General features: G+C 40.0%; 1 protein-coding gene across 1 annotated transcript; it reads right to left on the reverse strand.

The window, feature by feature from the left end:
* Positions 1-13,926: 13,926 nt before the first annotated feature.
* Positions 13,927-39,930, reverse strand: PLEK (pleckstrin; the record flags this gene model as incomplete). The annotated part of the gene is made up of 9 exons (XM_080941669.1): positions 13,927-14,063; positions 15,337-15,406; positions 16,736-16,819; positions 18,776-18,880; positions 21,338-21,522; positions 24,245-24,336; positions 25,999-26,180; positions 26,504-26,659; positions 39,889-39,930. The coding sequence occupies 9 exons, from the start codon at positions 39,928-39,930 to the stop codon at positions 13,927-13,929; spliced, it is 1,053 nt and encodes a 350-aa protein (XP_080797795.1).
* Between the last annotated feature and the right edge of the window lie 28,935 nt (positions 39,931-68,865).

Genomic DNA, 68,865 nt, shown 5'->3' on the forward strand with positions numbered 1-68,865 from the left:
TAAACCACACAAATACACTACAAAGAAAGAGAACTTCAGACCAATTATCCTCATGAATGTCAATTCAAAAATACTCAATAAAATTCTTGCAAATCGATTTCAAGAACACATCAAAACAGTCATTAACCAAGATCAAGTAGGCTTTATCCCAGGCATGCAGGAATGGTTAGATATATGGAAATCCATCAACGTAATCCACCATATAAACAAACTCAAAGAAAAGAAAAACACATGATGATCTCACTAGATGCTGAGAAAGCATTTGACAAAATTCAACACCCCTTCATGTTAAAAGTCTTAGAAAGATCAGGAATCCAAGGCAGATACCTAAATATAGTAAAAGCAATATACAGCAAACCAGTAGCCAACATCAATCAAAACAGTGAGAAACTTGAAGCAATCCCACTAAAATCAGGGACTAGACAAGAATGCCCACTCTCTCCCTACCTAATCAATATGACCAGAGCAATTAAACAAAAAGAAGGAGGAGGAGGAGGAGGAGGAGGAGGAGGAGGAGGAGGAGGAGGAGGAGGAGGAGGAGGAGGAAGAGGAAGAGGAAGAGGAAGAAGAAGAAGAAGAAGAAGAAGAAGAAGAAGAAGAAGAAGAAGAAGAAGAAGAAGAAGAAGAAGAAGAAGAAGAAGAAGAAGAAGAAGAAAAAAGAAGAAAAGAAGGGATACAAATCGAAAGGAAAGAAGTCAAAACACCACTATTTGCCGATGACATGATAGTATACTTAAGTGATCCCAAAAATTTCAACAGAGAACTTTTACAGCTGATAAACAACTTGAGCAAAGTGGCTGGATATAAAATTAACTCAAAAAAATCAGTAGCCTTACACTACTTAAAGGAGAAACATGCTCAGAAAGAAATTAGGGAAAAGATATTTTTCACAATAGTCACAAACAATATGAAATCCCTTGGCATGACTCTAACTAAACAAGTAAAAGATCTATATGACAAGAACTTCAAATCTCTGAAAAACAAACCGAAGAAGATCTTAGAAGATGGAAAGATCTCCCATGCTCATGGATTGGGAGGATCAACACTGTAAAACTGGCCATTTTACCAAAAGCTATCTACAGATACAATGCAATCCCTATCAAAATTCTATCTCAATTCTTCATAGAGTTGGAAAGAGCAATTTGCAAATTCATGTGGAATAACAAAAATCCTAGAATATCTATTCTTAACAACAAGAAAACTTCTACAGGAGTCGCCATTCCTGACCTCAAGCAATTTTACAAAGCAATTGTGTTAAAAAAAAAAAAAAAAAAAAAAAAAAAAAACCACATGGTATTGGTACAGAGGTACAAATAGGCAGGTAGATTAATGGAACAGAATAGAAGATCCAGAAATAAACTCTCCCACATATGGTCTCTTGATCGATGACAAAGGAGCTGAAAACTTTTAATGGAAAAAGGACAGCCCCTTCAATAAATGTTGTTGGTTCAACTGGCACTCAGCATGCAGAAGAATGAAAATCTATATTTTCTTATCTCCTTGTACAAAGCTCAAGTGCAAATGGATCAAAGATATCTACATAAAACCAGGTACACTGAAACTACTAGAAGAGAAAGTGGGGAAAAGCTTAGAGTACATAGGCACAGGGACAATTTCCTGAACAGAACATCAATAGCACATGCTCTAAGATTAAGAGTCTATAAATGGAACTTTGTGAGAATGCAAAATTTTCTTAAGACCATGGACACTGTCAAAAAAAAAAAAAAAAAAAAAAAAAACGGTATTCAACAGACTGGGAAAGGATCTTTACCAATCCCATATCTGATAGAATTCTAATGTACAATATATACAAAGAGCTCAAGAAATTAGACTCCAAAGAATCAATCTTATTTTAAAATAGGGTAGAGAGCTAAACAAAGAATTCTCAATTGAGGAATATCAAATAGCTGAGACGCACCTAGAAATGCCCTACATCTCTAGTCATCGGGGAAATGCAAATCAAAACAACCCTGAGATTCCACCTCACACCAGTCAGAATGGCCAAGATCAAAATATCAGATGACAATAGATGCTGGCTAGGAAGTGGAGAAAGAGAAACACTCCCCCACTGTTGGTGGGTTTGTAAGCTGGTACAACCACTCTGGAAATCAGTCTGGAGGTTCCTCTAAAAATTGGACATAGTACTACCTGAAGACCCAGCTATTCCACTTCTGTGCATATACCCCAAAGATGCTCTAACATCTAACAAGGACCCATGCTCCATCATGTTCATAGCAACCTTATTTATAATAGCCAGAAGCTGGAAAGAACCCAGATGTTTTTCAGTAGATAAATGGATACAGAAAGTTGGTACATTTACACAACAGAGTACTTCTCAGCTACTAGAAACAATGACTTTATGAAATACCTAGGCAGATGGATGAAACTAGAGAATATCATCCTGAGTGAGGTAACCCAGTCACAAAAGAACAGACATAATATGCAGTCACTGATAACTGAATACTAGTCTGAGAAAGCTCTGAATACCCAAGAAACAACTCACAGATCATATGAAGCTCAGAAAGATGGAAGACCAAACTGTGGAAGCCTCAGTCCTTCTTAGAAACAAAAATAAGTGTATAGCACCCTCTCAGAGTGTGGTACACCTAGACCTTAAATCATTAATAATTCAATAACTAAGAATGCAGCCTTGTGGCAATTCTTGGTATTTAAAAATATTTATGTTTAATCTTTACACACCAAGAAAACTTTGACTATTTCCATGTTACATTTTGTTTTACATGTACTTTACACTCATTGTAACTAGTAAGTTTTCAATGCATACTATCAAACCTTAGGAAAAAAATCAAGTACTGACTAAAAAATATATTAATATAGTTTTATGTAAAAAATATTTTAAAATCTGTATATTTATCTCTGTTTTTTAAAATAAATTTGTTCAATTAAAAAATTGAGGAAATGGATTCTCCCCTAGCACTTACTCAAAGAATGCAGTCTTGCTCACATCTGGAGACCCAATTCAGACTTACAACTCTCAAAGTCATAAGATACTCATATTATCATAAGCCACAATCTGTGTTGATTTTTTAAAAGAGCACCAAAAAACTAATACATTTTGTAAAAATACATATAATTAAATATAATAAATACGCTAATCTTAATTAACCAGCTTGAACATTAATCCACAGTTATATTCAACTTCAAGGTCTATTTAAAGAAATATATATAGTTCTCTCCTGTACCTTCCCAATTCATAACCCCTAAAAAAGAGGTGTTTATATCTGCTTACATATAATGCTTTGACAACAAATGTGTGAGACTTTCTCTCACATTGAGTCATTTTTTAGATACCACATGTGTCCTGTTATTATGTTATGGTACCAAACAAGAGCGAGCGACCCATGGCTCCAGCCAAATATGTAGCAGAGAAGAATTGTAGGAAGAGAGGCCCTTGGTCCATAGAAGGCTTGATGTCCCAGTGTAGGGGAATGTCAGGAGGGATACAATGGGGAGGTGGGAGGGAGTGTGTGGGTGGGCGGGGAGAGGGAGGGAATATGGGGTTTCTGGAGGAGAACTCGGAAAGGGGATAACATCTGAAATGTAAGTAAATAAAATATCCAATGAAATTTTAAAAAAAGAGCAGTCTCTTCCGGTCTTCATATAAATACACAAGCCAGTTTTCACACAAATGAAAGAAATGTGGCAAAGAAAATGAAATGGGGAAAAAAAGAGTAAAAGAGTTAATGTAGGATTCACAAGTTAAGGACATAATCTGACAAGAGTGTATTACAAAACTCAGAAAGTGATTTCTGTGCAAGTGCCAGTTTATTTTAAAAGATTATATTCAAGAACACCTAGATGGAGACATGCATAGTGCATCGGGAGAGGAGTTAGGTGTTTCCATGCCATTGACACAAAAAAGAATGCTCTTACCTTCAAACTAATAAAGGTTTAGAGTTTATTCTAGAACAATATATGAGTGACCATGGCTGCAGAATATAGACTGAGGTTTCCCAAAAACCCTACAGCAGAATTGGATCCCTTACATGAATTTTCACAGCAACAGGACAAAGTCCTAAATCAAGGAATTTTTTTTTCAAATACATTGTAAGAAACATCAGATAGGTTATAAGGATTATGGAAAAGTAGGCATTAAATTTTGCCTGAGGACATTCTTAACTTTGGGACTCATGAAACTAGAGGTCTTTACAAGGGAAATTTGATAGACATAACTTGTGTATTTAGCCAAACAATACTAACAACCTCCTTTCTGGAAGGGTTTGTGTCCTCCTTAGATACAGGAATTTGAACAATAGAACTTGTATTCCATGGAGTGGGCCTCAGATCCAATCAGAAAACCATTGGCTACACCTCTACCAGCCATGTCTCTACAGTACCAGCAGAAATTTCTTGCCTACCCAGCTGTTTGTTTACTTTTCTGTTTTAATATAAGATCTTATTAAGTTTCCCATCTAACACAGGCATTATATGAAAATTAATGTTTGACAAAACAAGGACACCCCCTTGCTTATGTGCAACTTTTCTGTTCTGTTTAAGGCTGTGACAAAATAGCCACCAGAAACACATTAGAAGGAGGAGTTAGTTTTAGTTCACAAACTCAAGGGTTTCAGCCTAGCACAGTCACTGAGTGTGGTGAAGCAGAGCAGGGCACATGGTGGCAAACAGGAATTATTGAAGAGTGATGACAGGACTTCCCCAAGGATACAACCACATTGATCTTCCTCCAACTTGCAGAGTTCTACCACCTCCAAATAGTCTTAAGTCTACCAATGATAATAGTCTATCAATAGATTAAACTCTCTATTCACTTAGAGCCATCATGAATTAATTCTCTTTTAAAATTCTCCCTACAGACATATTTATATATGCACTAAACTGATCTCCTACACAATTAAGTATCTCCCAGTGTAGACAAGTTGACATTATTAACCATTACAGTTCACCAACATTAGATTCTATGGTACAAGCAATGAAACAGTTGAAGATGAGCTGAGGTTCGGAAGATGATTCCTGAAATGAATCCAAACAATAAATGGTAGGGTTCTGATCTGACCACGGAAATATGAATATATAAGAAATATTATCATAACATGAATTAAGACTTGGTAATTGGTGAGCTAAGCAGAGGCTCAAGAAGATAATGTGATTGAGGGATGTGATAGACCCATAAAATGGGTCTATCTCCTTTTCCTACTTAAATAACTCTCTAAATAAATGCTATCGTATGTAAACTCTTTGTTTATAAATAAAGTTTTCTAAATAAGAAAGATAAATACACAGCTAGATTCAGCATCTAGTCTTATGAAGACAAACTATTCAGAATGAAATATAACCAACTTATCAAATAACTTGTTCATTTCCTTGACGAACACCACACAGTGTTCAGCACTGGTCTTCACTGCACACATGCTGGACACTAAGATTCGATAATAATAATAGCTGAACAAGCCTTGGAAAGTTGAAGCCAGTGCTGTTGTCTCTGTATGTGGCCTCTGTGTCCACCATTGTGACCACACCCATTCATGTTTCCTTTGTGCTGTGGTGATTGCAGGCCAAGTGATTTGGGGATGGAAGCTTCTGGGACTCTTAGAATATGATACACACATTTTCGCACTTTACACCCACTCCCAGATGCCCATCCTTATGCTTCTTCCCAAGAGTCTCTTGTCTCTGATCTTTCAGTCTTTTTCCCGTATGAGACTGAGTAATTAGAGAGACCATACACTTCTGTTCACTAATCCATAAATATATTGTCACTTTAGGTCACTTCTCCACATAAGACAGAGGACCCGATGCCCTTCTCAATCAGGGGAAGATGGCCCCTTGCTACTCTTTCTAGGCCAACCTCGCTATTAGATATGCATTAAAGTTTCCTCACCCAATTTCAACTTCCCTGCACTTTTGCCACTGTAATATCATCATTTCCCCTTCTTAATACATTTCTTTAACTCCTTTCTCTATCTCAGGGTCAGCTTTTCTAAGGACCCAGCTGACATCCTTGTACACTGGAGAAGTGACATTGAGCAGAAGGGCAGAAGAGCAAGGGACACATGTAGGCTGAGAACTTTTGTGTTGTGCAGAGTGTCATAGTAATTGTTTTATTCAGGTGAGAAGAAAATAGGGGGTGACTCAGAATACCAAGGGGAGATTGGCCTCGTCATCCTCCAGCCTTGGTACTTTCTGGAATATCTGTGAGGTCTCCAGACTTCCCATGGAGAGTTATACAGGAATAATATTGTTTTCTTTGAGTGCTGAGGTGTGGGGGAACAGACCTACAAAGCTTGAGAATTCTAGATACAGTGAATATTAAATAAAAAATACATTAAAATGATACACCCCAGAAGTGTGTGAGGAAGGTGAAGACAAAAGGCCAACTGAAAGTTCAACATCTGGCCTTGAATTCCATCTCCGTTATCCTGGTTGTAGAATCTTGGCCAGTTGGGTTCACCTCAGTGATTCTTGGTGTCTTCATCTGTACAACCATAGTAAAGAAGATTTAGTGTGAGTTTGAAATAAATCAACATTTGTCACAACATAATTGATATGGTTCTTGGTCCAGGCTACCTATCATAAATGGCTATTGGCAAATCTCAGGAAACTTGTCGTTCCTTGTGTAATAATAATAATTCCCAAACAAACTACACCATCATTACCTTTGAAAACAAAGTATATATTTCACGAGATAAATCCAGCGCCTTATCAGTCTGCCAAGGAAGACAAATGATTCTTAAGGCAGACTGGGTTCCTCTCTATTCTCTCACACATAGATACAGCATTGTTGTAGTATTTCAAGTACAACCTCCAGATAAACACTGAGAAAAGGGTATGTTTACCAAATGCATAGTAAGTATGCAGCATTTCTACCCTACATGGCACACACGAATGCTAATCATCTGAGATGCCATTCTCCCAGTGCTCACTTAAGTCTGTGCCTGTGTCACAGTCGGCACATGGAAGACCTCCAAGTCGTTTAGTTCCTATTCAAGTGCAGTTGGGGAAACTTGCATCTGCTTCCTTGATTTGGGGGCTGATATGCACAGTGTTATAGCAACTGCCATCCTATTGGTACTGTAAACACATGGTACAAAGGGGAAAACTATGTAACAAAGTATCAAGTACAGGACCCCAGTAGATTCTTGTATTTTTCCTCAGAAACTAGGCATTTGCCCTATTGCTTTCTAATTACTCATATATACGTATCTACATCTTATTCCTCTAGCTATGATCTCAGCTTCCATTCTCCAAACAGCAACTCAAGATCAAGGGTGTCTCTTACTGACTTCAAACTCGGAACAGCCCTGCAGTGGATCCACACATACTCAGTTCTGCACTAGAAGAGGCATCTTTCATTTGGTCCTTAATTACCATTTACCTGACCCTATCCTCTACTTAAATAACTCAAAGCATTTCATGTGTAAGAAAGCTAGATCCTCAGTCCTAAATGCTACAACTCTGTATAGAAATATGTTGAGAAACAGATGAATATTTGCTTAAGAAACAACAGTGACTTAGACCAGACAAGGTAGCTCTGTGTATAAAGAAGTCTCATTTAAAATACATTTAGGTGATAGTCTTTAGATGTTTCTTGAGTGAATTATTCATCATCTTATTTCTAGCTTCATCCTTTACCCTCTTCAGTCTATTCTTCACAGCCTGATAAGGAAAAAGAGCACAGTGAGTGTATAGATACACTGCCAACCATCTAGGTCAGTCACTGAGACAAGAAATAAATAAGCAAACTAGGCCCCGTGTCTTCTGATTTTCACTGCCTCTGATAAAATCCACAAATAAGACAACCAGGTGTTAAAAATCCACAAATAAGCCAAGCCTTGTGTGTTACGACATTGACAAGAAAAGGAAAGATCCATGGTGACATGAGACATGCCACTTCCATCCTGACATGGTGCTGGACCCTTAACAAGATGGCAAAATAAGACTCTATCTGGTCATTCTGTTTATACTTGTCAGATTTGAAGATGAAGAATATAAAAGGGAAAAATAGGTGTTCAGTGGGATTCCAAAAAGTAAGATCACAAATTGGTTTCTGCTCTCTTCTTCTAAGGTGAACAAATCAGTAGTCCACAACACAGAATGCCAACCTGAGAAGTCAGATATGGATTGTCTTTAAAAACAACTGTTTTTTTGTGGTGCTAAGCATTGAACCCTGTATCCTGCACTCTATAAAAAGTACTTTATCACTGAGCCACACATATAATCCCAGAAAACCACTTCCTTCTACATTCTTTTGTGTCCTTTCTTGTGTAGAAGGAATGACAAGTCCTACTATAGTAAGATCCTTAGTAGGTAAAGAAGTTCCTCAAATGTCTTTATATAGTACTTATGCACTCAGGAGCCTAGCCCAACAACCTTAGGAAGACTGTTAAGCTAAAAGCAATGGGGGGAATACATACATACATACATACATACACACACACACACACACACACACACACACACTCCCAGAAGAATGCCAAGGGATCACACAGCAATGTCTCATGCTGAAGCCAAATACAGAGCCTCCACTGTGCAAAGCCTCCTAGCACACAACACATGGGATCTTCAATGGGCAATTTCTAAGCTTACATACCTGTGACATTAATGCAACCATTTAGATAGAGGTTTTCATCCCTCTCAAATGCTCTTTTCCTTCCTTTGTGCTTCCTTCTATCCACTTCTTTCCAGCCTCTTCCCTATGCCCGAAGACCCACTGATATTTTGTCCATCACTATAGATTAGTGTGCAGTTTCTAGCATTTCATGTTATTTCATTTACACAGTATATATGCCATTTCACCAAGCCTACTTGTGTGATTTACCTGTATTGTACAGACAAAGAGTTCACTCCTTTATTGTGTGAAGTATGTCATTGTATGAATACATCGGATTTGCTTTTCTAGTACTATATTTTTTTAAATTTCCTTGTTTTGACAACTACAAATGATGAACACTCATAAAAGTTTTGTTTGGACATGTGTTATATTTCTCTTGGATGTGGGTCAAGGAATGGAGTGGGTAGTATACATTTAATGCTTTAAGTCTTCCCATAGGCTGTTTTTTAAAGTGGTTGTACCACTGTAATTTTCACAGTGCACTCTACTGAACCACTACAAAGGTTCAGGGATTCCACTTCCCAGTCGAAACTTAGAATGTTACTCTATGTTGGTTTGTGCAGCCCCCAAGTTTATGGCGCTGTCTTACGGGATAGTCTCCACGCGTGTTCATGTACTTAACTACTTATGTATGTATTCATTTGTCACACATGCTTGGGTAAGTTTTCTGATTGTTGGCAATACATGGGTTTTATTCATGTGGCAGGTTTTTTTTTCCCTGTGGATGTGTGAATACTTCTCGCTGCTCATCCACAGAGAGAAGTTTAAAACACATGAATACACAGGGTATGTGTGTGTATAAATATGTTCTAATCAGTCCAGAAAAAAAAATTCAAGAATATATCACAGAGTAAAATCCACCAAAACCTCAAAACAGTGCGCATGGGTGGAGCCCGTTGCTTAGCTATATTTGACCACAGAGTTTCCCTTAGGTCACAGGAAGCTCAGAACCCAGAATCAGGGCTGGCTGTATGCTAACAGGAAATGCTGCTGTAGCTGATAGGACAGGAGCTGGAACACAGTTAGCATGGTTCCTATGGAAACAAGATAGATACCAAAAGCTGGGAAGAGCTAAGTATACCCATGACAGAATGGTGAGCTTAAGAGCATAGATTTGGAAATCAGGTCAGCTGGGCTTTGAATATCCTGTAACTATAGGACAAGGGGTCTTGAGCCAGTTTTATATACAAATGCCCAACAAAAGAATTCTAGGCAATTGTGATAAAGTTAGATTTCCATGAATGCCTTTGATGGAAGAAGAGACAAGAGAAGCCAAGGTTTGTAGTGTGTCCAAACTACAACCAAAGTTAATAGTTAATACATATTGCTCTATTTTTGTCCTAAGAGCGACACCAATTTTATTTTAACAAAAAGAGGATGCCTAAATTGGATGTTGCTGAAAGGTTAATGTGGCTAAGACTTGGGCTCCCAGGTAGCTCTGTTAAGAGACAGGAGATTCTGTAAGAGGTCTAATAGTAGGTCTTCTAGTCGCTGGGAACATGGACTTGGGAAGGATGTGAGTTCCTCAGAATACCTTCAGTTCCTAACCACACCCTAAACCAGAGCCTGCTCTCTGCTGGTATATCACCAGAAGCCACAAACTGGAGACCCACCAACCGTTAATGGAAACTGTGAGCCAAACTAAATTTCTCTCTCTCTAAGTTGGTTTAACTGAGACCTTTGTTACAGCAATGGGATGCTAACGAACACAGAAGCTGATACTAAGGGAGGTCATAACTACGTAAGTCATGGGCTTGCATCTGAGCCCCGATCCTAGACTCCAGCTGTGCCTTCCCCCATCACAACTAAGGCTTGCCACAAACGTCCCTGTATGTTTCTCCTCAAAAGAGCTCCTTCCACCTGCTTTGATTCCTCCAATGACTTCCAAGTTTTATGTTCATTTCACCCTGAAACTAGCCCAAACACAGGGAGGGTATAATTTCGCTCTATTTTAAGCAATCTTTAAACTTTTTGAACTTCTCCTATTACTTTCTTTTTTACTACCACTTCCTCTACTTCTCCTAACACATCCGGCATGATTTTAAACCCTGTATTTAGAGAACACAGAATACAATCTGAACTGTTGTGCAATTGCCTTTCTAACTTCTTTCTGCCCTAAAGGTTGGGACCAGATGTGTTTACATCACTCTCCAAAGAGTCCATAGGCAATGATCTCCAAGCCTCTGTTTAGCTTTCTTTACTATCTCCTTACAAGCACCAAACAGTGTCTTCCTTTAAGTAACTTCCTCATTCTGCCTTGAAAGTCACTCACTATGGTACAATGTGTGTGTGTGTGTGTGTGTGTGTGTGTGTGTGTGTGTGTGTGTATTAGAAACCAAACATTGATCCTGCATTTCCTGCTGTAAGATTTCAGCATCCTGACTTCTGATGGGTGTTTTAGTTTTCAGACTGATATTTTATTTGTCTGACTCATTATCAGTTGCATGAGGCAAGGAGATCTTTGCCTCCTTTTATCACCTTGTCTTTTGTTCCTTCCTTTCTTCCTTTCTTCCTTCTTTCTTTCCTTATTTCAGTGGTCTCACTGTGTTGCTAGGCTTGCTCTAAACTCACTGTTCTTCTACCATGATCTCACAAGCTCTGGGCTTACATATGTATGCCACCATACCTGCCTTATATATTATCTCTTAAAATCTCTGTGGCTGGTAATAAAGCAACCTGCTTTCTTCCCACTTTAAGTTGGAATACTGGGGGGGGGGTGGCCAGTCTTTCGTGACAGCGTCAGCTGTCCTGCAAAAAGAATTATCAGCTTCCACACTCTTCACATGCATACTGAGGGTGGGGGTTACCATGACAGTGTTCAAATCATGTTTGTTGTCTTCTTGATGTGCCCAACAGGATTTGAGTTTTATTCATAGGCCAAAAGGTTGTTCAGATATAAACAGCACATTTAAATAGTCCCTACATACCTGACTTATCAAGAGACAGCTTCTCCTGAGAAGGCAACTGGTTACATTAGGACGCCTTCACAACGCTACAAGCAACCATGCTCACCTGTATTACTATGTACCTGAAGTCCCAGGGGAAAACTGTCACTAGCCTGTAGCAGAGATGAAATTGCAGCATCCTTAGCACCCCTAAGAAGGGAGTTTAGGTGTGTACTTAATGTGTTCTTAATGGATCTTTTAATTCGTCTGAGGATTGTAGTTGAGGTGTTACATGTTAAAAACAAGAAGTATGCACTTAAACCATGTCTTCAGTTTGGGTGTATTTTACTATACCCTAAAGTAAACAGGCTTGAAAAGAATATTTATTTACTTTTGCATTATGTGTGTGCGTGCTTGCCTGTATGCATGCATGTATTCCACATGTCTCCAGCACCTTTGGAGGCTAGAAAGGGGTGTTGTATCCCCTAGACCTAGAATTGCAGACAGTTGTGAGCCACCATGTGGACCTGGGAACAGAATCCCAGTCCTCTGCATAAAACAGCAAGTGCTCTTCAGTTCCCGACTTTTGCTTTGTTTTAAACGTCAAGCATCTGCAAACGATTTGAGAAAATAAATATAAGGCTACTCAGAACATAAAAGTGAATCGTATAAAGGGAAATCCGTTACTGAGAAGTAAAACAAAGTCAGCACACCCAGAAGACGCTACACTAAATCCTATCTATTTCAAAACATAATGCTGACACCATATTAATAATTATTTGAAGACTAACCATAAATAAAATGTTGTGTGCATTCTATAAAGACAATGTGCTGAAGAGTCAAAGAAAAGGGTAGTCCCTTGCCTATTGGCTATCAATAAAATAACCTGAAAATAATTAGGGATGCGTGATTGGCACAAGGGAATTGAACCCTTTGCAAAAGAGGCTTCTAGGATCTGGGAAATGTTTGCTCCTTTCGTTCCTGGCACCAGAGAACAAAATACGGAGTTAGAAAAATATTCTTAGTGCTGGCAATATGACTTAGGACTAAGAACACTGGCTGTTTCTCCAGAGGATCTGGGTTCAGTTTCCACCACACACACAGTCGTTCAATCACCCATAATTCCAGCTTGAGGGGATGTAGTGCCCTCTTCTGGCTTCCACCAGAACCAGGTTTAGCACATGGTACAGAGATACATGCATGCATGCCAATCATCCTTACACATAATTCTTTATAAATACTCCTTTGCATGAATACGTGGTTTTATACATTTGGACAGAACTGATTAGTCAGACTGAAAAAAATCATAGACAAGTTCCTATTTTGAACCAGATCTGACTAATAACAGAACAAGGAATCTCTCAGAGCCCAAATGGGAGCTTCTTACTCTTAAGACTGAAGAACTGCATGGCATTGAAGTGAAAAAGCCTAAAGGAGCTTCACGACCTTGATAGCCTTCATCACAGGCTCTCTGTAGACTCCAGGCCCTCAGTGCTGACTCTGCATAGATGTACCATCTCTTCAGCTTGCCTTACAACACAGTCTGGTCCTCTCTGTACAGATCAGGCTTGCTGCCCATGCCCCTCACTCATGCAAGAACCCTGAATGAGCTAATTTTCTGTAAAACTTAGGAGAAACTCAAGGGCTGTCCTATAATTGTAAGAAATGATGCATCGTATTCCAGAAAAGAACAAAGGTATACCCTCCTTCATATCTTAATCTAAGGCAGATTTGGCATCTAGAAAGACACTAAGCTGCTCCTGGCTTCCTTGGGCTGCTTTCTCAGGAAACATAGCAGCAAAAGCTGTAAACAATCACTGATGGCAGAAAGCTGCTCTTGAGCAGTGTCTGCGTGAGCAGACAAGAAAGCTCACATGCTACTTCATTACTTCACATAATCCCACCCAAGAACAACAGCTCCTTGACCAGGGAAAGAAGGAGAATTCTTAGTGCTCTCAGCAACACTTAGTGTTCTTTGGCAACAGTTTCAAAGACAGGTGATGTCTAAAAGAGACCAGGCACATGTGGTGAGAGGCGAGAGCCCACTACCAGGACCCAGCACAATAGCTGGAGGCAGTTTTGCTTCCTCAGGGATTATAATCATGAGGTATTATGTATTTATTGGCGATTTGGCTATTTTTCAACCTAGAGAGAACGTCAGAGATATGCCAGCTAATGCATTCATTTTCCACAAGAGTCCTTAAGGACTGGAATGGCTATGTAGCCTAACAACATAGCTCATTACATGGCTTGTGAACACAGACAGGGTGGAGAGACCAGAGTGAATGGAGGAGCACAGGCAATGTTATGCGGTACCTGGTTGGTTACATACAAACACCTCCTACCCCTAGGTTCTCTTTGGTTGAATTTCCATAACTGTGGACAAGTCATGTACTGAGCTATGTACACATGGGCTTCCCTCAGGAGGGGATGAGGACTTGAACCTTGTCCTTACTTCCCAGTCCGTGAGGCCACCTGGATGGCTTTGATCCACTCAGTACGCTCCTTGGAAGTAGCCGCCTGCAAGTAATAATGAACTTCATCTGCTGTGATGATCTCAAAGAGGCTCTCTTCATCACTCTTCTTACCTTGTGAGAGAAAGTAAAATAGCCCGTGGATAAAGAAGCTCACCTGTCCCTTTTCCCTCCCCAAGCCATGAAATGCCTGTCTCACAGTGTCCTAAAGTCTACATGCATATTTGATGTCTTTCTATGTCTTTAGATACTTGCAGTATTTGTAAAGATAGTCACGTAGTATGATTATTAAGAGACATGTATAATACTCAAGGAGAAACATTCTCTTTCATCATTAGTGTGTTAAATTTCTTGCCTTTGCACACCAATAGCATCTACTAAGTAACTTTTGGTGGTGTTTAATGAGTTTCTTTGTTCTGCTAATAATATAAACCTAGAGTCAACCTCAATATACATTGTATTAAAAGGTCCATATATTTATATCTGCAGGCAGGCATACATAATAAACCCAAAACAGATCTAACATCAGTCTTTTAAGTATAATCTAAACTAAGACCTAAGTCTGAGTTCTTAATAAATGGTGAAAAGGCAAATAAACCTAAAAATGTCAAGCTGGAATGATTCTACAGTTGGCTCTTCTTTAATGGTATGTCTTCTTTTGATTCGAGATAAATTACAAGAGATGAAGACAACAAATAAAATCAAATAAATTGTTGTATAGATATTTCAGCTGAAATTTGCTAATTGTTACATCGTTTTCTGTATCATTTTGTGCTCAAAAATATGATTTTTTAAATAGAACAACACAGGAATAAAAGTCTGGCAAGTGAACGGGAAGAGGAATGGCAGCAGACTGTGCATGCCACATCTCAGTGACTCCATGTGTCCCCTGGGCCCGACCAGGCATGGTTAACCCTTGGTTAACCCATGGGTCAATCAAAGGCATCTAGTGCAGCCCCTTATTTTGAAAGCAGGAACTGAGATCCAGCAGGGTGGCATGGTTCACGGTAGGTTTTGTGGCGGACTAAGTAGCACAGACCTAGTCAACTGTGTGCAGCGTTCTTCCCACTGAGCATTCTGCACCACTGCATTGCTATTCCATTTGCTGAAGAACATTTTCTTACGTGGATCTGTACATTATCCTTTCCTTTAAGGAAAGCCACAGCATCAGAAATCGTGGCCAAGCTCTCTATGGAAGCCAGTTTGGAGGTTTTTCTATCAGTCTTCAGTGACATACGCAAGCTGTGCATAAAACAATCCCTTTTCCCAAGTTCTGAAAGGTGGGTCAGTCCTTTGAAAGGGATAGCACTTAATTCCCTCTGAAGTTTTCGGACAGTTAATTTATGCATGTCATAAATATACGAGCTATAATGAAGTTCATTCTTACCATCGGGATTGCTCTCTACTGAAGTCACTACACAGCCTCTCAAATGGACTGCACCCAGAGGATCTTCACCCTAAAAAAGAGAGGGGCTGCAGTGTCTCCAACATATGGAGTGTGGGCCTGCCTCATCCTATTGCTATTGACCTAGTATAAGTCAGTCTGTCTGGTAAGAGCAGAAAGAAATGGAAGAAAATCCTTTTCCGATTGTCACCCTCCCTTTCGAGATGATGCTTAGGAGTGAGCTTCCTGGAAAGGACTCCAGCAGCACAGGAAATAACATGAACTGACAAGTGGGAAGCAGGAAATCGAAACCCTTCTCCACATCGGCAGAGTAAACCCGGCAGAGTGAAGCCTGCAGAACAGGAGAAAACCTTGGCCAGTTCTACACCAAACATATTAGTTGGTATCTGGAATATGTGAAGAACTCCTAAATAGAGTACCAAGGAAAACAAATCATCAAATTTAAAATCGGGCTAATGAAGTGGTTAGACAATTGGCAAAAGAAGACCCACAAGCAGTCAATATGTATTTGAAGTACAAATTAAAATCACATTAAGGTTCTATTTCACCACAGTCACAATGGCTGTTCTAAAGATAAGATAGTAAATATTGCCAAGGATATAAAGAAAAATGAGCCCTTGCACACTGCCGGTGGGAATGTAGACTGAGATAGCCACTATGTAAATCAAATGTGGAGGCTCCTCAAATGACTAGAAGGAGGAAATACACTACAGTTCAACCTAGAAGTTGGACTGGATTGATGTATAAGGAAAAGGTGTAACATATTTAGCTGTAAACATAGCAAACTATTGACACTTGTAAGAAATGGATGGAACTATAGACCATTTTGGTAAAGCAAGATAAGCCAGACGGAGAAAGGCGACTAGACCTCATGTTTTCTCCTGGGAAGATGTTAGAACATACACTGGGGACTACAAATGAGGAGGAAATGTATAAGGGAAGGAGGATAAGGGTGTGACGACTGTATGGGACGTGAGAGCAGAAGGACTGTTGGGGGGGAGAATAGAATGGGAGTGGAGAAGAGGGAACTCAAGAGAATATCAGGACAGAGGAATGACAACAAAGAAGGCAGGTGTGTGTGTGTGTGTGTGTGTGTGTGTGTGTGTGTGTGTGTGTGAATGTGAGATATATATATGTACATTTCAAATCAAATAGGACAAATTAAGTTATAGTGAGTTAACCAAATACAAATATATCTAATATGCTGATATTGTCTTCAACTTCTGGAGGCACAAGAACTCAGACATTGCCATGGGCACTAATAAACAAAGTAACAGACTAAGAAGAGACCTGAGAATGGAAAGAAAACAGCAGGGTGTGGCCCCAGCTCATTCACACACAAAGCTTCTGTTTGGATCAACTTATCTACACAAAACCTCACCCCAGCAGGGTCATAGTAGTGCAGGTAGGCCGGGTCTTCTCTCAGAATGAACTTTCTCACTTTCCAGTTCTTCCTCCGGTGGCCCTGTACCAAGAAACAACATAGGGAAAGGAAGGGTAAATTGGTAGCATCACTCTACAGAGTGCATAGATAAAAAGTCTGCTGAGAGGCAGGAGAAAAAGAAGGCCACAGTGAATTGCTGGGTCCTGAACCATGTCTTTCCCAGGGAGCCAGCACCAGGACCAGTTAATAATGCAGATGTTATTGAATAAGATAAAATCTTCCTCTACTGTTGTCCAGCTGTAGAATTATGTGAAATGTCCCACAAGACATGGCATATAGCATGCTGAGCAGGGGTAAGCATATAACTCGGTTCAAGGCACAGCCCTGTTCTTTGAGGAGTCAATGACTCATAAGGAAAGAGATTATGACAAAATGCAAATAAAATATTAGATACAAATATGGAGTCAAAAGAATTAAATGAGAGATATTTTATAATAGAGAAATTATACAAAAAGGATTAGACCAAATATAAGCCACAGCTGTTCATCCATCCCAGTACTGGTTCTATTTATCTGGTATGATTATTTCTCTTGAAACAAAAGTGAGAAGCAGGAAGGGGAGCACAGTTCTCCAGTTAGATGCAGCTTCTTCCCTTTGGAGTGTGCAACATGGGTATCCTTTTTCAGGAAAGTGTAAATCTTTCCTACAGGTTATCCCTGGCAAATTCCAAGTAGCAATGAAGGAGAACTCATCTTCTAAAGAACATAAAGAATATTTTTAAATTTGCTCCCAAGTGGTTCTGATATGAACCAGAGTTACTCGTGAGCTAAAGGATTGCGACAAGCAAGCAGAAGGAAAAGCTCAGTAATTCAGAACTTTGCTGGGTTTGGGCTACAAGCACACCTCTTTCTTTATACTTGGCAACTTGGATTCTCACCTCCCTGGAGTTGCACAAACATTCTCTTCCAAATAATAAAATAGGACTCTCTTTCCCTAGCACCCCCTTGGTAATTCCCTTTTTGTGGGTGCCTCCTGCTCAAATATGTCCTGAAACACATGTGGGAACTAGAAACGGGACAAACACAACTTGAGCAGATTTGGGGTTCACATGCAATAAAGTAACTTTTAGGGGAAATCCCTGATCATATCCATAACTTGTAATTAATGTGATTAATTTCAGAGGTTATGGTGAAAATTCATACAACAAAGAAAAACTTATGAAACCCAAGACCGAAGCTTCTCAGTCAAAACAGAACCACCCAAACTACACCCCCTAGAAATTAATACTTCCTCCTTCTGAACTTGTAAGAAGGCTACATTGTACCTGAAATTGCACATAACACCCCCATCTGCACACACATTTGTGCTGTGCTTGCCTGTGCCCATGCCCTGGAATAGGACCTGACCTTAGCCTATTGTTCCTATAAAGTTGGCCTCGTGCCATAGCTTTAGGTCTGACTAGGCTGTTTCACAGTCTGGAATGGCACCATTTTGCTCTTAAAGTTTAACCAGAGAGTGTGGCCTGTTTCTATTTTCTGGTCACTTTAAAGTACTTTACTTTTTAGTGGCGTCTCTTGGCTAACTTCTTTCTCTCTATTAAAAAAACTAGGAGCAATATTTTTTCAAATACTTTTCATCATCATGAAATTGGCAAAAGAAACATCTCACTATTTCTCAGGGCCTTTTCTTCCCTGCCTGACCCAATCCTAACCCAACATTACCTTCATCAGCTACTCAACATTTTGTCATTCACTTTTTGGGTTTCATTTTCGGTTTGTTATTGTTCAAACAAACTAAATACTGTTTAATAACTTTGAGTTTTTTCAGTTGTTACTTTTGTGTTGTCTTTTTGAGATAAACTCTCACTCTTTAGGCTGGCCTTGAGTTCACAGACACCTCTATGGTTCAGCTTTAAGAGTACTGGGATTATAAACATGCATCACGATCCTCTTCTCATACTAGTGATTTAGAAAAAAAAACATATTAGAAGGCTTGAAAGGGGAGGAAGGCCAGGGTAAAATAGTGGCAGTCACTCACCTGCTTCAGTAAACATCCCTGCTTGATGATAACTCCTCTGAATTCTTCTTTTAGAATGACATCATCATCACTGGAGTTCTCCTCACAGAAGAACCCGCTGTCTGGCTGTTGGGAAGCAACACAGCAGGTTCTTACTGGTCTCAGGCATGTTGCTATACTGATGTCCACACCCCTCCTGCCAGCCACTGTGCCTCTCAGCTGTTGAATAGACCCTGATCTGAAGTTTCAAGGTTACTCTGGGTTTGCAGTCTAAGCCTCTGTCATCCTCTCGAAACTGATTGCTGCTCCTTACGTGTGTCTAGTCAAGTGTGACCATTTTCTATGGTCCTCCAGGAGATATCCTAATTCTGGCTATCAATGTCTTCTTTCTCATGGGAAGTCATGGCCACTTCTTTGAAATCAGACGGTACTCTGACGTAACACCCTCCACCATAATTTGTCATCCAGCTCCACCCAGCTCCACCCAGCTCCACCCAGCTCCACCCAGCTCTACCCAGCTCCACCCAGCTCCACCCAGCTGTCGCCTTGAGAAAACCAAGGGCATAGGTACCATCTCAGCCCCTACGGTCAGAATAATCGGTGGATTTTCTGAGCTCTGAGTAAGTGATAAACCACACAGAGAAGTTGCTGCTGTGGGGAGTTAAGTTAGCACCCTTCACTGAAATGGCTATAAAAAGCTAGACCGAAGGTCTGAAGCATAGAACAGGACTGGTGGTGGAACTTCCCCAGAAGCAAAAGAAACCGCTGTCCTGGATGTTCACTTCTTTGGTACAAGCTGGATGGTTCTCAACGGAGCTTTCCTCACTTCTACATTCTGACCCAAAGTAGAAACAGAACTGTCAAAAATCCCCCTAGAAGTCCACAGTTGCAGAAATTGTCACGTGATCCCTACCCAGGCTCACGTTACATAATGCGAGTTTAGCAATCTCAGGAAACACAGCATTAAAAAACCTACAAGACGACGGGTCAAAGCGTATACAGGAGCACAGTGAACATTTTATAGTGTTTTCAGACAGACAGACAGCTCAGTACACTTGTGGTTTAGGCAGCCCTCTGAAAAAAGACATCACAGCAGGAGGGATCATTTCCTTTCCATGGGTCTGTTCCCTTTGTCTAAGACATGTACCAAGCATTGGAACACAGTTTAATTTTAATTAAGATAAATTAAAATTAATTAAATGATTGCATAGAACATTGGTTCTCAACATTGGTCCTGACCCCTTTGGGGGATCAAACAACCCTTTCACAGGGGTCACCTAAGACCATTGGAAAATACAGCTGTTTATGTTAGACTAGTAACAGTTGCAAAATTGGAGTTATGAAGTATCAACAAAAAGTAGTTTTGTGGTCAGGAACCCCATATGGAGGGGAACTGTACTAAAGTGTCACAGCATTAGGAAGGTTGAGAACCACTGACGTAGAATAAAAATGGTAAGATTTCAAAGGTGGGTGACAGAAAACGATCCAGATAAACAATAATTGTCTTAAAACTGCTCACTTAGAAAGAGCAGCATTTGAGGGAGCAGTGGGGAAGTCTAGAAAATACTGGTGTAAGAGACGCTTTATGGGCCTTGTGACATCATAGCTTTTAATATGTTTTTAAAATATTTGTTTACTTGTGTGTGAGAGAGGGGTGTGAATACCTAGGAGAGTGTGCATGCCACGGAGTGGGGATGGAGGTCAGTGAAGTACTGTGGCTCCTAAGGAAAAGGCTTTCCCTACAGATGCTCTCCTCCAGCCAGAGGAGTTTCTCCAGTGCAAGTAAGGCAACTTTGCTCTATCTGGGAATGATGTCTCTGGTGACAGTGTTACAGCTCCTCTGTGGAAACGAGAGGTCTCCCCAGCAAAGCCAAGGAAGGCCACAAAGTCACAGGGCATACCAAACCTCACATGAGAGATTTATTGGGAGGGAAAACCCCAGAAGGCTAAGAAGCATCAAAAAACTGGGTAGAACACAGGGTTTTTATAGGGTCCCTTGTCAGGGTGCAAGGGTCACTTTCTAAGATGGCCTGCATTGGAGGGATTATGTGGCCTGATCCTTGGGGTAAACTCAGGGGTTGGTGGGATTTCTTTTTTTCTTATTAGGCAGGACTTGGCCAATGTTCTGCCTCTGGGCTGGGAATGTGCATTACAGCTGTTAGGAAATAGGCCCCGTGGCTGTTGGGAAGTGTGGAGGCAGAACCTGAGCAGTGGAGGGTCTCAGAAGGCCTGGCCATGTTTCTGCCTTGAGGGCTTACAAAGTTTACACTGTTTAGGATGGGGATTCACAGCAGGAGAAAGCTTCAGTTAGTGTAAAGAGCCAACACAAAGGGGTTGGCTCTCCCCTCTTACCATACAAGCTTGGGGAACTGAACTCAGGTTATCAGGCTTGGTAGCAAGCACCTTACCTTCTGAGCCATCTCACCAGCTTGTTGTTAACTTCTCTTCTCCATCCATCCCTCCCACCCATCCAGTCTCTTTTAGACTAGACCTTCTGTTTGCATGTGTGGCTATAAACTGGTTATCCTCAGAAAATCTGCCCCAGTCCTATGTCAGGAAGCACAAGTGGCTTTGCACACTTACAAAGTAGTAGAAGGCATCAGCATTGTCCAGGAAAGGGTTTTCAGCTATTCCATCTGCTGCATTCTTGGACAGATCGCCAGCAGGCTGCAGGTACCCTTCGCTGAGCAAGGAGGAGGAGATCATGAGGCCTTCCTGGCGATTCCGAACTTGCTTGTTAGAAACCATCCAGTCAATGACTCCACTACCTGGAGGAGAACATCAGAGGGAACGCTAAATCTCTTTCCCAGACTACAAGCCACTGACTGCCATCCACACACTGGCGCCAGTGCACGGAAGTGTCATCTGGTCTCATCTTAAAAGAAAATTATTGAGACTGATATTTGAGAACAAAAGGAATCATGCAAAAGTTAAAGCATGTGCACGCACACACCTTGACACACTCACACACACGGAGACATAAATATTTATGAATATATGCATATGTGTATACAGTACTTTAAAAAGAAATATGTAAATTATTTTTACTGAATCACAAATTTATTGATCTTGTATATGACACTAGATTACTAGATACCAGACAGTAGGGGCAGGTTGACTAGTGAAAACGCAAGCATCAATGTTAAAGAATTTTGCTGTAAGTCAATATTGTGGTGCAACGAATGACTGGGTCAAAGCAGAAACTGATTTACAGAGAAAGTAACTGGGCCGAGACCTAAAATATGAGAAGGTGTTTGCAAGCATTTGAGACAGGAGCTGGGTGCCCAGCATAGGTAGGAATCACATCACAGCCCGTGAGACCAGAGCCCAGAGATGGAGCGAGAAGGTGTCGAGGTGGAGAAGGCATGAGGTGTGAGGAGGAGAAAGATGTGGGTCAACAAGGAGAGTCTGATGCTGCATTAGGAAATCTGTCAACAAAGAGACGCTTCAAGTTATTGATTATCAAGCAGCACAATGGGATGTGCGTCCTAAATTAGATTTGGATTATAGTACTTGTGTTTGTCGTCATGCCTTTTAAAGCATCGGGCGGTGACACTGAGTGGTCACGTGACTTAGCTTTCTTTCTCAAGAGAAAACTTCACAGGAAATGAAATGAAGCAAATTTATTGGTGGGATTATTCTCAAGCTAAAGACGAAGCTTTGCATTCACAAAGTGTGCTCTTTGCCACTTCACCCAGTGATGCCCAAGATCTCCCACTAGCCCTGGGTCACTGGAGCTGCACCGTTTAGTGTGGGACACCTTAAAGAGCTATGATCCCTTCCAGAGAGTGAGCCCTCCATGAGTTTTACCCCTAGAATTTTTTACCCCCATTTCTTTCTCTGTGAAGACAAGCATTTCTCCCTTCAATCCTCACACCCTTGAAAAAGAGGTAGCAACTACTGGCTTCATTTGGAAAATAAAAAGCTTAAGACTCAGGGAGTTGGAATAACCTGAGGCGTCAGTGGGGTCTGCCCTGGGCCTTCATTTTGTATATCTCACACTTGAGTGGTGCTTGTTTGAGTAGGTGTGCTGGAATCTGAAAGACGCCCCGGTTCTCTGTCATGAGATAGTCAAGGCAACCATTGCTTGTGAGCACTCAGTGCTTCCTAATCTCTGCCTCTCAGCTCAGACCACCTGACTCACATGAAGATTCCAGTCATGGAGAGTTCTAGAACCTATGATGACCATCCACATGAAGGACTTGAGTCTTAGCGAATACTCTGAGACTCGAATATATTCAACAGAAAATAATTCTAGGCTAGATCTGCCAGCCAAGTCTACATAGCGACCCCTTCTTATTCCTTTGTCCTGGGTTCTCTCATAGTGACACCAGTACTATGGCCTTAGGGTCCTGCCTTGCTTTTGTTGTGTCCATTAGTAGCTTGATGCCATAGCTTAGTCCTGACTTGATGCTAAAGGGCTACTGCTTGCATTTCCTGAAGCTCCCTCCAATGAGGTACTGTGCCATGGTGCAAATCACATCCATTCCTCTTCACCTTCCTGGCTCTTACCCAAGCCATTTTCAGTGGACCAAACATCTCGGGTGCTTAAACTGCTATAATTCCTCCACACTGTATCCCTGTGGCATTTCTTGCAAGGATGCTTACTTACTATGCAGAGTTTTTGACATACTCCCAAACTGTACTCCCCATTTTGCTTTCTTTAAAGAGCCATCAAATTTTCCAGCTGGTCAGTTTACTTTTTCTAGATTATATTCTACACATTTCCACCATAACTGACCATCAGAAGTCTTCCCCACAAACTCCCTCTACTTTGAGGCCAAACTGAGGCACCTCCCCCCCCCCACCCACCCACAGTCACTTCAACAATTTCCTTAGCTCTTCGTCATTTCCAAAATCATGCTGTTCTTACTTAGATATCTAACCTCTTTAATCATAGTAACTACTTGAAAGCTTAGCACTCAAAATGCTTTGTATGGGTCAGGTACTGTTCCACTACAAAACAACAAGCCTGAGAGGTAGGTGAGCTCAGCTTTTCCCCCACTTCATAGATGGAAAGCCCAGAATGACTGACCATTAGCCTGAGGTTTTGTGGGTAGTAAGCTGCAGATCCAGGGTTTGAAACCAGGCCGTGTGTTTTCAGTGGATGCATTTTCACAGTTATGCCATTCAGCATAAACACCTAATGCCCTACCATGCGCAGTGTCTGGTACCCTATAAGATTACTATTTAGATTTTTTACTCTACATATCTAAATTCTTGTTCATCACAGCATGGGTTGCAGTCCATAGAGCTGTGCCCTTTTCCAATACTTCTTCAACATAATGGCAAATACTGAGGAAAAGAGATGGTTAGTCATTATAGCTGTGATTCTGGAGTCTTGAGCAAAACCAAAGGCCTTTTGTCCCATTATTACTCCTTCTGCACAGGCAGAATCCTTTTCTCTTGCTCACGAGTCTGCATTCCGCACCACTGCACACAGCCGGCCATGGGAGAATGCCACTTTCCCTCCTCAGCTGTGCATTTTACCTGTGAAGCAGTGATTAAAAACCTTCTTGTCCTTCTCCAGATTCAGTTCCTTTATTCCTTTTTCGGGGTCTTTCATAGAGAGGTACAAAGCCCTGCACAGAGATAAAATAGAGGTGAAGGAGGAGCATTTCATGGTGAACCTCTCAAACAGGCCTTTGCAAGCTAAGTTTCCACACTCCAGAGCCTACTCTGTCTGTCAGATCAGCAGTAGTTGAAGTGCGGAGTTCTGACTTGCATAATCATGTGGCCTGCAAAGGGTTTAAGCAGATGTGTTTAGTATCCTTTAAATTCATTAATCTCCTTGTTGATTTTATCCTGGTGCATGCGATGAAGAGTTGGCCTATTATTTGCTAAAGCTTGGGAGTTCCCAGGGTCAGGTTTGCAGGAACAAAGATCTTTAAAGGCCTCCAGTAGTTTGGATCTGGCATGTCCTGCAAACTCCCATGCCTGAAAGGCTTGTGCCCCAGCTTGGTGCTGTTTGGAGGCAGTTGAAGCATCAAGAAATGTGGCCAGCCTGGCTTTTTTTGTGAAGTTCTGTGCATGGGGACATAAAGACCAGAGTTTGGAGACCCAGCAGCCACGGAGAAAGCAGGACACAGTATTTTGTAATGTCAGCACTGGGCTTGGGGGAAGAAGGATAACTGTCAGGCTGTCCAGCTAATCTAACTAAGTCAGTGGGCTCCAGAGAGACGTTGGCTTAACAGTCAGGAGGAGAGCACGAGAAAGGTGTCTAAAGTAGCCCCCAGCCTTCATATGCACCTGTACATATATACACATGGACCCACATACAGGTGCACACCCATACACACACACAGTGGGAGCTTTTTGAGTTATTTGTGGACATGTTCCCGAAGGAGAAATGGGAATCCAAACTCTGTTTTTTTCTCATATCTCAACCACAAAGTGGATAGGTATGCTATATTAGTCATATCTGCCAGGATGTACTGGCCCAATCATCACTGTGGCACTAAAAGCAATAGGTCAAAGGACACACAAGGACCCACCATAAACCTCTCTGTTTCCCATGCTGATTCTTCTGGATATTTGTTAAAGCAATGGAAATATAAGTCTCCCAACTCCTCACAAGCTTTTCAGTAGGCCATTGGTTACCCTATACCTTTTTAAAAGTGATTTTTTAAGCTTATTTTTTCCCTGAAAGTGGCAAGGTAAAATAGTGGCCTCTTACTTTTTGTCCCTGGAATAATAAACTAAATCAGAATAATTCTAAGTCACCATGCTCTCGTGTAGTTTGAACACCTTTGCCCACTTAATTCTGACAGTGTCAGCCAATCGCATGATGTCTGAAACCAGCGGCTATGGCCAGACCAGATTTCTTCTCTTGGGATCTTACCCACGTGAGAGAAGTGCTAAGTCTCATGAAGCTTAACATGATTCCATTCCTGTGGCGTGCAAACTTTCACATTAGTTGTACAGAAAGTTTGTGTCTTGTCCCCTCTCAGAGACTGCTTTTAACTCCAGCCTGCTTGAACTGAATTCTTATCAGATGTATTAAACAGCCAACATGAGATTCTTTCTAATGAGTCTCTTGTTTCAGGCCAAGCTTAACATAATGGGAAGTTATACCAAGAGGAATGGCCGTCCCTAAGAAAGAAGCTCTTGTGATTAGAGCAGATGTAAGGAACTGCAAAGAACAAACTTTCCAGTCTCTCCTGGGGCCTAGGACTACCTGTTGTTTCCTGCAACCTCTCTTTCACTAATGTCAAAAGGTGGAAAAAACAAACCCAGAAAATTACCCTAAGTCAATTGTCTCTGGCAGACGAATGGACCTCCTTGTGGATTTTCTTGCAAACTTCTGGCCTCCTTCAATGCATTTAATGGCTTTCTTGATGTCCCGAACCCAAGCATCTCTCTCCTCCAGGAAGGCTGCCTGGAAGAAGTGGTCCTGCTGTTTGTTTGTAGTGATTTTTAACACAAACTGAAAATCAAAAGATATTCCATTAGAAATAACCCCCTTCAAGGTCTAAGGCCCTTCATAAACCAGCAGTTGATAAAGACCTGTTCCCGCAAAGAGAGAGCCCAATGCTAGAGTAACAACTATGTGTTGACAAGAGGGGATGCTTATTCAGAAAACACTGCTAACATCAGACAGACTCCAAGGTCACCAGATGACACATATTTGACCATAAAGGGGAGCCTTAAGAATGGAGAAGGAGGAGAGAGGTAGGAGAGGTAAAATTTAAGAGTATCCAAGGTCAACAGGTAACACAAAGGTCTTGGTGGCTCAGGATATCAACTCACCATCCGTTTGCCAAAGTCTTGACAGGGGCTAGTGAGAGTGCTTCCTTTCAGCGGGATCATCCCCTTGGGACTGTTGTCACTTTTCTTCTTATAAAACTCAATTCCATCTTCTAACAGTACAACCCACATGGGTTTCCAGGTATTAAACACGCTTCCCTGTAATAACAAGAAAGAGATGAGAAGCTGGCACAGGCAGGCCAGTCTGTGACCTGGACTCTCCACTTAACAGAACAGATTCATACTTTCCTGGAGTTAATTTTGAAAGTGCTTTGTGACCATCTCTGTGGACACAACATGAATCCTTCTAAAGTGATGACCTCTTGGGACACCATTATATCTCCTACCAGTCCCTTCTAGCTGGTCACTCCCTGACTGCCCTTTTTAAACTCTGCCTTTCGTAGCTCCCCCTCTGCATCCTTAAGGCTCATCTTAGAGACCAACTGGTCAAGACTTTCCAAACTGCCCTTTGTAGCCTTGAACTGAAGATCACCTTCCTCTTTTCTCACTGACTGTTCTTTGCATCCTAAACCTTGGCTGTATGCTTCTTTACAGAGTCAGTCCAGGATAGACTTCTGCTACTATGATTTAAAAAAAAAAAAAAAAAAAAAAAAAAACACTGACCCAAAAGCAACTTGGTGATAAAAGGTTTGTCTCAGCCTATGGTTTACAATCTATCGTGGAGAAAAGTCATGGCAGAAGCTCAAGGCAGGAGCCTGGAGACAGGAATTGAAGCAGAGGCCATAAAGGAATGATGGTTATTGGCTGGTTTTCCTTGGCATGTCCTGTTACTTTTCTTAGATCCTTCTATATTTCCAGAATGAGCCCTTCTTTATAAGTTGCCCACAGGCAAATGTGATGGAAACTGTTCCTTAGCTGACATTCCTTCTTCCCAGATATGTCTAAGTTTGTGTCAAGTTAACAAAGCCTAAGTAGCAACTACAGTTAAGTTGCCATCAAAGGGCTGTCTTTCCTTGCCAGAGATTAACATTATAGGTCTCTCACTCCCTCTTGCCATTGAGTACATAGCACATGTTCATTAAAATGAAGGCAGAGAAGACTATTATCAAAAATGCCAAGTTACTGAGAAATATGGTTGGTCCTTCTCACTGTCTACTCATTACCCAGAGCCTTTACCTTCCACCACCCTTTACTAAAACCACACTCTTCTTTCCCAACTGCTGTGAGGAGGAACTATGACCAAGCTTTTCTCTCTCTCTCTCTCTCTCTCTCTCTCTCTCTCTCTCTCTCTCTCTCTCTCTCTCTCTCTCTCTCTCTCTCTCTTTGGGGGGGAGGGGCGGGTGTCAGTGTATCTGTGTGTCTATGTGTCTGTGTGTGTGTGCATGTATATACACATGTACTGTCACAACATTTGCATTGTGGGGATTAGTTCTCTCAAAAAGAAAAAGAAAAATCCAACAAAATACCTATGGTTGCCTTTTTTGTTCTTTCCAGGACATAGGTAGAAAGTAGAGTTTGTGACATTGCTCAGCTAAAAGGCTCTTGCTTCCAAGGCTGAGGACCAGAATTCAAACACATGATAGGAGAGAACTAACCAACCACTCTCAGGACCAAAGGCATGTCTGGCTCTGTAAATCAGACCAAACACCTATGGGTGGGAAGCTCATAGGCTCCAGTGTTGAACCTACTATGGTTACTCCACTAAATGAACAAAGAATCAAATTGCCCCTTATTTGTGCCTCTTTTCCTGTAGATCAGTGAAAATTTTGTGCAGTAGACAGTGGTTTAGAAGAAACATACAGCTGGTTAAAGGGCAGAGAACACATGTCAGTAGGTGTCCAGCCACAAATGGAACATTGAGGTCACACACCCTCTACCCCAGGATCAAGCACCCTTGCAGAAATGGGTATGAAAAAATTTAAAAAGCCTGAGGCCAGGGAGGACCAGAGGAAAACAGTCAACTGGACGTGCCAGAGGCACATAACTCATGAATTCACAGCAGCTATGGTCACTGCAAAATAAAGTGGAAGGAGTTGACACGCCCAATTTATCACTGGGGGCCTATAGACATCCATGACCTCAGGAAGGAACATCCAGTCTCCCTTAAAACTATGGGTCCTGGTGGGTGAACAACACTCTGGGGGAAAGGTAGAATAAATTAGAGTTAATGGGAAAGAAAAGAGGACAGGGCAAAGATGCGGAGACAGATGTGGAAGGAGCTGAAGGAGTAGAGAGAAAATATAATGAAAATGTATTATATGAAACTATCAAAAAATTAATAAAACTATGTTTTTAAATTAACCATTGTGGCTCTATCATCCAGCTGAGCAATATGCCCAAAGAAAAGAAGGCAAGGGTAAGATGGTGGCCCCGGCCCCTGCCATGCTTTGTCAAATGGCCCCGCCACATCGGGCTGCAGCAGTAAAGAGCCATCCTCTGTAAGTAGTTCAAAGTACTGGCTGACATTAATGAGTTCACTCAGACCCTGGACAGGCGAACAGCTACTCAGCTGCTTAAGCTGGCCCACAAGTACAGGCCAGAAATAAAGCAAGAGAAGAAAGCTGCTGGCAAAGGGGATGTCCCACCACCTGTCCACTGAGCAGGGGTCATTACAGTCACTACTTTGGTGAACAACAAAAAGGCTCAGCTGCTGGTGATTGCCCATGATGTAGACCCCATTGAGCCAGTGGTTTTCCTGCCTGCCCTGTGTTGAAAGATGGGGTGCCCTACTACATCGTCAAGGGAAAGGCCAGACTGGGGTGTCTGGTCCACAGGAAGACATGCACCACTGTTGCCGTCACACAGGTTAACTCAGAAGACAAGGGTGCTCTGGCTAAGCTGGTAGAAGCTATTAGGACCAATTATAATGACAGATATGACAAGATCCGTTGTCACTGAGGAGGCAACATTCTAGGTCCTAAGTCTGTGGCTCACCTTGCCAAGCTAAAAAAGGCAAAGAACTTGCCACTAAACTGGGCTAAATGTACACTAAGTTTTCTGTACATAAATATAATTACAATTTTTTTAAAAAAATTAAGCATTGTGCTCTATCAAGGAGGTCCTTTCTTTTCTCTATGTTCAGAGGGTTTAGAAAGTAAAGTTCTTGGCCTCTATCTTTAACTGACAGTGAAACACTTTTGTGACTACCAAAAATAGAATTATCAACCATTTCTCAGGATATCCTGGGAAATGCATATCATGAAACACAAGGCTCCCTTATAAGGGTCCATTTGTCCAAAGGAAAACTACGTATGCAGAGAGAATGGTCATTTTGCCTGTCCAATCACTTCCTTTACTCTAGGCCTAAAATAATTTTTCCTGCTAAAATGTGCTATCTTTTCCACCCTGGAAGAAAAACTGACCAGACTAGCAATGACTAGCCTTTTCCAAAAATGAACACTATGACAATACATGAAATAATTTTAATTAAATTCTCTCCTGGTTTACAACTTCAATTATTTAAATTTATAAACCATATATCATGCAAAGTAATAAGGAAAACAGTCCATTTTTCAAATGAACCACAGCATTTAATGGGTATGCCATTCAAGAAGACATCCAAACATCCTACAAAAAAAAGTTCAACATAGTTAATAATCATGGAAAGGAAGATTCAGAGCACAGTGAAATACTGCTATGCACTCAGTAGAGTACTTAATGCTTATAAAGGGTGAGAACTGCCTCCCTGAATACTGAGGTGAAATAGTTGGAGCACATGCCTGGGGCCTATAGAGGAATGTCTGCCAGTTCAGGTGAAAGCTAATTTGAAGTCATTATGATAAACAGGAGGCAGGCACTTTGTACAAAGAGTTATATTGCCACTTATAAAAATTTAACTTTCTCCCAAACTCGAAAATGAGGAAATTTGGAGTAGCTTCTCTGTCTGCTTGCAATTGCTACAAGCCACCACTTTGTCACTCAAACAGCCTACTCTTGCCCTATACCTTTCCCTTTCTGTCCTCAAGTTTCTGTTCACCTAAGCCTGAGGCAGAAGTGATCTGCCCTAGCCCCCTTGCCCAGGTAATGTGAGATTGGGAGAAGAGTCCTTCTCTCTTAACTCCTTCCCCTTCAATGCCATCTTCATTTTGGTCCATGAGTAGCTGCTTAATTCTGGAATCTGGCTCAATTTCTTAATACAATTTTCTAAGAGTTTGCAGTTTAATATAGATTAAAGATGAATAGATAAGTAGGTAGGTAGGTACACAGAAGTTAGAGAGAGAAGGAAAGAGAGGGGTGATAGCACTCTTAAAATGATGTCTGAGACCACCATTGCTCCAGATTTTCTAATTTTTTTTCATATTTTAAAATACATGCGATATATTTTGAGGATAGAAACTAAGTCTAAACATGAAATTCATTTGTGAGCCATATACAACTTATACATCCAGCTAAAAAGAAATTTATATAATATTTCAATCATTTTCGGTTTTAGGCTATGAGCCATATTTAGAGTTCTCACTATATATGTCGTCATCCTCGTGGGACCTGGTATAATGTATCTCAGTGCATTATATGACACAAAAAGAAGCTATAATGATGAGTCATATGATCATATTTAAAATGAACTTTTGTGAAATACTTATAAAAACTGAAAACAAATGGAAAGTTCATGATAGTCATAATATACCATCATTGAGTTAAAGGTGAATGTCATTAATAAGTACTCTTAAAGTCCATCAGAACACAAAAGCCAAGCCAAAGAACCAGTCTAGAAGTCCATCACCAGGTGAATGAATAAAGACCCATACACAATTTTATGAAGCTATAAAGAAAAATAAAATTATGGCATCTTCAAGAGTGGATACAACTAGAAACTTAACTGTGTTAAGTGAAATATACTAGACTCCAAAAGTATCACATGGTACCTAGATTTAAAGTTATATGTGTGTGTTGTCTTATTGTGTTTCTCTGTCTCTGTCTCTCTGTCTCTATCTCTGTCTCTCTGTCTCTGTCTCTCTGTATCTCTCTGTGTCTGTCTGTGTGTGCACGTGTGTGGGTGTGAGCATGTACACAAATGCATGCATGTACTCACATATGAAACTATAAAAGACACTGTGAGAAGAGAGGAAGAGGGTGCAAGAGAATTGTGAAATGAAGGAGGTAAGGTAAGTGGAAGGGAACCAGCTAAGGAAAGGGAACCAGCTGGAGGGTATGAGAGCCACGGAGGAGGGGACAGGAAATTAGTAAGAGCAAAGTGTGATGATGCAATAACAAAATGTATGAAGATGCCACTACTCTCTTTGCTAGACCAAAATACATCCATTTAAAAGTAGCTGTGTATGGAGTGTTCACTAGTGTTGGGCTATGGGATACTAGGGAAAGGCTGTAAATCCCTGAAATAACGAAAACAGAAAGTCAAGAAAGGTGTCTAGAGCTGGAAAGATTCATTAGAGGTTAAGTTCCCTGGCTCCTCTTACACAAGATTTTCTGAACAGTACAATGTGGATGAGCAGGTCATAAACAGGCATAATATATCTGCTTTGAAAACAGATCTAGACACAAAATGGTGGGCCATTGCAAAATTCACCCCTGATACTAGGGAAAGAACTTTAAAGTACATGAACTGTTTACAGGGATCAACCGAAGAACGGACAGAGGGACTGGAAAACTACATTACAATGGATGGCATTAAGTATTTTAGGAGATACACTTGAGTAGACAAAATAATGTAACAAAGTTTTAAAATAACTTTAAAAAAAAAAGAAACAAGCTGTGTTAAGTCCTACCAAAGACATAGATGAATACGATCACACATTTGAATGATGACTAATCTGTAAATATATCCTCTTTTAAAGGTACATTTAAAGGTAGCATTTCTAAACCACATTTTGCTAGGCAAACTTAAGATGTAAATGTAAAAGGGTAATTTTAGGAGTGGTCAGCAATTCTTTCCTACAGCTACATTTATCAACCACTCTGTACATGTGTCTCTGGAGGAACAATGTTCTCAAATTGAAAATGAAGTCATGCTGGACATGGTAGAATTTGCCTGTAATCTCCAGCTGAAGCAAACTAAGAATGCTGAAGGCAGTTTGAACCTCATAGTGAGATACTGTGTCAAAGCCAGCAACAAAACTATTAAAGAAAACTGAGCTAGCCCTTTGAAAATAAAGCCAACAGGTTATGGAGGTAGTTATTATGTGTGGTCCCCTGACACGAATATCTTCTGACCTTGACCTTACTTATGTTCCATTTATCATATTTGTTTCAGTTACAAACATATTTCAGAAAATTTCACCTCAACTCAAGTGAAAACCTCTGGTTTCTTTGTGAACTCGGTTGTGCCGTGTGATGTTTTTCTGGAGGCTGTCTTATGAGAGGATGCTTTGCTTAAACAGACACATGAGAGGGTGCTTTGCTGAAGATGGCATGTTAAAAGGCATGTGGTGTTTTGCTGGAGTAGATGCTTGTGAGGCTTCATGATGTTTGGAAAGAGTGTATTAATGGAAACCCGTAAACACTGAGAGGAAGCTTTGCTAGGATTCCCTAAGCTTCACTGGCTGTGCACTTCGCTGGTCTTCGCTCGTCTTCACCTCAGAGAGAGAGAAATATGCCTAAGGACTTCTTGTGGTATTCCAGCTGATTCTGGCCACTCCCGCTGATTCATGCTGACTTGGCAGAGCCTTGTGGTTCCTGCTGAATAGAGCTGCTACTGATTCATGTTTGGTGGTTGCTATTGGATTGGACTGCTGGTATCCTGACAACAGAGTGGAATCACCCCCAATGAACTAATTCTAAACAGGTCCATAAACCCCTTTTCCTATAAACCTTCTTTCTCGCTACCTCTGCTCAGCAGGCTAGAAGGGAGATTAAAGTGTTCAAGAACCCTAAATAAAGTAGATTTAGAGAAAAAATCTAAGGCTACAAACTCCAGCATATCATTCCAGGACTAAATCACTCAACACCGAAGTCTAATAGCAAATTGGATGCCCGTGGGCATCATATGGTGGGGAGGAAAGGAATGCTGGGCTCCTGTGACAGCCTACGGAGAAAGTTGCCAGCCTGGGAGAGATTTCGCACAGTTCTGACAACAACCAGCCATCTTCCAGAACACCCTTGACCCCAGACAATGATGATCAGTGATGGGCAAGATTGGCGATGGGCGGGGTCAGTGATGGGCGGAGTCAGTGATGGGCAGGGTCAGTGATGCTGTCCTATTTACACAGAAACTCATGTCATGACATGAAAACAGACTTGGACCTGTGCTGCACTGAATGCAGTCTCTGCTCTGCTTTTCACAAGAATAGACTTCGCTCGTCTTCAAGTCCCATGCTTCTAGGGTATGTTGGAGACCGTGATAGCTACAAATTAACTGGGGCCTGTTTAGAAAAGAATGGCACAGCGGTACTATCTCTTCAGGAGAGTTATTGATGAAACTGAATAGTTTTAACCCAACAAGAGACAGGCAAATGGATAGGTATTTTCTCCAAAGGTGTTTAACTTCTGGAATTTTTGTTGTTGGCAACAGTAAGTTTGGGCTTTGTTCCACTAGTTAGAAGTCTTAGAAAACAAGTTTTTCATCAATCAAAGGAAAAAATAGGTGTGTGAGCTCTCTGACAATAGATGCATTGAATGGTAATTGTGTATTAAGCAAAATATACAAGGCTCAAATGAAAAACTCAATTACATACTTCACACACCTAGATTTTCACCCATGTTGTGGCACTGCCATCCCTCTGGTCTTCTATGACCAGCTCACTCTGGCAACCTGTTACTCTTCCTCAATGCTAATGTAATCATAACTGCTAGGATCGTGGGTAATGTGGTCATAGAACGACCAGCTTAGCTGAGCTCTCTTCCCTTTTTCAAGTACCTTAAATGTTACTACAATATGGAACCTTGATTCCCTGCTCTTGGCAAAAAAGTTCAGTCCAGAAATTTCTTATGTTTTAGACCTGACCCATGTGTTAAGAGTATAAAAAAATGAACACAGTGCCTTCCCCATTCTCAAACAGTTCAGCTCTAACAGAAGGGACTATAAGCTCTCATTCAGCATGTCCAGCTTCACTGACAGAAGCCACCACTGGAGGCTCGGTGCTGAGGTAAGCAGACTGAGTGTGCAGGGCCCTCCCAGACACTTCCTGGAATGAAGATCTCGTCTAACTTCCCCTTTGCCTCACACTCTCATTCCACATGCCTATACAGAGCTCAAGTTCGTAGGGTCCGATTATGATCAGAACTATGTAAGAATGGTGTGCCATTACACTCCCCCCCCAACCCATGGCACATTCTGTTTAAATTGAGAACGTGTTAAGTCAGTCTTTCACTTCTGTTGCATTATGAACCATATCATCCAGTTCCCTACTTGCACAACTTCTCAGACACTTGTATGACATGTACGTAAGTTCTTTGGAAGCAAAAGAATGACCCTGCCCAGTAGTGTATTTTTATATGAATAAGTTCTATCAAATTGGATTTTCCCTTTAAAAAAACGAGGTAAGCTGTGTTTTTTCAACTTGGTTTCCTGAATTTTAGATTTGTGGTCACATTTCACCTTTGTCTGTGGGCTCTGTGGCCTTAAATAAACGGTTCTTTTTTTTTTTTTTTTTTTTTTTTCTAAACAACAGTACCTGCTTCTCCTCATAAACATGAAAGGACATGATATGCTTCAAAGAGATTAGCACACTGTTAGCTTGTGGTAGGGCCTCAAAAATGGCCACAATACAAATAGGTTAGGGTTCAACGTTGTGAACATTACAGTTGAAATGACTCTGGCCTGAGAGTCTCCCTGGTCACATTCATCAGAGAAAAAGAACTCTTTGGAAAAGGAGGCCTCTGCGGATTAAACCCAGAAGGACCACGGGAAACATGGTTACAGTTGTTACACACAGTTCGGGATTATGCTAGTGCACAACCACACCAGCTCCTGGTTCCACATCACAGTGCCAGGCTTTATCTTGGGGACCTTAAGCAAGGCCTTCTGCCCCTGTGTAGATCAGCTCCCTCCTCTGCAAAGTAATGAATTAATTGTACCCATTTCCTAGGATTAGTTACCAGAGGAATTTTCTGTTAATGTGTTAATGCACAGGATGTTTAGAACTGTCCCTAACATGGTGAACATATATGTTAATGGCCAGAAGGAAACAAAAAACTTCTGGAGATTGTTTCCTTCTGTTCAGAAGACAACATGGATCTAGAAAAAAAAATTCTTGGATAAAATTTTCAGTCTGTTCTTTTCTTATTCCAGACTCAACTGCTTCTGGTTCATTTACTCACTTACTTCCTTAGCTTTCCTTTCCTTTCTTTCTCTTTCCTTTCCTTTACTTTCCTTACCTTACCTTAACTTACCTTACCTTTCCTCACCTTACTTACTATAACAATATGATACACATAAAATACTTTGATCAACACCCTCTACCCTATCAGCCTCTCTCATGTTCTCCCTACTTCCTATCAAACCCTTTCTTCACAACATCAGCTCAGTACTGGACTCAACAACGTATACTATTTTCCATAAGTTTGTGGAACACCCTCCCAGCCCCCGTCTTTCTATTTCTCAGACCTTGGTTTCTGGGCTGTTAATCAACCTCATAGGACATCCAAGTCTTAAGTTGATGTTTGAGTTTGTCCTTCAGTACCTAGTAATTGCTGGATTGTTGTCATGGAAATTAGTTTTTGGCCATGAAAGATATAATGTGAAGGAATATTCTCTTGTTTCAAAGTTATGGTTATAAGAACATCTGATCACATGCATTCCATAACAATCAAAATATTCATTTCTCAAGAAGAAATCCTCCAGTCAGAAAAAAAGTTATTATACCCAATGTTATTTGCAACAAACCTCTGTCTCTCAGAGCACCATGGCATCATGGGATGAAGATTTTGCTATTAGGCAAGCCTAGGTTTTATTCCAAGCTTATAGCTGGTTGACAATGAGCAAGTCACCTACTCTCTGTGAGGTGATGGGACTAGAGATGATATAACAGCCAGATGTACCTACAGGGCCACAAACATGGCAAGACTTAGGGCAAGGAGTGCTGTTTAGAGTGAAAGAGTAGACAATTAACAGTCACTTTTCTTCTCCTTAACCATAATCTCTATTTAAAGGTCTTAGCTAGGGGTGGGGTGGGAAGAGGAAACATAAGTTGTGAAATGTGGACAGTTATATCTTACAGAACCAAAGGAGAAACATGGGCTCATGTGATGGCTCAGTAGGAAATGCACTTGCTGCCCATGCCTGGTGACTTGAGTCTAATCTCCAAGAACCATGTGGTGGAAGGACAAAAACAAGCCCCACACATTGTCCACTGACCTCAGAATAGTGTGGTGCATGCTTACCCACAGAGACAGACAGGGAGTCAGCGAGAGTAGGAAAGACACATAGATACAGGGAGAGATAGAGATAAAGAGATACAGAGGAATACTCACGGAGACAGACACAGAGGAACACACACACAGAGAAAGAGAGAGAGAGAGAGAGAGAGAGAGAGAGAGAGAGAGAGAGAGAGACCCAGAAACAGGGGGAACAAGGAAGAGACATGTTAAAATTTACATACCATTGGCCATCAACCTGAAGACTTGACAAAATTCCTATATCAGCATAAATATTTCGTAAGACATAGGAGAAGAACATGTTTAATTCCTATGCCAGAATCTTGAACTGCATAGAAACAACAAGAGCAGAGCATGGAATTTCTTCCATTAGTACTACTTGGCTTGCTTGCATCTGAGCAGCCACACTGCTCAGGAGGTCTCCTGGTTCTGTCCTCAGGGCTTGGAACCATCACCATCTCAAAGGCCACTGGTCTGTGTACTTCCTGATATCTACCTTCACTTATGGGCTACTCTCTGCATCCTAGGTTCCTAGGCAGACAGATAGACAACAGACAGACAGACAGAGTTTAACCAGCATGTTATATAACTGAAAAAAAATTAAAATATACAGAAGCTAAGAATTTTGATGCCTAATTAAGAAATCCTGGTTTCAGGTTTATACCCCAAACTGTCAAAAGCACCAAATCAGAGGACTGAGGAGACAGCCTAATGGTAAAACACCTTTGCCTAGCCATATGCAAGGCCCTGGTACTGAGTTCTGACACTGGAAGAAAATTCAAGCAGAAGTAAGGTGCTAAGTTATAGTCATATATTATAAGATAGATCATCTAAGTGGCCTGAGGAACAGCAAAAAAAAAAAAAAAAAAACATGAAAAGATGCATATTAGATTTAATGTAATGTAAATTTAAGTGTAATATTAATGAGTATTTCCACAAGAGCTATGGGTAATGTACATTGTGGAAATACTAACATGAGGTTTCACTATGCTCTCTTCTACAGTCTTTTCTTAGACTGACACTTGTTGGTCATAATCTGAGAGAAGAACTGTGACTAATTAAAAATGCTTCATACTCCTGACTCTACTGTTCCCCCTTTCTAGTGAAAAGGCCTCACTTAGTGAAGACTGAATCATCAATCATCTTTATTTTTGTAGTCTAGTGACTATAAAATATAAGCATACAAACTTTATAATGGCAATTTTGTCATTTTGTATTAAAACAAGGCATAGCCTGTGAGGCAACCTAGCTGTTAAAGGTCCCTGCCAGCAAGCAGCATGGCCTGGAAAGAGAACAGACTCCTGAAAGTTGTCTCCTGACCTTTTATTACACACACCATGGAACATGTGTGTCTGTTCAAATACACAAACACACACACACACATACACACACACATACACACATACATATACACACATACACACATATACACATATTCACACAAATATACACACACATACACACATACACACACATTCACACACATATACACATACACACATATACACATGTACACACACATAAACACACATACACACATATATATCACATACACACATATAACACACATATACACACATTCACACACACACACACACACACACACACACACACACACATATACTCTGATCAGGAGAGTTCATTCAGCATCAGTTCCTATCCGCTCTCAGAGAGGGAGGACATGGATGACAGTTACCAATAATACCTAGCTGTTCCTTTACAAAGGATATTTCAAATTTCAATTATCCTTAGAGAATACACTGAAGGCCATATGTTCTCTGGCACCAACTCAAAACTCTCACCAACACAGACAAACCCTAAACACTAGTGGAGATGAGCTTTTCTTCAGAAAAACCTTGGGGTGCTTAACAGAGAAGTCAATGCCCAGGGGCTAGAGAAAGAATTTCTCCTGATTCTGTCATACCCCTGGGCCCTGGCATCTTAGTCTCTTCACAGTTGAATAAAAGATTCTTCTAATTTGAAATAAAAAATGAAACCAGGCAGTGATATGTCCCACTTAGTGTCCTATGTCCATAGACATAGAACGTTTTAAGCTAAAAGGAAACAAATGAAGAAACAAATAAAGACGCAGCTGAACTGGGCTGTTCATTCCTGAAATCCCGAGGTCGTCGAGACTGAGACAGGTGGCTTGCCACCAGTCCAAAGTTAGCCTTGGAAATATATTAAGAGCTATAGTGTAAGACCCATTCTCAAAAATTGATTAACTAGCTACTTAATTAACTGCATTGGGTTTTAAAAAGATCAGAGTCACGTTGGCATCTCATTTGCTTAGAAAGCTATTTATGAGTTTAGTCAGAAGCAACATTTCCAAGCTGCTGAACCCCTCTGGCTCCGTGCTAGTGTGTTTGTGCTCAGAGTGTTGCCCACAGGATGCCAGCAGCCCCGATGTGTGAATTCACCCAATGAGGAACTTTCACAACTCAAAGCACACACAGCAGCAAAAGAAAAACTCGACTATTTTTAGTATTCTCATATCTCCACTTCTGTTCTCTAAGATGATGGTCTGTTGTACAAATTCATTAAGTTGTGGGTAAGAAATTACAGCCAACACTCACCGTCACCACCTGAAGCCACCTCCACACCCTTGAAACAGAGACATAAGGTCTTTCATGCAGTACAATGGGAGAACACCCAAGAAATTAGCCACACTGTTTTGTCTTCTTGTTGTTCACTCCGACACTGGCCACCCCCAACCCTTCTACAGCCCTGTCGATTTAAATAAAAACCAACAGTCCTCTAAGACACTTCTCTAACAGAAAACTTTGAGACGTCTTCACCCCAGAAGGTAATGTCTAGCTGTTGCAAAGTGTCTTAAATCGTGGAAAATTAAATCTGGATTTTAATCTTCCACACCCTGAATTCTGGGATTCTCGGGCTCATAAGGGTAAACTGTGCTGAAGCCTGAACTAGACTAATTCTCTTTTAGGAAAAAAAAAAAAAAAAAAAAACATGCAGGAACACGTGGAGGCAGCCCCATCCCAGCACACTGGCATTGTGATGCAATATTCTCATCCCAACCCAACATGGATGATCCAACATGAAACATCTCTGGAAAGGATGGGCAGAGTATAGAGCAAACACTCCCCTGTGAGTCCCTCTCTACGTCCAGCCTTGTAAGTGACTTCCCTACTTACCTTCTTCACAAGGTAGCCCTCTCTGATTCGCTTTGGCTCCATGCCTGGTGGATAGACGCACTGGTCCACTCTTCAGACAAGTCCCGAGGAGCTCAGTCTCCTCTAAAAGCCGAGGTGCTTGTGGGCTGCCCTTTTTACAGTGAGGTCTCTTTTGCAACTTCTCTTCTGCTGGTGACTACATGATGACATCCTTTTCCCCTCACTGGAGTGACGAGTCAGAAAAAGGAACTAGATAACTGAACAGCCCATGCTTTCCTAAGGATGGAAATAATAAAGTACAGATTAGTCAAATATTTACCCATATGTAAAACTCTTGTCCTAAAGAGAAAAAAAAATGATAAAAAATGAACAATAAAACTTTATTGGTTGATACTTTCCTGCTTAGGAATTGTTCTTAAAATATTTTAAAAGGTACTTAATAAAAATGCCCAGAAGCTGTCTCTATCCCCACACTGACATGTAGACCAGCCAGCCCGAGGAGTGCTTGCCACCCCCTCTTCATTGTCCCCACCAATTCTAGGAGGCCCAGCTGTAAAGAAAAATGAAATCATGAAATTTTCAGGTAAGTGGGTAGAACTGGAAAATATTATACTAATAGAACCCAGCCTCAGGAAGACAAATGCTTCATTTCCTCTCTCGTTTATGAATCCTAACTCCAGATCTTTAGATTTGCATATGTTACCTGTAGTAATAATAGAAATCAGGAAAGTAGAAAGAGGTCATCTGAGGGAGGAGGGGAACAGTGCACTCTAGAGATGGGTTTAATGGGATACAGCTGTTATCCCTATTAATAGGAATATAGAAAGGGCAAAGTGGGGGACCCGGTTTAAATGGGAAGAGAAGAGGAAAGTTAATACAGAAGAGAAAGAAGAAGAGAGAAATAGCACTGAGGATGTTTGCGAAAGTCCTGGAGAAAACATTATTTCATATGATTATTTAATAAATACATATATGTTTTGTGTATGTGTGTGTGTTTGTGTGTTTGAAATGAAGTTGTACCACAATAGCCACAGACTATCTTACAAAAACACCACTGTCTGGCAGGCATGAGAAACCTCTCTTCAGATTGTAGGTCAGAGAGGTCCAGGAAGCTCTCAAAACAAGAATGAGGTGTATTTGTATACACTTTTAATCTCAGCACTCAGTAGGCAGGGACAAGTGGGTCTCAGTGAGTTGGAGGCTAGCCTGGTCTACATTATGAGTTGCAGAATAAATAGAGCTACATTGTGAGACCCTGTCTAAATTAGGGGACAGGAAATATCTATTATGGCCTATCGCCATTACCTTTGGATGCCTACCAGATCTCGAAAGTACAATTTCATTGCTGAACACAACACATACTTCAGACACAGGACTTGGAAGACTGGAGGTAGAACTACCAGGAAGTCTCCATGAGAACTAGCTCTCATAGTATCAAAAGGTGCTGTACAAGCTGTCAAGGGAGAAAAGCTAATCAACAATGGTATCCAGCTATACAGCCTCTGAACCACAACAAAGACCAGCCCAGCAAGCTGCTGCAGTGCTGTAGTAGTGGCACTTACATTTTGGAAGTAACCAACTGTCTCAATGGATTTAGGGCTCACATAATAGGGTGAAATTCATGCTTGGCACTGTAAGTCTATTCAACTGCCCATTGCTGGACAGATCTTAGATTCTAGGGGGGAAACATATTACTGTCATTTTTCTAAAAACATTGTCTCTAAATATATCCTTAATACTTACACCCACATGAAAGTGTAGCTCTTGCCCCTCATCGAAGATGCTTCTTTTTGCAGCACACTGAGATTATTACAAAAATAAACAACTAGCCAAATTCAGAGAACATCTAATCACAGGGCTCCTAGCCCCAGCTGATATATGCAACACAACCCTTATACCTAAGGCTTAGGGGACATTGTGGAAGAGGGGCAGAAAGACTGTAAAAACCAAAAGACCAGGACACCTATGCTTAGTAGTATCTTCTAGATGGAACAAGGAAGCTGCCCCTGTTAGACTTCAACAATATGGTTGTTTAAATATGATGCATATAATGATATCAGTTGATATACCAACATGGACAGGGGACATCTCACAGGACCCCACCCCCAAAATAATGAGCTACAGTCAATTAATGGCTGCTGAGAGATGGAGAATCAGAATCTGTGTTCCCCAGAAATAAGCCCCCTGATAAGCCTTTCCCAAGTGGCCAGACCTAAAAACATGGACATAAAAGCAACACCAAACAATAAATGGACTCTGTATGTTTTATCAGTATTTTGGTTGCTTTGGGGGTATTTGGGAGGTTACAATAATAATATAGAGGAATATGTTATCAAGTTGATCGATTTGGGAAGAATATAGGAGAAATTGGGAGGGGAAAAAAGAGGGTAGAAAATATTTAAATATTGCTCATATATGAAAATCTCCAAAAATAAAAAATATAAGTATCTGCCTAGCATATGAAAGGGCCTACTCTTAAGTGCATGTCTGCTTTTGTGCCAGGCATTATAGCAGACATTGTTCAGTCAGCCTCATTTAACTTAGTCATTAGAGAAATCCATGGGGGAAGTATATCACTGTCTTTTATAAATAAGGAAACTAGGACTCTGAGAAAAAAGGTGTTTGTCTCAGGTTGCACAGCAGGTAATAGCTAAAGCCAGAAGGAAGGGCACCTACACATGGTCCTCCCAGTGTAATCAGAGCAGACTAAGAAACTAGCAGTATTCCACCCCAGGTTTTACAAAAGAAATTTCTTTAATAGAGTGTCTCAAACTTATTTGACTACAGAATTATTTTTGAGCAATCTTAAATGACATTGTATTGTAAATTAACTTAAAAAAAGAAGTCTAACAACCCCAGACCTCAGAATGCAACATGTTTGGAAATAAGGTCACCACAGATGAGAGTAGTTGTGAAAAATGAGGTCACACTTGGACATAGTGACAACAAACTGTTCATATAAGGGAAAGAGTCATACAAACAAGAAACCCCATTGTAAGCACAGAGGCAGGATTGTAGTAATACATTTATAACCCAAGAGATGCCAATGTTAGTTATTCATTACCTTCCATCAAGTTACCATCATTCTGAGATAAGGCCTTCTCATCAGCGAGTTTAACAGACATTAGAATTTATTGGATATTGAGAATCTGCTGGGGTGGTTTCTGATGTGTTAAGCTAGTTAACTAATTACATAGAAGACTACTGACAATCTGATGGCTGCAATCGGTAGAAACCAACCTTGACTAATGAAAGTGTGAGGAAGAATTATAGAAAGAAGCCAGGTCTGCAAAAAGTGTCCTAGCATGATAGGACTGCAGTGCTGTGGGCAGTTTGGGAGGTTACAGATACAGAGACCCTGCTTGCACCTAATCTTGGGCTAGCTTTGACTCCATAAATAACCATTCTGTTGATCATCTCCACGTGGAAACTAATATCCTGTGACTGATAGACAAAAATCTTCTGTAACTTATCAACTCATCAGAACTTCATCTTCTACCAACCCCAAACTAAAAATGTCACCAGATAACATCGAGGCCCATAGGAAAGATACCCACAATCTGTGTAACTTCTCTGATGTAACCGCCAATGTATTTTTAAATGCCTTAATTTGTAACTCACTTTGTTCTGTTGTTATTATAAAAAATCCACAAAACTTCTTCCATGTTGGAAAATTATATTTAGGGAGATCTGAATGTATGCCCATGGACCATGGTCTCTCATAGTTTCTCCAGAATAAACTGGCTTTTATTCCTTTAAATTGGGAGCTGTTTCATTTGATGACAGAGACAAATAAGAATTTGATGAAGAAAACAAGATGATACATAAACTTGAAGGAGGAATGAAAACTAGTGTCTCAGGAAAAAAGGAAATATGGCAGCTCTGGAAGCAAGATCTACCAGGAGGTGATTTTAGGATATCAAGAAGACAGTACACCCATGGCTTTTAATCCCCAGAGTTTCTGAGGACCAGGCTTCTGATGGGCCTTACCTGACCTCAGACTCCCTCCTCTGGAAACCAAATACATGCAATAGACCCTGAACAATAGAAAGAATGGACTGTTTCCCAAGAGTGAACCCCAGGTTTGATAAGCACAGGAGGTAACTGAAAAGCAGGAAAAGAATCTGAGAGGCTGTAGAGTTGGAAAGAAGTCATTTGACATTTCAAGGGGAACCATTCTCTTCAGGGTTCAGCACTGTTTCCAACAAGCATCACTACCTCTGTTTTCAGTGTTTTATACAAGTACTCATCACATAAAATTCCAAAGGTTGCTAACAGTTCCCCATTACACTAACACTGATTAAAAATTATGAGAAAATATAGCTGGATGAAACAATCAATGTTTGCCTCTTGTACAAAACAGAAATATATAAAGATGGTGATTTGATTTGTTTGTATTCAGACAGGCATTTTAGTGTATCTAGAGAGACAATGGAAGCCAACTTTCTTGAGTTTACCTGTCTCAATTCATGGCCATTCATGAGTTCACTGATCTCTCAGCTTATGTTAGATTTGAAGTTGCCCTGCCTGCCCACCATATGACTTCTTAGCAACACCTGCTGGTCAATCAAGGAAATTCTCAACCAATGTCATCATTCAAGATTTCAATTCCTGATTTCCAGCATGAATGTAGCAGCTTGCAATCCCACTGACAATGGCAGGGTGTTCCTCTTTCTCCACATCCTCGCCAGCATCTCCTGTCACCTGAGTTTTTGATCTTAGCCATTCTGACTAGTGTGAGGTGGAATCTCAGGGTTGTTTTGATTTGCATTTCTCTGATGAATAAGGATGATGGACATTTCTTAGGTGCTTCTCAGCCATTCAGTATTCCTCAGCTGAGAAATTTTTTAGCTCTGTCCAACATTTTTACTATGGTTATTTGATTCTCTGGAGTCTAACTTCTTTGTATATCTTGGACATTAGCCCACTATCGAATGTAGGATTGGTAACAATCTTTTCACAATCTGTTGGTTGCCATTTTGTCCTATAGACAGTGTCCTTTGCCTTAGAGAAGTTTTGCAATTTCATGAGGTCCTGTTTGTCAATTCTTGATCTCAGAGCATAAGTCACTGGTGTTCTGTTCAGGAAATACTCCTGTGCCTGTGTGTTCCAGGCTCTTCCCCACTTTCTCTTCTATTAGTTTCAGTGTATCTAGTTTTATGTAGACATCTTTTATCTACTTGGACTTGAGATTTGTACAAGTTGATAAGAATAGATTAATTTGCATTCTTCTTCATGCTGACCTCCAGTTGAACCAGCACCATTTGTTGAAAGTGCTGTCTTTTTTCCACCAGATAGTTTTAGCTCCTTTGTCAAAGATCAAATGACCATAGGTGTATGGGTTTGTTTCTGGGTCTTCAGTTCTATTTCATTTATCTACCTGCCTGTTTCTGTACCAATATCATACAGATTTTATCACGATTGCTCTGTAATACAGCTTGAGATTAGGGATCATGATTCCCCCAGCAGTTCTTTTATTGTTGAGAATAGTTTTCCCTATCCTGGGGTTTTTGTTTTGTTGTTGTTGCTGTTGTTGTTGTTGTTGTTGTTTCAAATGAATGTGCAAACTTCTTTTTCCAACTCTTTAAGGAATAGAATTGGAATTATTTTGATGGGATTGCATTGAATCTGTAGATTGCTTTTGGCAAGATGGCCATTTTTACTATGGTTTCTCAGAAAATTAAACAGTACTACCTGAGGACCCAGCTATACTACTCCTGGAAATAACCCAGGTGATGCACCAATATATAACAAAAACACATGCTCCATTGTCTTATTTATAATAGCCAGAAGCCAGATGTCCTTCAACAGAAGAATGGATACAGAAAATGTACTCCATTTACACAAGAGAGTACTACTTAGCTATAAAAACAATTACTTTATGAAATTCTTAGACAAATGGATGGATCTAGAAAATATCATCCTGAGTGAGGTAACCAGATAACAAAGAACACACATGTTATGCACTCACTGATAAGTGGATATTAGCCGAAAAGCTCAGAATACACAAGATATAATCCACAGACCACATAAAGCTCAATAAGTTGAAAGACCAAAGAGTGGATGCTTCAGCCCTTCTTAAAAAGAGGACTAAAATATTCATAGGAGGAAATACAGAGACAAAATGTGAAGCAGAGACTGAAGGAAAGACCATCCAGAGACTGCTCCACCCAGGGATCCATCTCATATACAGTCACCAAACCCAGGCAATATTGCTGAGGCCAAGAAGTGCATGTTGACAGGTGCCTGGTATGGCTGTGTCCTGAGAGGGTCTGCCAGAGCCTGAGAAATACAGAGTTGAATGGTCTCAACCAACCCTTGAACTAAGAACAGGGTCCCAAATGTAGGAGTTAGAAAATGAACTAAAGGAGCCAAAGGGGTTTTCAACCCTACAGGAAGAACAATAATATCAACCAACCAAACCCACCAGAGCTCCCAGAGACTAAACCACCAACCAAAGAGTACACCAGAAGGATTCCCATGGCTTCATCTGCATAGGTAGCAGAGGCTGGCCTTATCAGGCATCAAAGAGAGGAGAGGCCCTTGGCCCTGTAAAGGCTCAATACTCCGGTGTAGGAGAATGCCAGGGTGGGAAGGTGGGAGGGAGTAGGTGGGTGAACACTCTCCTAGAGGCAGGTGGGAGGGAGTTGGGAGAGGGGGATTCCAGAAGGGAAACTGGGAAAGAAAATAACATTTGAAATGTAAGTAAAGAAAATATCCAATAAAAAATTGCATTTAAAAAAAAGAAAAAAAATTTCAGATGAGAAAAAAATTAAAAACTTTAATCTTGTCAAAAAATTTCAATTTCTAAAAGGTCATCCATTTCATTTAGATTTTTCAATTAGCTAGTCCCACCTACATTAATTAGCTGTCAAGATGTCATAAGAACATGTTCTATGCCAATCGGATGGGGTCAATTTTTCAAAGAAGATTTCCTCTTCCAAAATGACTCTTGTTAGTAATAGGTTGATAAAAATCTAATCAACACAGCCAATTGCCAATTCCAAACACTAACATATCACTGTTAAGCTATAACATGTCTTTACTTATTGATCCCCAAGATCTCATGTTCATATTACAATATAGCATATACTACAACTTTAAAAGTGTCATTGTCTTAAAATGATTTCAACCATTGAAAAGTCTAAGATCTCATTAAAAATCCATTCTCTTCAGTGTGAACTACCGTAAAAGTTATATACATTCTTATTCTAAGAGAGAAGGAAATGGCTACAGTCAAATCAAAGGAAACCAAGTATCCTGCAGTATAAAGGCTCAATGTCTGACATCTGAGACTCATGTGTGATTACCTGGGTTTCAAAGTGCTTAAGTAGACCTGCTTCTCCAACTGCACCATTCATAGCAAACACACAGCTTGTCAAGTAGAATCAGGCAGGTTCCACCCACCCCTTCCACTGTCTTTGACAGTCATTCTACAGCTGTGACATCTCCAGTATGCTAGGGTATCCACTGCAACTGAGGCTGTCCCTTCAACAATGGCCTGTTCTGGGTAGTCCAGGAACTCAGATTCTGACAACACAGTACCAAGCCTCAGCCTCTTTCTGTGACACCTTCAATCCACGGGTTTTCCTGTAACTAAGGAAAGTGAAATTATGAAACCATCGGGAAAATAGATAGGACTTGGAAAACTTATACAAAGTGAGGTGACCCCGGCCCAATAGAAAAATGTTGCATGTTATATTATTAGTGCAAACATACTTTAAGGTTTTCTATTTCTGTTTGCGTGGCATGGAGGAGCCATAAGGCTAGAAAAGTGGCATTGACTGAGTCTGGAGGGAAGCTTTGAGAGAGGTGGCATGTATGTAGAATATATGTGATACAACAGAGTTGTAAACACTTAGTGTCAGAACATTGAAGTAGGGACTCAAGTGGGAGGACGAAGGATCGTAAGTGGTAGAGAGAAGGATTAATGGAAATTAAGATTTATAAAAACTATATTATATGCTAATTTTTAAATGGAATTTTTAGAAGCTTAGATTTCTTATAAAGTACACTACTTAGATATATAATGCAAATCCCAGAAGCCATAGACTATTAAATGCAAAGTCTTGATGCTGGGGATATCTTTCTGTGTTATGTACTTTTGTCAGGGAGGTGCACAAAATAACACAGGCATTTGTTTTTTTTTTTTTCATTTGAAGAACTTTATTTTTAAAAAAACAAAGATAAATGTACAAATTTTTAAGCATTTTTTAAGGTTTGATAGTCTGCATTAAGATCTTACTAGTTACAATGAGCAAAAAGTACATGCAAAACAGGATGTAACCCGGAATTAGTCAATGTTTTCTGAGTGTGTAAGGATTGAGCCTAATGTTTTGTTTTGTTTTGTTTTGTTTTGTTTTCTTGAACTTCACACAGTTTGTGTGTTGTTTCTGGGGCAGTCCAAGCCTCTGGGGTTAGCATCCCACTATCAGTGACTGCATATTATGTCTGTTATTTTGTAACTGGGTTATTTCACTCAGGATGATATTCTCTAGATGCAACCATTTTCTTGAGAATTTGGTTAAGTCATTGTTTCTGATGGCTGAGTAGTACTCCATTGTGTAAATGTACCACAATTTTTGTATCCATTCATCTACTGAAGGACATCTGGGTTCTTTTCAGCTTCTGGCTATTATAAATAGAGCGGCAATGAACATTGTGGTGCATGTATCTTTGTTGTATATTGGAGTGTCTCTGGGGTATATGCCCAGAAGTGGAATAGCTGGATCGTCAGGTAGTACTATGTCCAATTTTCTGAGGAATCACCAGACTGATTTCCAGAGTGGTTGTATCAGTTTACAACCCCACCAACAGTGGAGAAGTGTTCCTCTTTCTCCACATCCTCCCCAGCATCTGTTGTCATCTGAGTTTTGGATCTTGGCCAATCTGACTGGTGTGAGGTGGAATCTCAGGGTTGTTTTGATTTGCATTTCCCTGATGGCTAAGGATGTCGAGCACTTCCTTAGATGCTTCTCAGCCATTCGATATTCCTCAATTGAGAACATTTTGTTTAGCTCTGTACCCCATTTTTTAATAGGGTTGTTTGATTCTCTGGTGTCTAGCTTTTTGAGTTCTTTGTATACCTTGGATATTAGGCCTCTATCTGATGTGGAGTTGGTAAAGATCTTTTCCCATTCTGTTGGCTGCCGTTTTGTTTTCTTGACAATGTCTATAGCCTTACAGAAACTTTGCAATCTCATTAAGTCCCATTTGTTAATCTTTGACCTTAGAGCTTGAGCCATTGATGTTTTGTTCAGAAAATTTTCTCTTGTGCCTATGTGTTCTAGGGTTTTCCCTACTTTCTCATCTAATAGTTTCAGTGTATCTGGTTTAATGTGGAGATCTTTGATCCACTTACACTTGAGCTTTGTACAAGGAGATAAGAAAGGGTCTATTTTCATTCTTCTTCATGCTGAGTGCCAGTTGGACCAACACCATTTGTTGAAGAGGCTGTCTTTTTTCCATTGGATGTTTACAGCTCCTTTGTCAAAAATCAGGTGACCATATACGTGAGGGCTCATTTCTGGATCTTCTATTCTATTCCATTGATCCACATGCCTATTTATGTACCAGTACCATGCAGTTTTCAGCACAATTGCCTTGTAATATAGCTTGAGGTCAGGGATAGTGATTCCTGCATATGTTTTCTTGTTGTTGAGGATGGATTTTGCTATTCTAGGTCTTTTGTTATTCCAGATGAAGTTGCACATTGATCTTTCCAACTCAATGAAGAACTGGGTTGGAATTTTGATGGGGATTGCACTGAATCTGTAGATTGCTTTTGGTAAGATGGCCATTTTTAAAATGTTGATCCTTCCAATCCATGAGCATGGGAGATCTTTCCATTTTCTGAGATCTTCCTCAATTTCCTTCTTTAGAGGTTTGAAGTTCTTGTCATACAGGTCCTTCACTTGTTTAGTTAGAGTCACACCAAGTTATTTCATAGTTTTTGTGACTATTGTGAAGGGTATCTTTTCCCTAATTTCTTTCTCCACATGTTTGTCCTTTGAATATAAGAAGGCTACTGATCTGTTTGAGTTAATTTTATATACAGCCACTGTAACACAGGCATTTGTAATTGTTCTTTCTTTTCCACAAGAACTTGGCGAAAAGACCCTATTTCTGAAGATACCGAAATACTTTTTTTACAAATTGTAAGAAATTAAGTTGGAACTGAAAAGGAAGCTTTCTTCTTGCTGGCTAGCTTTCATATGGCTAAAAAATGCTATTTACCCTTCTGGAAGAGACAAGAAATCAATGGCCTAAAATTGCTTGGAACACTGTGAGGCAGAGAACCAACCTTCTGGACAATCTGCAAGGTGCCCGCTGGATGACACTGTTGTCATGGGGTAATTTACTTCTTTCTGCTTACATTCAATACCTGCTCCTCAAGAGGGAAGTTACAACCTGTTCTGTCAACCTAGACAGAAGCCCAGACAAGGGGAGGTCCTAAACCCTTAAAGGCAACTTTCTGTTGTTTCACTAAATGGACATAGTATCAAACTGTTTTGTAAACACTTTTGTTTCTAATCATGGCTTAATGCATCTGTATTATTCATAGATGCTTTTCTGCAGCAGATGATGGTTAACACAGAAACTCGTGCCTAAAAGTGCTGAGAATATGCAAGTATGGAGGTCTCAGTCCTAAACAAGACACATGTATAACCTCCTCCAAGGCTCAGGGACATTATATAAGAGGGGCAGAAAGTGTACAGGAGTGTTGCAAAATACTGTCTTCTGAAAATGACATGACTATTGTGCTCCTGAACTCACAGCAATTTCTATGTGCACAGGACATGCACAAGATGAGGCTCATCAACATTCTATCGATGAACGATACACTCAAGAGCCCCTGCCCCTCACTGAGGAGCTAATGACAGTTATTTGTTGCTGGAGTCTGGAAAATCCTTTCCGTAAATACCATAGCCACTAGTTCCTAGTCGCTATGCCAGTAAATAAACCCTCACCCATGCTCAGGCAAGCAGCCCCTTATTGAACTGAGTGGTGACAAAAAATATAGAAGAAAGGGAGCACAGTGGGTAATATCACTTCTCCGGTTTGACGGAATCTTCTGCTGAATCTCCCAAATACTCAGAAGACACTGAAGGGGGCCAGAGTTGCCATCAAGGAAAGTACACAAAACTTAAGAAACACCATGTGCACCTGTTGCTGTGATAAGAGATGTCCCCAGACTCACACAGCCAAGGACATATGTCTACATCTTTATGGCAGTCACTAGATACTAAGGGTGTCTTGATTCTTCCACATTTTCAGACAAACGACGTCATAAAACTGGCTTCCTAGGACACCGCTGCTTGGAGCTCAGGTATCACTTGTCCTTCTGACATTTCCTGTTCACTTCGACATGAGCTGGTGGGATTAAGTGCAGCTGAGGTCACTGAAAGAGTTTTTGAATAAGCTATTTTAGAAGTCACTGACATCATCAGCTCAGAGCTGGTATTCCTGGGTCAGCACCTCATCCTCCTTACAGCAACAACAGTATGGTTTTAGCTTATCATTGGCTGCAAAGGTGTGGTCACCAGACACTGGCGAGTCTCCTGATATCTAGCGGTGAGACTCTCACAGAAATCTATAAAAGTTTCTTCCCAAATAAATCCCAGTGAAATGAAACATCAGAACACGATTGAATTATAAAAAAACAATATTAGAATGCTAAAATTTAAATCATGTATATACAATTTATTATTGTTCAAATCACTCATTTCTTTAAAGGACACTTACATGGGGGAAAAGGTAATAGTTGGATTTATGTAAAGAGTCATCAGATAAGGTTGCATAGACTCCACGGGATGAGCTGTGAGATTCATACCTAGATTCTACAAGTCCCACGAAATGATGCTCTCTAATTTTAATAACACAGTTAGTCTTGTTATTATTCTCCTTGCTTTATAGTTGAGGCAGCCAGATAGAGAAATTAAATAGCTTGCCCAAAGCAGCACCATTCCGAAGGGTGACAATTGAGACTTGGCTGAGTTCTTCCTCACTCCTGGAGATTACAGACTCGACAATGTAATGTCACCTCCAGGCTACCTTGACTGGTACCCAAGGTAAATCATTCATGAAATTGACATTGGCTCCCTCAAATCCACCTGTCCATGGAGGAAATGAAGCTCCCCTTAACTTTTAGTTTTTTCATGGTATTTCCTACTATGGAAGGAAATAAGTACAATGGAAGCCCTCAATAAAATATTCTAGAGTGGTTTAAATCTTTATTTTCTTAGCACTGACATTTTTTAATTTTTTATAGATTTTTATGGGACAGAGTTTTTAATCTCTTAGCAAATCTGAGGAAAAGAAACAAGTTTTTACTCCAAAGTGGAAAAGACCCTCACTCCAATGACTGTCAAGACAATAGGAACCATGTAGTGAACTCTAGCCATCTGTCTTCATAAACAAGACTTGAAAAATCTGAAAACACACATGTTTACATAAATCCAACTATTAACTGTCTTGAATTCTGCCCATTTTAAAATTATTATTATTATCTTACAGAATTGCACTAATATTAGTCCAATGTTTTTTCCTCCTATTCTTCCATAAGAGTCCCAAGCTCCATCGACTGTTTGGCTGTGGGTGTCTGCATCTGTGTAAGTCAGCTGCTAGATGGAGCCTCAGAAGACAGACATGCAGGACTCCTGTCTAAGAACATAACAGAATAGCATTAATAGTATCAAGGATTGGTGTTTACCCATGAGATAGGTCTTAAGTTGGGCCAGTTATTTGGTTGGCTATTCCTTCAGTCTCTACTCCATTCCTCACCCCTGCATTTTTTGTAGGAAGAATAAATTTTGGATTGAAAGTTTTGTTGGTACATTTGTGTCTTTATCACTCTACTGGGTTTTCTGCTTGACTACAGGAGGTGGCCTCTTTGGGTTCACTGGCCCCAATGCTGTGAGTCATAGAAAGGTCACCCCACTTGATTCTTAGGTACTTCCCATATCTCAGGTCTCTGTCGTGTCCTGGAGATGCTCTCCCACATCTCCATTCCCATTAGTTGCAGACTTTATTCATTCTCATTGTCATCTGGATATCCCCTATCCCTCCACCTGGTCTTGACCCCCTATTCCCTTCCTCATCTCCTCCCAAAGTAGCCTATGGAACTGAACAGTCTTCAAAATAAGAAATACAAATGGTTAATAGGTTGTTCCAGGTGTTTGCAAACCCTAAAAGACCACCAAGGAGGCATTTCCAACGTAATCACATTAGAGTCTATTTATTACAAACTCAAGTCTGGGCTTACTCACCACTGGGAAACAGGTTGGTTTGGTGAAGCAGCCCTGAATTCTCATCAGGAAAAGGTTTTATAGGAAATGAAAGTGAATGGCAGGGGAGTCCACCCTGGCAAGCATCTAACTAAATATCCATTGTGAACCTGACAGGTGGGTGCTCTGAAGCAAGAATGTATACAATTAGGAACAGTCTGAAGTACATCTGAAACAATCAGACTAATCTTTGATTAACTGTTGCTAAGAAGATGGAGTAACTCTGGGAACACCACACTGAGGCAACTGGGCCCAGAAAGACAAATGTTGTAAAGTTTTAACTTTGTGAGTTTAGCCTGGAGTGTCTGCGGAGGCCAAGATGCTCTTAAGAGGTCATGAAGGAATAAGAATGCCAGACTGTGTGTCTGCATTGCCATTGAGGTTCCCAGAAAGCAAGCTCCTCAGGGGACGCAGAACACAGTTCATTAATGGGGGTCTTCAGCCCATGTCTCCCAGGTGGGAAACAGCAAAGTCTGAGACAATTTCTGTGTATCCCAACCACCTGTGTACCCAGGCACCACTGGAGTAGTGCTGGGAGTTAGAAAAAGGGGAAAGGGGTCCTGATCTGTCCTTTCCCTCTGGGTGTTCACAAGCCAAGCAGGAAGGGAAAAGCAGGTCCCAGGATGGGGTAGAACCTGGTTTGTTTCTGAGTGAGTGCTGGGAGTGAAGAGGGGCCTACTCCATGAGATTTAGGCTCTTCATGATGAAAGGCTCCTCTCACAGCAGTCCTTGGATAGACAGACAGTCAGTGCTTGTTCAAACTTCTTTATTTCATGGTGGATTAAAATGTATATACCTTACTCAGAGTGAACAAGGAAATGCCCATGAAAAGAACTTCATTGGCTAAACACTGGGAGCCTCATTAGATATCTAGATGCCTCTTTAACATGGAGAACTCTGGGTTTTTATGCTGTGTGACTGATTGCCATGGTCTTCTCAGCAAGGTGCCATTGCTATGTGTTCCAGAGCAGGTAGAGTTTGGCAGGAAGCCATTCTCAATTTTGAGTTCCACAGGGTTTGTGCTAGCTTAGCCTTACCAGTTCTTCTGCCTGGTGGCATGGTCCACTTGCACCATAGAAGAATACACTCAAATGAGCAAGCACAGAATGCAGTGGTAAAAGGGTCAGAAAAGACTTAGACTTAATCAGGGATCAGAGCAGGAGATGGTGGAGAGGGATTGAGAACAGGTTAACAAAACTTAGGAGATATAAAATTTCCACAAGAAAGCCTACTCTGTAAGCATATATATACATATATGTGTATATGTATATATATATACATATATATGTGTGTGTATATATATATATGTACACATATATACATATATATATGGAGGTACCTAGCATGGATAGATAATGTGGCTCCCAGCAGCCATGGCTTCTTAAATAAAAATTCCTGTCCAGTATCCCAGTGTAGGTTACTTCCTTGTATGTTGTTGGTCAGGGAAATCCCAGAAGCATCCCAAATGGACTATTGCCAAACTGAGTACTAAGACACCATTGTTGAAGACACCAAACATTTGTTCAAAAGACTTAGAAAACTCTTGCTGGATCTGAGCTTGAAGCATGCTCTCTGTGAGTGAGCTTTAATAGTGCTAGGTGATGCACAGGCACCCAGCTGTGTAAGTCATCAAAGGTCTTGCCCAGCTGTAAAGCCTGTGCACTGCGATATTCCCCTGTCAGTTATATGTAGGCTTAGATTTTTCAAAACCTACTTTAATAAAGGTTCATAAATACTTTAATCTCCCTTTCAGCACATACCCATCAGAGGCAGTGGAAAGGAAATGTTAATAGAGCAAAGAGGGATGTAGACCTGCTTAGAAATAGCTCTTTTGTGCCATTCTAATCTTTGTTGTCAGGATATCAGCAGTTCAGTGCATAAATTAGCAGTGGTAGTTCCATCCAATAGCAAACACCATTCATGAAACAGCAACAGCAGTTTTAGCCAGAAGAAATCTACAGGTGCTGCAATCAGCCCCAATCTGCAAAAGCAACAAGAAGCCACCAGATTATTACAAGAAGTTTTTTGGTGAATTTCTCTCTATGAAGTCATGACAACTAATGATCAGCAAAGAAGGCAAGGTGAACCAATGCCACAGCATTGTCCAATGTCTGTTAGGTTATATTTATACCATTTCCAAACATTATGTGTCCTCTTAAGCATTCACTTCAGCAAAACATTACATGCCCATTTCCAGACAGCTTCCAGAAAGAATCACATGTCTCTTCTCAGAAATACTCTCAAAAAACAGTTTCCAGAAAAATATCTCATAACACAACTGAGTCTCCAAAGAAACCAGAAATTCCCCTTGCAGTTATCAGTGCCCACTGGTATAACAGTGGCAAGAACTTTATGAGAACCAGCTGTTTTCTGGTTGAAACTGAAGATTATTTCTAAAAGGGAATTAATGTCTTAAACTCTAAACACCCCATGCCTGGAAAAGTCATCATTCCTGAGGGGAGGAGAAATAGACTGTTGTCTAAATAAAGGGACATGGTGCCAAACTGCCGTCTAAATATGTACGCTTATACCTACAAATTGTGCTGTTCTCTGTCTTGATGTGTTGAAGTTGGCAACAGTTGATGCAGAAACTCACAACTATTAATGTGCCAAGAATAAGTGACTGGCGAATGTTCAGCCCTACATAGCACACTTTATTACCCTTCCCCCAGCTCAGAGAGTATCATAGAAGATGGAACAAAAATAATATAAGAGCTGGAGAACAAGAGGAAGTTAAATGTGATCTCCTGGGCACGATATGTCATGAAATCAAAACAACTGTGGTTACCTGTACAATATGTGTAGAATATTAGACCTATTAAATATTAAGAGCCTACCTCCCCCCAAGAAGTCATTGGCATTTTATTATTGATGAGCAAGGAAGAGTAATATTTTTCTGTGGCACATCCCCTGATAGCCTATGTATGCTCTGGTAAATAACCCCCAACACATGTTCATGCAACAACCCAAATTGAACAGTAGGTCACAAAAAAGATACATAAATAAGAAGAGAATTTGTACAGTGGGAGTAGAAGAATTAGAAGGGAAAGTAATGAATATATATGAGAAAAACATATCATACAGATGTATAAAATTCCCAGAGAATAACATCAAAGAAAACAAATCATAAACAACATAAAATTGAATGAGATATATGTTAGCTAGGACTTCAGACTTATTGAAGTTTGATAAAGAGCACAGCCTACCTTATCATATTTGAAATTTTTTTAAACAACTTTATTTTACAAAACAAAGATAAATGTATAGATTTTAAACATTTTTTGCTTAAAATTATACATTTTTGTCAGTACTGTTTTTTCAGATATTAATATAATTTTTACATAAAACTATGTGAATATATTTTTTAGTCAGTACTTGATTTTTTCAAGGGCTTGACAGTATGCATTGAAAACCTAATAGTTACAATGAGCATAAAGTACATGTAAAACAAAACGCAACATGGAAATAGTCAAAGTCTTCTTGTTTTGTAAATATATTTTTTTTGTTATCTTTATTTATTGGACTTTATACAGTCTGTGAGTTGTTTCTGGGGGAGTGCAAGCCTCTGGGGTTAGCATCCCAATATCAGTGACTGCATATATGTCTTTTCTTTTGTGACTGGGTTATCTCACTCAGGATGATATTCTCTAGATGCAGCCATTTTCTTAAGAATTTGGTTAAGTCATTGTTTCTGGTGGCTGAGTAGTATTCCATTGTGTAAATGTACCACAATTTTTGTATCCATTCATCTTCTGAAGGACATCTGGGTTCTTTCCAGCTTCTGGCTATTATAAATAGAGCCACTGAAATTTTCTTAAATAATGTTAACTGCTATTAAATGATTTCTGTGTCAATGTAGGAACAATTAAAGGCCTGGGAGCATAAATTTAATGGTAGAAAAGAGCAGAAAGACATGAGGAAAGACATAAAGGATAAAAAGAATCCAAAGAGGCCAGGCATTAGTGGTGGGTACCTTTAGTCCCAACACTCAGGAAGCAGAGGCTAGTGGATCTCTGTGCACTAGAGACTATCCTGATCTACAGAATGAGTTCCAGGATAGCAAGAGCTACACAGAGAAATCTTGTCTTGAAAAAAAATTCAACGAGAAGGAAAGTTCACAGTCAATTACAATCTTATGACTGAGGGCTCACACAGCTGTTCTCTGATTAGCCTGGAGACCTAGAACCAGGTAGCATACCAGGGTATCCATGGGTTTTCCTATTCTGTGTTGCTAAGAGGTAGCAGAAATTCTACCCATCCACCATCATCAGTAACAGTGTGAATTTCCAGTCCTTATATTTAGAGTGTGAGATTTCACAATTCTCAAAGCCAATCTGTCCTGCCACTTCTTCTAAAATGAACCTGGATCACCATGGTAACAGCAAAGGCAGTCAGTGAGGTGTTCATGTTTTAACACTATTAAAATAGCAGATGAAAAGTAAAAGCCAGAGAAAGCTTCCTCACTGTCCTCTAAAAACCATCCCAGTCACTCTTCAGTAGATTAGTAGGGTGCAGATATTGTCTCCCAGTGACTTCTATGGCACCCCTTCAGAGAGCTTGGTTTATGGTGCTCTATCTGTACATCAAAGGAAACCACCATTATCTGCATTTGTAGAAGGGTAAAATTAGGCATCAGATGGCATGAGCCTCACTAATATCTGGTAACTGTCAAAACCAGAACTGAAGCCTGGATCCATCTGGTGCCAAGGCCAGGATTTCTATGATGTTAAGGCATTAAGGTGCTCATTCAGAAACTGCCTGTGTAATACTTTATGTCATAAAACAAGCTCAGCATGAAATCTGATGAAGGCAAAGGTAATAAAAAGTGTAAACTATATGTACTTAAAATCCCAGAGTAATTTGTACTTACTTCCTTTTGTCTCTCAACTTTCTACCAAAAAAGAACATAATATTAATGAAAGATAAGAGGACACATCTTACAGGAACCTATAAAAGGATAAACAAAGAATCTCATGAAGATATGGATCATACAAACAATATTCTGGGATAAATAAAAATCATACCACTTATTTTAAACTTCTTTACATAATTCCTTGAAGAGGCAGAACAACGTTAATCACACCATTTCCCAATCCCTAGAATAAATAGTTTATTGACAATTATAAGTACGAACTGGAGTGATTATTACAGAATACATGATCACACTGTGAACCTTGAAATTGTAGTATTTACTGAAATAAAGTTTCTAGTTGTGGTGTGGCTCACCCCTTAGTACACACCTTTAATCCAAGCTATGAAGGCAACGTTGTTTTGTAGAAGGAAGTACCCATGTTTGAAAGTGATATCTAATCGAGTGGCAGACAAAGTGATGAAGCAGAGAAAGATTTAATAGAATAGAATCTGCCCAACTCTGACAGTAAAAGAGAGAAAAGTGAAGCTACTCAAGAGAGCAGTACAGAGAAGAGAAAGAGAGAGAAGGCAGTTTTACTGGGGCAACTGTACAGAGACAGGTTGCAGAGAGAGGAGAGCTAGACACAGTAGAAGACAGAATGAGCTAGAGAATGGGAAGAAGCCAGATGACTGGAACAGATTACCAAAGTTAGTATGAGGCCAAGCAGAGCAATTCAGAAAAGCTTAGAAAAGACATATTGAATTGGTCAGCTTGGAGAGAAGCTTGAGCCAGAACAGCTGAGTTGAACCAGCCAGCCAGAGATCAGAAAGAACTAGGAAGAGGTAAGCTCATTCAGCAGCAAGTCTCAGAAGCTGAAAATATTCTGGGCTTATATTAGATTGTATGGAGGTTAGAAGCTTCCATGACTCAACTTAGGTTAGCAGACTGAGGCAGTAAGCCTCACAGACAACAATTACAAGGGAATAAGAATTAGCTATTAGAAGAGATGACTTGGGAGTTAAGAGTGGTTGATGCTCTTCCAGAGGACTCAAGTGAGTTCCCAGTGCCCAAATCAGGTGATTCACAATGCCTCTGTCTTTATGGGGATCTAACACCCTTTTCTATTCTTCACAGGTATGCACACATGACACAAAAACATACCTACATGCAAGCACACGCACATAGGCATTCACACATCAAATAGTCACACAAGTGTACACCCACGCACATACAATATATTTAAAGAGATATACGTGGTACTTTGCTAAGACAGAACCCTCAGGCTAATATAGTATCTTAAGTATAATGTATAAAGTATACATAGTATATCTTAATGGACCATAGTCCTATGTTTATAAAACTTTTCTTTTAAAGACTGAAGACAAGATCCACAACTAGCTATGAGTGAAAGCCAAATTGTACCTTAGTGGTATTTACAATTTGAGCTGTCTCGAGTTCCCTATCTGGAGAGAGTAGACATGTATGTTGCATCTTAAGGAAAGTTTTGTCACAGAGTGACACCAATAAACATGCCAAACCAGATAAAAAAAAAAAACCCACAAGGTCCCAACCCTACATGAAGAATTGGAGGCAACTGAGTAAAGTGGGGACCAGGAAAGGGTGGTACCAAAGAAACACCAACTGGTTTTATATTGATAAATAGTCATCCCTAAAAACAAATAGGCAAGTGAAATGCCCTTTTTAAATCCTTCATCCACAATTATAGCCAAGTGTCTATAAATGTATGGAGCCCTATAAATATCACCACTACTGTAAGAAAGGAAGCTTTGACTTTTGGAATATTTGGAGCACAGGTCTCAGTTGCTGGGACAAGAGTTATCTCTTGCCTCCATTTTTCTTCCCACTCTTTTCTCAACTGATGATGACTGGGTAGTTGGAGAAAGGAAAGCAGGATGTCTGTCCCCCTAAGATCATTATATATTGTCTTCAGTTTACTGTTCTATTGATGTGAAGAAACACCATGACCAAGGAAACTCTTTTAAAGAACAGCATTTAATTGGAGGTTATTTATAATTTCAGAAGTTTAGTCCATGATTATCATGGTGAGAAGCAGACAGTCATGGCACTGGAGCAGTACTTGAAAACTTTACAACTAATTTGCAGAAAGCAGAGAGAGGGAGAGTGACAGAAACAGAGACAGAGAGGTAGAAAAGCAAAAGATAGAGATAGATAGACAGACAGACAGACAGACAGACAGATAAACATTGTCCCTGGTGTGGGCTTTTGAAACCTCAAATTCCAATTTCAATAACCCAACTCCTCCAAGAAGGCCAAACCTCCTAATCCTTCCCAAACAGTTCTACTAACTGGGTACCAAGCATTCAGGTATATGAGCCTATAGTGGTTATTCACACTCAAATCACCACATATATAATTAGAACAAAATTAAGTTTAATTCTTTTAAATCTAAAGGATATGGTCTAATTCTGCTTTAAACTTCCAATAAGTGATTATTTAGGGATATTCTGTTACTTGCCTAATGTTATATTTCTCAACACTTATGTAAATTGTAGTTCATGGAATACTAACTCCATATGTGATAATATTATTTTTTAGATAAAGGTTTAGGACAGCTTAAAATGTAAAATGCTGCATGCTACTATAGTTTTGGCAATGAAAAAGTCACTGTGTCAAACTAAAAGTATGAGACACTTAATGGTTTGTAAGTATTGTGTATGTATATGCACAAAAATATATCATGGTATATTTAAACTATAATTATAGCTGACCAAGACAATTTTTACCCAATAGCCAATAATTCTTATGACTGGCATCCTATTTAAATATATAAAACACTAATTAAATATCTTATAATACTTAAAATCACAAAATTATCATTATTAAAATATAATTTTTAACTGAAAAGTTGACATATAACTAATAATCAACATTATTAGAAGTTAATGTTCACCTGCTTAGAAATAATGCAGCATCACACATAAACTGTGAACATCGTACAAAGGTATTTATCCTCCTTCTTAGTTCATTCCCTTCACTTCCTCACTATTGCCCAGTCCAGCTCACTCTGCCCTTCAGCTGCAATGTTTAGAAAGTATTATATGATTCTTAGTATATTCTTACTTAATGAATGCTTCATAAACTTTGAAAAAGACGGTCTTTTATCCCACAAGATAAATAAACTAATACTTGGGCCCCACTGGAAGAGAAGAAGTCTCAGAGAGGTGCTGACACATCTGAGAACACAGGGGAGACCACCACCCTTGCTCAAATTCCTCTCCCAAGAGGAACCTGCCCAGAACACTCAGGACACAGGAACCAAGAAGCAGTGGGGGACAGAATCCTTCAAGTTTCTACCTGCACTGGGAGCTGACCCTTTGACATAGCTCTCTATACCCAGACACCACTGGGAGTAGGCTAGTCCCCCAGAAGTACTGAAACAGCTGAGAGCACAGGTAAGACCATGACTTCTGCTCTGTGAGTCCCATCTGAAGTACTCAGGACACAGGAACAGAGGAGCATGTTTGGGACAGAATCCTTCAGGTTTCTGTCTGTGCCTTGTGCTGAACCTGAGCCAAAGCTATTTCTACACAGATCCTACTGGGAGAGAACTGGTCGCCCAATAGGCTTACGGGAGCCACTGTTAGAATCAGCAGGATCAGCAAGATCAGCTAACACTAGAGATAAGCAGATGATGAGAGGCAAGTCAAAAAACCTAAACAACAGAAACAAAGACCACAATGCATCATCAGAATGCAGTTCCTCCTCCACAGCAAGTTCTGGCTACCCCAACACACCAGAAGAGCAAGATTATGATTTAAAATCATAACTCATAATGATGTTAGAGGACTCTAAGAAGGTCATAAATAACTCCCTTAAAGAAATACAGGACAACACAGGTATAAAGGTAGAAGCCCTTACAGAATTACAGGAAAACATGAGCAAACAGGTGAACGAATTGAACAAAGCCATCCAGGATCTAGAAAGAAAAATAGAAACAAAAGGAGTCAGCCCTAGAGATAGAAAACCTAGGAAAGAGTTTAAAAGTCATAGATTTAAGCATCACCAACAGAATTCAAGAGATGGAAGAGAAAATCTCCAGGGCAGAAGAAAGTATAGAAAACATCGACACAACAACCAAATAAAATGCAAAATGCAAAAAGCTCCTATCCCAAAGCATCCAGAAAATCCAGGACACAATGAGAAAATTGAGCCTGAGGATAATAGTATAGAAGAGAAGGAAGATTCCCACTTTAAAGGGCCAGTAAATATCTTTAACAAAATTATAAAGAAAACTAACAAAAGAGATGCCCATAAACATAGAGAAAGCCTACAAAACTCGGAATAGATTGGACAAAAAAGAAATTACTCATGTCACATAATTGCCAAAACAGCAAATGAACAAGACAAAGAAATAATATTAAAAGCAGTAATGGAAAAAGGTCAAATAACATACAAAAGGCAGACTAATCAGAAAAACACCTGATTTCACAGCAGAGACTATGAAAGCTAGAAGATCCTGGGCAGATGTCATACAGATATTAAGAGAACAAAAATGTCAGCCCAGACTGTTATAGTCAGTAAAACTTTCAATTAACATATATGGAGAAACCAAGATATTTTATGACAAAACCAAATTTATACAATATCTTTCCAAAAATCCAGCCATACAAAGAATAATAGATGTAAAACTTCAACACAAGGAGAAAAGCCAAACCTTCAAAAAAGCAAGAAAGTAATCTTCTTTCAACTAACCCAAAAGGAAACAGCCATACAAACATAATTCCAACTCTAACAACAAAAATAACAGGAAACAACAATAATTGATCTCTAATATCTCTCTGCATCAATGGATTCAAATCCCCAATAAAAGACACAGACTAACAGACTGTATACATAAGGAGGACCCAACACTTTGCTGCATACAAGAAACAAACCTCAGTGACAAAGACAGACACTATCTCAGAGTAAAAGGCTGGAAAAATGACTTTCCAAGCAAATGGTCCCAAGAAACAAGCTGGAGTAGCCAATCTAATATCGATTAAAGTAGACTTTCAACCAAAAGTTATCAAAAAAAAAATAATAATAAGGAAGGACACTTCAAACTCTTCAAAGAAAAAAATCGACCAACATGAAATCTCAATTCTGAATATCAATGCTCTAAACACAAGGCCACCTACATTTATTAAAGAAACATTACTAAAGCTCAAAGCACACATTGCTCCCCACACAATAATAGTGGGAGACATCAACAACCCACTCTCTTCAATGGACAGATCATAGAAACAGAAACTGAACAGATGCAGTGAAACGAACAGAAGTTATGAAGCAGATGGATCTAACAGACATCTACAGAATGTTTCATCCTAATACAAAAGAATACACCTTCTTATCAGCACCTTATGGTACCTTCCCCAAAACTGACCATATAGTTGGTCACAAAACAGGCCTCAACAGGTAAAAAAAAAAATAATTGAAATAATTCCATACATCCTATCAGGTCACCATGAACTAAGGCTGGTTTCAATAACAACAAAAACAACAGAAAGCCCACATACATGTTGAAGCTGAACAATGTTCTACTCAAAAATAACTTGTTCAAGGAAGAAAGTAAGAAAGAAATTGAAGACATTTTATAGTTTAATAAAAATAAAGGCACAACATACCCAAACATGGGACATAAGGAAAGCAGTGCTAAGAGAAAAACTCATAGCTCTGAGTGCCTATAAAATAAAACTGGTGAGAACATACACTAGCATCTTGTCAGCACCCCTGAAAGCTTTAGAACAGAAAGAAGCAAATGCACCCAGGAAGATTAGACAGCAGGAAATAATCAAACTCAGGGCTGAAATCAACCAAATAGAAACAAAATTATACAGAGATTCAACAGAACCGGGAGGTGGCTCTTTGAGAAAATCAAACAGATAGATAAACCCTTAGTCAGACTAACCCAAGGGCACAGAGACAGTATTCAAATTAACAAAATCAGAAATGAAAAGGGAGGCATAACAACAAAAACTGAGGAAATTCAAAAAATCATCAGGTCCTACTACAAAAGTCTATACTCAACAAAACTGGAAAATCTGGATGAAATGGACAATTTTCTAGACAATTACCAGGTACCAGAGTTAAATCAGGATCAGACCAACCGTCTAAACAGTCCCATAATCTCTAAAGAAATAGATGTCATCAAAGGCCTCCCAAACAAAAATATTTCAGGACCAGATGGGTTCAGTGCAGAATTCTATCAAGCCTTCAAAGAAGACCTAATACCAATACTCTCTAAACCATTCCACAAAATAAAAACAAAAACAAAAAAAAACACTACCTAATTTATTCTATTAAACCACAATTGTGCTTCATAGACCCAACAAAGAAAGAAAACTTCAGAACAATTTCTCTTATAAATATCAATGCAAAAATACTCAATAAAATTCTCTCAAACTGAATACAAGATCACATCAAAACAATCATCAATCATGATCAAGTAGGCTTCATCTCAGGGATGCAGGGATGGTTCAATATATGGAAATCCATCATCAGAATCCACTATATAAACAAAACTCAAAAAAAAAAAAACCCCATATGATCATCTCATTAGATGCTGAGAAAGCACTTGATGAAATTCAGTACACCTTCCTGTTAAAAATCTTGGAAAGATCAGGAAGCCAAGGCCCATACCTAAGCATAGTAAAAACAATATACAGCAAACTAGTAGCCACATCAAACTAAATGAAGAGAAATTTGAAGCAATCCCACTAAAATCAGGGACTAGACAAGGATGCCTACTCTTTCCCTACATATTAAATATAGTACTCAAAATTCTAGCCAGAGCAATTAGATAACAAAAGGAGGTCAAAGGGATACAAATTTGGAAGAAAGAAGTCAAATATTAGTATTTGCAGATGATATTATAGTATAAGTATACGTGTGTGTGTGTGTGTGTGTGTGTGTGTGTGTGTGTGTGTGTAGTAAGTGACCCAAAAATTCCACCAAAGAACTCTAAACCTGATAAAGAACTTCAGCAACGTGGCTGGATATAATATTAACTCAAACTAACCAATAGCCTTCCTCTACTCAAAGTATAAACAGGCTGAGAATATTAATTAGTAAAATAAAGGTGAGAGCCAGTGATTGGGCGGAGAAGTGAGGTGTAGAGAGAGGGTCAGAGGTCAGAGGTCAGAGGACAGAGGAGGACTGAGAGAGAAATTCCAAGATGGACCTCGGGAATGATGAATTAGATCCAGGTGGGCTTAATTGGCATTACATAGTTATGAACATTTAAGGATTTTATAGGTCCAATATCTCATATAAAAGGGCAGTTTGTATCTTTGTCTAATTGATGTAATCTAATTGTGTAGAGGGTTTGTGGATTGAGAATTTGATATATAAACATGTATAAAAAGCTTAAAAAGACAGGCAGAGAAACAAATTCTGGAAATAACACACTTCATAATAGTCACAAATAAGATAAAGTACCTTGGTGTGACTCCAACTAAGCAACTGAAGGATCTGTGTGACAAGAACTTCAAGTCTCTGAAGAAGGAAATTGAAGAAGACCTCAGAAGATGGAAAGATATCCAAAGCTCATGGATTGGCAGAATTGATATGGTTAAAATGGCCATCTTACCAAAAGCAATTTACAGATTTAATACAATCCCCACCAAAATTCTAACTCAATTCTTCATAGAGTTAGAATGACCAATTTGCAAATTTATTTGGAATAACAAAAGATACATGAAAGTGAAAACTATCCTCAATAATAAAAGAACTTCTGGGGGAATCACCATCCCTGACCTCAATCTGTATTACAGATCAATTGGGATAAAATCTGTATGGTATTGGTACAGAGATTGGAAGGTAAGTCAAGGAAATAGAATTGAAATGAACCCACACACCTAGGGTCACTTGATCTTTGACAAAGGAGCTAAAACCATCCAGTGGGGAAAAAATAGCATTTTCAGAAAATAGTGCTGGTCAAACTGGCGGTCAACATGTAGAATATAAATTGATCCATTCTTATGGCCCTGTACAAATCTCAAGTCCAGGTGGATGAAGAATCTCCACATAAAACCAGATACATTCAAACTAATAGAAGAGAAAGTGAGAAAGAGCCTCGAATGCATAGTGTACTGTCTGGTTCTGTGTCAACTTGACACAAGCTGGAGTTATCACAGAGAAAGGAGCCTCAGTTGAGGAAATGCATCCATGAGATCCAGCTGTAAGGCATTTTCTCAACTAGGGATGGGGGGGGGGGGTCATCCCATTGTGGGTGGTGACATCCCTGGGCTGGTAGACCTGAGTTCTATAAGAAAGCAAGATGAGCAAGTCAGGGGTAGCCAGTAACTTCCCTACATGGCCTCTGCATCAGCTCCTGCTTTCTGATCTGTTTGAGTCCCAGTCCTGACTTCCTTTGGTGATGAACAGCAATGTGGAAGTGTAAGCTGAATAAACCCTTTCCTCCCCAACTTGCTTCGTAGTCATGATGTTTTGTGCAGGAATAAAAACCCTGACTAAGACAGATGGGCACTGGGGAAATTTAACTTAACAGAGCACCAATGGCTTATGCTCTAAGATCAAGAATAGACAAATGGGACCTCATAAAATTGCAAAGCTTCTGTAAGGCAAAAGACATTGTCATTAGGACAAAATGGCAACCAACAGATTGGGAAGAGATCTTTACCAATCCTACATCTGATAGAGGGCTGATATAAAATATATACAAAGAACTCAAAAAGATAGACTCCAGAGAATCAAATAACCCTATTTCAAAATGGGGTACAGAGCCAAATAAAGAATTCTCAACTGGGAAATACTGAATGGCTGAGAAAAAAGCACCTAAAGAAATGTTCATCATTCTTAGTCATCAGGAAAATGTAAATCAAAACATTACTGAGGTTCTACCTCATACCAGTTGGAATCGCTAAAATCGAAATCTCAGGTGACAGCAGATGCTGGCAAGGATGTGGAGAAAGAGGAACACTTCTCCATTATTGGTGGTATTACAAGCTAGTACAACCACTCTGGAAATCAGTCAGGAGGTTCCTCAGAAAATTGGACATAGTGCTACCTGAGGACCCAGCTATACCACTCCTCGGCATATGCTCAAAAGATGCTCCAAAATACAACAAGGACACATGCTTGTTTATAGCAGTCTTATTTATAATAGTCAGGAGCTGGAAAGAACCCAGATATCCTTCAACAGAGGAATGGATACAGAAAATGTGGTACATTTACACAGTGAAGTACTACTCAGCTATTAAAAACAATGACTTCATGAAATTCTTAGGCGTATGGATAGAACTAGAAAATGTCATTCTGAGTGAGATTATCCAATCATAAAACAAACCTATACATGGCATGCACTCACTGATAATTGGATATTAGCCCAAAAGCTCAGAATACCCAAGACACAGTTCACAGACCACATGAAACTCAAGAAGGAGGACGACCAAAGTGAGGATGCTTCAGTCCTTCCTAAAAGGTGGAACAAAATCTTCTCAGGAGGAAATATCGGGACAAATCTTGAAGTAAAAACTGGAGGAAAGTCCATCCATAGACTGCCCCACCTGAAAATCCAGCCCATATTCAGCCACCAAACCCAAACAATATCGCTGATGCCCAGAAGTACATGCTGACAGGAGCCTGATACAGCTGTCTTCTGAAAGGTTTTTTCAGAACATAACAAATACAGAGGCTTTTCTTTTAAGCTAAAGTTAGCTCCAAGCTTCAAAATAAATGATAAAATTATATAGGCATTGTTTATAATTAAGTTTGCATCTTTATTGCTCATCCTAGGTGAAACATTATGAATCTAAATACTTTCAGATGTGGAAAAATTCACATATAACCATAGTTAAAATATGGCGATAATTCGAGTCTGTCAACATTTTGGGAACATGTATCATGTTCCAGGTACTGTTTGTGTATGTTGAAGATTTAGTAATAAGTAAAATAGAGAAAAATTCCACCTTTGTGTTTCAAATCTCACCCTCATGTTTCCACTGCTCATCACCCACACTTGCAATTAAGTCTGAGCATGGGTTAGCCAACGTGACACATGATACTTCATTAAAATACTGTATAACAGTTGTAGTGTAGATATGTGAGAATTTATTCAATCGTTCTTTAAGTTGCTGGGTCTGCTTTCTACCATTGTTTACAGATTGGCAGTCCACTTAAGTTTTGTTTTGATTTTTGCTAACACAGTTACAATAAATACAAGTACCTCAGAATCGTTTTAATATGCACATATAGCTTATTATCTCTAAAGAAAAGTAGTCTAACCTGGGTGCCTTCAAAGTTGCAAACAAACGTAATCTGTACCCATGGGTTGCATCACCTGGATCCTGTGTTTCCCAGGTATGAGGTGGAGCCTGTGGTACTATCCACCTGTGTGGTGCTGAAAAGGGAACTCGTTTTTCTCCATCAGGAACCAATTTCCTTCCACCTAGTCTCCCTTTGCTGCTTGGAATCTTAAGCTGTCAGTCAACATCTATAAGAAAGTCTTTCAAAATCATATCTAGCATGGAGGTGCAGACTCTGCGCTATCCTATGAAGTGCTCTGCGGCAATTCTTTGATTCATATTCTTCTTCTTGGACATTGTCACGAGCTTCACCTGACTTGCCATACTACCTTACCTTTTACAGAGTTGGTAAGACTCGCCCTTCCAGATTTGTGCATATATATGTAACTGATTACAGTGTCAATGTTGAGCCAAGATGTGTATAATGAAAATGAAAATACAGGACTCTCTCGGCCTCTCCCCGCTCCCCTTTCTCCCTAACCCGCATCTGTCTTTCTATCCCAACCTAATCTAGGGTAGTTTCCACTGCACATGAGATGGAGTTCTGCCTTCCCTGGCCATTTATCCTATGCTC

Source organism: Micromys minutus, assembly GCF_963924665.1.
Source record: "Micromys minutus genome assembly, chromosome: 1".
NCBI lineage: Eukaryota > Metazoa > Chordata > Mammalia > Rodentia > Muridae > Micromys > Micromys minutus.